General features: G+C 40.4%; 2 protein-coding genes across 6 annotated transcripts; both read right to left on the reverse strand.

The window, feature by feature from the left end:
• Positions 1-5115: 5115 nt before the first annotated feature.
• On the reverse strand, positions 5116-58808 carry LOC103723115 (uncharacterized). 5 transcript variants are annotated; one of them, XM_088717918.2, is made up of 7 exons: positions 58597-58808; positions 58192-58321; positions 57574-58104; positions 22060-22555; positions 21831-21912; positions 9649-9886; positions 5116-5295 (listed from the first exon to the last, which is right to left on the reverse strand). In XM_088717918.2, exons 1-6 carry the CDS (start codon positions 58633-58635, stop codon positions 9683-9685), a joined length of 1482 nt encoding a protein of 493 aa, XP_088574044.2. In that variant the 5' UTR covers positions 58636-58808; the 3' UTR covers positions 5116-5295; positions 9649-9682. The 5 variants fall into 5 exon arrangements, 3 of the variants coding, with proteins under 3 accessions (XP_088574044.2, XP_038977440.3, XP_088574045.2); XR_016399798.1 differs by lacking the exons at positions 58192-58321; positions 58597-58808 and adding an exon at positions 5439-5909 and having other exon boundaries at positions 57574-58120; XM_039121512.3 differs by lacking the exon at positions 5116-5295 and having other exon boundaries at positions 9487-9886.
• Positions 17726-18712, reverse strand: LOC149767989 (protein WHAT'S THIS FACTOR 1 homolog, chloroplastic-like). The gene has a single exon (XM_089929513.1). It carries the CDS (start codon positions 18695-18697, stop codon positions 17741-17743), a length of 957 nt encoding a protein of 318 aa, XP_089785639.1. The 5' UTR covers positions 18698-18712; the 3' UTR covers positions 17726-17740.
• Positions 58809-72089: the final 13281 nt, after the last annotated feature.

Here is a 72089-nt window from a genome sequence, read left to right on the forward strand (position 1 = left end):
AAGGCTGATCTCCTCACTAGGGCTGGATGCAGCCCTAACAAAGGGCTAAGGGTTTTATACTTTATTTTATATTCTTGGGGTTGTATGAATTTATTATTTTCAATGGATATCTTCTTTTGAATCATATTTAATTTCTGTGATTTTAAGTATGATGTTCGTACAACTGTTCTTCATGATCACTAAGTAAATATAAGATAGTCCATGCTTAGGAAAGATGAGATGTGCTGCCACCTTAGATTAGGGAAGACATTTCATGCCAACTGAAGATGGATTATGCCCAAATTACTTTTATGAATTTTTATTTAAATGCTTATTAGGCTTGTAGCCAATTTGCATGTTAATCCAAGAACGAAATAAAATATAAATAACCCTTGTTCCGATGTTAGTAGTAAATTCCTTGCCCTAGGTTTTTCCCAAACTGATATCATTTTAATCGCATTTTCATTAAATTGCTTAGTTTAATTTTCTTCATAAATTTTTCCTTTAAAATATTTTTTTAAAAGAAAACAACTATACCCCAATCCCTGTGGATCGATACCCGTAATCACTATCCTACCTGATACGTGCTATTGCGTGGTCTTTAAAATTGACTATCAGCGGGCGCTTCGGAGGGATCCATCTCTCGGTTGGTTCTTCAGTCGAGCTTCCTCCTCCGATGGTGTTGATGGTATCGGCGATAGGCCTGTTGCCATTTGGATCTTCGGGCAGTGCGGTATTTTCTACCGGCCTCCTTTCTTTGCGCCGGTCCCGCACAAATCGGTTGAGTACTCCGCGACGAATGAGCACCTCGATCTCATCCCGGAGCTGGAAGCACTCCTCCGTATCGTGGCTATGGTCCCGATGGAAGCGGCAATACTTCCTGGGATTGCGTCGAGCTCCTGTATCCCGCATCGGGGGTGGAGGTCAGAGGTAGTCTCGACCTTCTATCTCCATTAGGATCTCTGCCCGAGGTACATTGAGGGGAGTGTAGTTCTCGTACTTCCTTAGGGGCATTTGTGGCCGCGGTGGAGATCTCGGTCGAGGTGGGGACCTCGATCGAAGCTGTCCCCGCTGTCGAGGTGGACTTCTTAGCCGAGGCAGGTTCTTATCTCGACGGGGAGACCGACTCCTCGGGCGGCCGCTCTCCTTGTGGCGTCTCTTCTGCTTCTTTGAGGCCTGCTCGGTCGCACCCTGCCTGGAGGCGATAGCCTCTTCGGCCTTCGCATACTTTCAAGCTCGGGCCAACATCTCAGTGAAGTTGGCGGGGAAGCTCTTCTCAATAGAGAAGAGCAACCTGTAGGATCGAGCTCCAGTCTTCAGTACCGACATGGCTATCGACTGGTCGAGCTCGCGAACCTTCCAGGTTGCAGCGGTGAAACGGTCGAGGTAGTCTTTGAGGGACTCTCCTTCCTTTTGCTTGATGTCAAGGAGGGAATCCGACGTTCGCCGCTGACGTCGGCTGGCAGCAAAGTTGGTGGCGAACTGCCTGTCGAGCTGCTCAAAAGAAGATACCGTGCTCGGCTTCAGTCTAGAGAACTAGAGCCGAGCCGTTCCCCAAAGAGTCGCTGGGAAGGTCTTGCAGAGCACAGCCTCCGAGGACCCCTGCAATGCCATGAGGGCTCGGTAACTTTCCAAGTGGTCAAGGAGGTCGGTAGTTCCATTGTAGGGCTCCACTTGGGGCATTTTGAACCTCGGTGGGACCGGCTCATCCTCGATCTGGCCGAAAAAGGGGGACTTGGTGGTGAACTCAAAGTCACCCTCGCGCCTTGCCTTCTTGCTGTGGAGCGCCTCAATCTGGCGCTCGAGCTTCTCGACCTTCCTATCGAGTTCCCCGCCCTGGGGGATTGCCACGATAGTCTGCTCCGGTTCGTGTTGGTCCGGGGCCGACTCAGCTTCCGAATGCTGCGGCCTTTTGTCTATGCTCCTTCCTGGCGGTTCTCTCCGATGAGACGCTCGGGCTGAACCTTGGTAGCAGCACCGTTCTTCATTGTTAGCTCTCGAGGAGCCATGAAGATTTTGGCCATGGGGCGCCGGTTCGTCTGGAGGAAGCACTGGCTGGACCTGGGCCTGTGGAGGCGGCATAAGTGGGGCCTCCGCACGTTGCAGGCCTTGGATGGCTGCGGCCAAGGCTTGAACTTGTTGCACCAGGATGTTGAACTGTTCCGACTGGACTTGGGGGGGCTGGGTCCGCCAGAGGTCTTGGTGGTGAATTCTGGACAAAGTGTCCAAGACTTGGTGGGGGACGCCGGGAGGCATTGGAGGCTCCTTTGCTTCTCAACTTCATGGCCAGAACTCGGGCCCTTCCTCTAGCGCCAACTGTTACTGAAAATTAGACCCGGGGGCAACCTCTGGCTGAGAAGGAGGGAGCTCTGGCAAGAGATGGTGGGTGGCGGTCTGTCGGTGGGCGGCGTCCTCCGAGGGACCTGCAAAAAGCCGGTGGCCAGGGTTTCCGGCGCCGGTCCTCCGATGCTTAAGTCAGAGGGAGCTGATGTGTAAGGGGAGAGAGATTATCCTCTCTAGTTTTTTAGAGTCCAGCCCCGCTCTAAGAGGGAGGGGTTTTCCTTTTATAGAGAAGTACAGGGTTACCTATGACGTGATGGGGCGAACGAGTTACCGTCATGATTGAGCACGATCGTATGAATTAATGCACGATCGTGTGAATTGATGCATTGCCATAGGAGATCAGGCCGGAGCCAGTGAGTCGTCGTGGCTGATCGGACGTAGCTGAGTGGGTCAACTGATCGCCGTGGAGGGCCTGAGATCCGTGAATAGCATGCGCATTAACTGTTGAGTAAGCCGGAGATTTGCAGAGGCCATGCGCATTAACTGTTGACAGTGGTAGCAGGGCACGGTCCCCGGACGAGCTGCAGAAGGATGTGACCGCAGCAGGTGGATAGTAAGGTCGGGCTTCCGAAGTCGGGCACCTCAAAGTTGGGCGCCTTCAGGTCGGGCGCTTCCAAGCCGGGCGCCTCCAGGCCGGGCGCCTCCAGGCCGGGCGCTTTGGTCACGTGCTGGTGATGCGTTCATGCATTTTGGGGCAATCCGTTTTTCCCCCAACACTCTTAATTCTAGGTTTTGAAAGAAATTTTTAAAAAAGTTGGATTTATTTGTACTTGCAAGTAATGATTCATCTTCTCTATATTTTTTTATTAAATTAATACAAATATATTTTGATATTAGATAAATTACAAATCAATTAATCCACTATTTATAATTTTTAAAAAACTATGCCATAACAGAACCTCAATTTGTAAATCGGAAATAATATTTTTATTAACAAATATTATGTATGTTGTTAATAAAACTTGCATTGATTACATATATTTTTATTAGAATAAAGCATATATGATTTTGTAAAATGTTTTGACATATTTTGAATTTAGATTCTTAGCCTGACTATATTCTGAACCTCGTGGGAGGTATATATTGGTATTTGATCATTTCGAGATTTGATTATTGTGCACCTACTCTGTAGGAGTTAAATTCGGTACTTTAAATTTGTTCTACGAGAGTTAAGGACGATACTTTGGACCTACTCTATAGAGGTTAAATGCGGTATTATGAATCCTATCACAAGGTCATAGACAAAGATACTGTTCAATTGAACATATTTGTGCACTTTTGGATATTCTGAATCTTTTTATTAAAATATAATGATTTTGTTTATATACTCTAAAAAAATATTTAATTTGTTGCATGAATTATCTAATTTACGTATTTTATTATTTGGCCACTCCTTTTCTTACAACCACAGGCCGATGCCATCACCTTCCAGCCACAGGCTGATGCCAGACGTTCCCAATCATACCCTCCTCTATTTTGCGGTCACTGACACCAACGAGGAGGCGTCGGAATTGTTTGACGAGGACCTTTCTCTTCAGCACCTCCGCCACCGCCACGAACGCTACCTCTCGATCTCCCTCCGTTGCCATCCAACCATCCGAACAACAGTCGCCCGCAATCTCTCCCCAAGCTCCGTTTCCCCACCTGCCTCACCTCCTCAGCAATCCATTGCTGCATCTTCCTATTATTTCGCCACGCCCTTAATTTGTCGGTGCTCCCATTTTCGTAGTCGCTTCGAGCCAGAGGTCATGTTGGAACTCCTTGCCGTGAGAGAAGAAAGGATGAGTTTTATTTTCTTTTATGTTTTTTCGAAATTTATAAGGACAACTGGTTGTCAATTGACTGCAAAACAAGTCTGCTTTTTTTTTTTTTTTATTTGGTCAAAACGGCAAATTATCAAGTCTGCTTTCCTCCCCATGGCGTATCGACGGCTAAGATCTTCCTTTCTAAAATATATTATAAGTGTTCAAAATTTGAGAAGGTAGATGGATGTACATGAAATCATCTGATATTGTCAATTAAGGGACCAAGAAAGCTTGCATTGCAAGCTCGACCTTGAAAAGTCGTCGACAAACTGAAGTAGGATTTTTTTGCCTTTTTTCTTTTTCTTTTTTTCCTCAAGCTCCTTGAAACTCAAGGATTCAGTAGTTCCTAGACTTCTACAACCTCTTCTCTAAAAGTCTGCTGTTCAGCTTAATGGGAACCCGACAACCTGGTTCCCTTGTCGGCAATCTCAAGTAGAAAGACCCCACTACATAAACCTTCAGCATTGCCGGCATTTTTTAAGGCATCTACTGATGCGAAAAAGTATCGCAAAACTGCCCCCCCGATGGTTTCCGAAACGTCAAAAAAGCATCGACAATGCGAGTATGGAAAAATATTTTTATGATGTTTTTAGTTCGCGGGCATTAAAGCGAACGACGCTTCTATGAGTCGTCGAGCCGCTAATCGATGACGCTTTACTGGGCATCGGCAAGGGAATGCTTGGACATTGCTTCCGAAGATGCCTACAAGCATTGCAAATTAATAGCGCTTATTTGTGACCCTAAGTAACGACGCTTATTTGCCCCACTAATTATCAATTAACGAAGCTTATTTGGGTCGTTGGTGTACCTCTTCATGATGCTTTCATGTGTCGTTAAATTAAGAATATTGCGACGCTTTTAAAATGTTGCAAAAATAAACTATTTTTAAAAAAAATATTAAAAAATTAGAAAAACCTGCACACACATATACACCAAACATATGACATAATAACACATGTATCATATATAAAAATAGCAAATATTTACATTGTCAAACATGATTATATTTATATTGTCAAACATGATTGAATGTCCATTACAACTCAATGTGCTTGGAAAACATAAAAATATACACATATAAAACTCTCCCCCAAAAAAAGTCTAAGGGCTATCATTGGTCCATAGCAGCAGCATCATCATCTCTACGACTGCTTGAAGTATCAGAAACCTATAAAAAAAGATAGAAACTTTAGAAGTTGAAAATACAAAAATCACAAAGTATTATAAATCTTTAAGCTCATACAAAAATATACATGATAATTATGTAAAATATATAAATAGATATAGTTATTTACTTGAGGAGGGACAAACCTCTACAACAGGGATATAATCTGGTCAAGCTAAGCCCTCAAGGATTGTATCTATGTCTCCCTCTAGCTTACGAATGTCTGTAATGCTATTACTATATCTAGCATTCTAGGTATATGTGTTCACTGCAGACAACTGAGTAAGGATAATTCCAACGTCATAATCTCTCACTCGACCATAATGCTACAAGTCCATCAATTCGGTGAACACCCGAGCTTTAATGCGACTGATCTCTCTAGATGATAATGAGCCCACGACATGCTATGCAATAAGGGATGTAACCCTCTTCTATATTTAAGGAAAGAAAAGTTATATATTAATGTTTGAAAAATAAAACTATAAATTATTGCACAAATTAATTATCAATACAGACGACCATCTCTCTCAACTCTTTCAGACAAAGCTGCTATCTCGGTGGGTATGAGTCATCCTGTAGAACTCTACCTTACCAAGCGTCCTCTAATGCTCTTCCATCTACAATAAAAAGTATATGTTATATGATACATGGCCCATGATATGTGATGTATGATAGAAGATACATGATTCATAATACACATTATATGATTCATGATATATAATACATGATACATAGTTCAATATAAAGATTAAAGTTTCAATTTGAAGTAAAAAAGTCTAAAAGTTTTAATAAGACCTATAAGTATTACGATACATGGTACATGATACATAGTTTCTCAACTTTTTCTTTAATTCTTTTCATTTGTGATTGAGGGACTTCAGCACCCGGTCATGGCTCTCTCAAGAAAGCATAAACTTGCTCCACACCAAAGTAAAAAATATTATAAATGTTAAATCAAATTATATAATTATGATAGTTAACAAATTAATCTACAATATCAAATTCAATTCTTTACCGATACAATTCATAGAAGCTCAACCTTATACGAATGAAGCATATTATTTTACTTAGCATATAATTGAGCAGATACAACTAACCTTTCTGGACAACCGATCCTCGAAAACTTGCTAATATACCAATTTGCTTGCAGGCTATATGGTGGAATCAAGTTATCAAGCTTGTCAGGTTTGTTCTCCTCTGGTTTCATGTGAACCACGTTATACATTTCCTGCACCAACTAAAAACGAGCCTAGCTATTGCTATGCGGTGCCTAGGTGGTTAGGATTTGGCATATAGCTTATGCACCAATGTAGAATTGGTTCTCACAAATGTTGCTGGCTGCTGAAAGTTAAAATTGAGCAGGTGAATCACAATGATCAAATGTGGAATGCTTAATCAAATGAATGTTCCTTCAACATGACACCTTTGATGCCCTTTTAACCAAGCACCTTGAAACAACCTTGATATGATTTTGAATGTCCCAAGGCTCTTTCGATGTTTCTATATGTATGCATCATCATTTATCATGCCCGACCTTCAGAAGCAATCAAATGACAGTTTTACTGAACATCAAAATGCTAACAAGGCCAAGGTAATAGTAACCAATCATATGATTCCAACAAGTTTGGCAAAGTCGTCATCAGCACCCAAATCCGGAGAATCCAATTGACTTCTGAAGGATGTCTAATTTTTTTTTTTTTTTAAGGGCTACCGTTACGGCGCATCAGTGAACAGCCCTGCACATTCACATGAGACAGTAAAATATTCTTAGGTTGCAGATTATTTTTCCCTCCAGATGGAGTCCTACGTAAGTCATTCAAAGCAGGTACAGCACACACTGGATTACCAGCTGCTTTCCACAGCAATCGAATGCAAACAAGTCATGATATGCTGTGTTTAGCTGTGCTTTTGGATAGGTTTTCCTCATTTTGCTTCTCAATTCAGTATAATGAATATTTCAAATGCATCACAGAATTTATTGTCCCGGTGATACCAGACATCCCCCTACAGGCTATCATTTCATCGGTGATTAAGTAGCAAACTAAAGCAAATGATTTCGAAAGTCATAATTAGGTCAAATCCATGTTTAAGCATCAAAAGAAATAAAACAAGTTAACAAGTCATAACTAGATCTAGTCATGAGTTTAACTACAATAAATTTATTGAATATCATTAACTGCATCTTCTTCTAGTGGTACATAAACAAAAAGTAACATGATTGGATCTCAGTTTTCTAGTTATTAGATAGTAACACCATTTCTAAGCCTAAACAATTCTAGGTTTTGAAAAATTTGTTGAAGCCATGAGCAAATAAAAGACCCACAAAAAATATTCAGAAGAGGGACACCATGGTGACCGTCCCTGGTCGTGAGGGCTACAGGGTTGTAACAATAAAACAAATGAATAGAGGACTTGCCGCATGGAGAGATCTTTCAAAAAAAAAAAAAAAAAAAAAGTATACCAGTGATGTCATCCGACGGGCACTGAGAGGGAGGGGCTTCTCGTAGGCGGTGGTAGATTGAGGCCGGGCAGCCGGCTACAAGGAAGGTAAAAGCCATGTGAGGGAGTCCAGAAGGAAATCGGATAGGAGTATAGGGCGGAGTAGAGGTAGGCAAGGAGGAAACTAATAAAGAAGGAGGAGGCCAACGGAGAGGCGGAGGAGGAGAAGGAAAATGGCAGAGAGGCAGCGGAGGAGAAGGAGATCGGTGGCAGTAGTTGATTGATGGTGGGTCGAGCTAGAATTTTGGAAAAATAAGTGGAATCCAATAACGCTTATTAGCATCGTCTTTTTATTGACTACTGATGACGCTTTTAAGTATCATAAAATAATGACGCTTTTAAGCATCATAAAATAATGACGCTTTTAAGTATCATAAAATAACGACGCTTACCAAAAAGTAGTTTTACTCGCCGACATTTTTAAGCGTCATAATTTGCCAATACTAATAAGCTACATCAGCAAATCTTGGCATGGTACGCAACTTAATAATGCTTCTTTGGTAAATTTACGTCAAAATTTCCTCTTTTTCCAGTAGTGCCCCCAGTCTCATATATCTTCATCTCAGCCTCAAGCGTCCTAAACTGCTTTTTTTTCTCCTAGTGGTAGCTTTTCCAAACATTCTGAATGGCCTCAACCCAAGTCAACTAACAGGAGGAATCAAAAAATTGCATCATGTTGATGATAGGGCAATCTCCATGCCCAACTTAAAACTCATACCCTACAGCTTCGAATTAAGTTTAGGTCCTTCAACAAAAGCTCTCTTTTTCATCGCCCAGGTGAACCAGATAATCATTTTCTGCTGTCAAAGATTTTTGCTTGGAAGTTGTAAAGGGTACGACTTCTGCTAACTTCCAAGATGGACCAGCCTCCGAAGCAGTAATAACTCTGATTTGCAGTCTTAGAAAAAAAATTGTTTATACCAAAAACTATATGGTCAATTTTGCTAAAGCAGAATTTTGACTCAAAAATATTCAACAATGGGGACTGATTAGTTGCACCAAGTATCAGTTAGGTATACCAATTAGAATCAAAAAATTACATCAGCTCATTACATATATCAAAATTGATTTCGTGGCTCTTCAACCTGATACCTGAGCATGACAATGTAAAAAGATACTCTAGATCCCAGAGGAATTAACAAGCTAAGGCATTAACAACTCTGATTTAGAGTTGTAGAAAAAGAAATTAACCGAAATGACTAAAAAACTGAAGTTTGACTCTCAAAATTATTTAGCAATAGGATTTGATTACTTACACCAAGTTTCGGTTAAGTACATTAATTAGAATTAGCAAATTGAATCTGCTCATTAGATATATACAAATTTATTTCATATCTACTTAAACCTAATACAGAGTATGATCATGTAAAAAGACACTCTATATCCCTGAGGAATTAACAAGCTCAAGAGAGAGAGCTCAAGTCTAGAGAAATGAGTAGGTTTTCATGATAAACCTCACACCATCTATTTTATCATCCATGTAGTAATATCATTCAAGCCTCACAGGAAACCACCAGTCAAAAACCAAGGATCGCAGTGCAGCTGCTAGGATAGCTTAGTCAAGTTCAGGAGCATTAGGTCATCTTAGAGGGTTATTTAACAAGTACTCGGAATCTGTCAATGTAATATGCAAGCTCCAGATATAAGAACCACATTGTTAAAGGAAGATCAGAACTTTGCAGAGCATCAAAAGAATAAAAAAGAATGATGACACCTTGATTGCTGGTAAAGGAGTTCATGGTTGAAAGAAACAGAATTACATGGAAGACTTTCATATTTTACAATTAAATGAACTACCTGGAAAGGATTCCTGTTTATAACATCATTAAAACATGAGAACATTTCACATTAGCTTACCTGGCAACTTGAATTGCATTTCAGTGAAATGTAACTAAAAGCACCAACTCCAACAGGCAAACGAGGAAGGAATGCGGCCAGTTTTTCTGATGTACTCTGCTTGCTGTGTTGTTCTAGTGGCTTGTTGATTTCTTTTGGCCTCTGCTGCTGCTCGCTTTTCCTCAGCTTTATGCCTTGCAGCTGCTAGCTTGTTCATAAGCCTCTCATGTGCACGAGCTCTCATTCTCTCTACCTCAACCTGTCATACATGGCCATCCATAAATAAGAAAATTAAAGTGTTGCAAATAACAAAGCAAAATTTTCCCTTTCAGTGTTTTGTTCTTTTGGGTTAAGAGGAACCACTTCAGCCCAGCATGAAAGCAGCATTGATAACTAAAACAATAAAATCAGTCAAATTGTTGAACTGTGGCTACCATTTTAATTTAACATCTCCAACTTAAGAGAGATGGAAGCGAACTTGAGTCATACTAGATTCTGGATTGAGGTATCACAGGGAGGGCCTGCCAACTATATCAATAAGAATATTGATACTTCATCAATATTTCATCCTGCCATGATATATAGTCAATCATGTGCCATGTTCAGCTTAATTGGTAGGCTTTTGCTCTCCCTTGGTTCTGTATAGTTAGAGATATTTGTCAGTTTTCTCAACTGAGTACTAGTAATGTCAGCTTATCCTTCTGAAACAATACTGTGGTGGGCCATGTACTTTGAAAAATCCCATATTTCTCAGACACATAAAGGTGTCAGACAGAAAATTCTAGGAGAATTTCACATGCATGGGGACTGGAGTGTTGTACATCTTCGGTGAATGAGTTTTACAAGAATTAGTTGGAATGCATATTCCAAAAAGAAAAGAGCAGGTGCATAATAGGGAAAACACAAGTTTCCTGATGCATGCATATAAATTTCTATGTTGGTACAAAATCTGCCTTCAATATTGCCCACCAAACACATCTCTTGCTGACCATGAATGGTGGAAGTTGCTTCGTTTGCTGACCATGGCCATTCTCCTGTTTCGCCAGCCATTTTTTGAATTTCGCGATTTTTAAGTGACGAAACAAGGGAACGGCCGTGGCTTCCCCTTGTTGCCCCAGTGCCGGCCCTCCGCCGGCCTCCCTCCCTTCCCTGCTCGCTCTCTTTTCCTCTCTTTCCCTCTCCTCCGCCTCCGACAATAGTTTTCGTTTCCGTTGTTGGAACTATACTGGTAGGCTATCGGTACGGCTCGGAACGGCCGGAACCGCCCGATTCGAGACGGTTCTGCTGACCCTGCAGGCAACCTTCACTCTAATCAAGTCACCATATCAGTCAGTGTCATTTCCACAAAACTATCAAATGGGAAAATTACGATAGGAAAATGTGAATATTATCTATATTTCTGAAATAGGTATTCGAACATTGTAAAATTCACTAGCCCCTATTGTCACTCTTCAATATACCTCGATATTTGATTCTCCATTTTGAACAAATAAGCTTTTATTGCTTTGTTTATCACTTGAACTTTAAGATACACATCTTTGTAAAGCATCAAGCTCAAAATACTCGCTGTCCCTCGGTATTCAAGTGGTAATTTCTTTAGAATCTTGGCTCGCAAACAAGCTTCAGTTTGCAGGTTCTACAGCCCCAGAATCTAAAAGTATCACTGAGTTCATCAACTCAACGCTTGAAAGTTCCTTGCCTAAATTCTGACTTGCCATATTGCTGGAACAAATGCAGGTATCTTTGAAAACTGGCTTTCAGCCAGATTCCTACTTATAAAAATTTCTTCATTCATCACCCATCAGATTCCAATCTTTAAGATAACAAAGGACACTGCCTTAGTCTCCAAAATACTAATGAGATTGATGCAACATACAAAATGCAGACAATTTCTTTGACCTGCCAAACTGCTCCTCCAAAGTACACCCAGATTCTTTGCTAGTCAATGATGTAGTAGGAATCACGCAACAAAATCATATATCCATGGTGCAACTTGGTACATTCTCTCCACGATGAATGCTACTCTTTCATGGTTCAAACTAGCAGTCACCTTGCAAGACGAGCTGCCATTTTTCAGCAAAGGTCAGGTCATCACGAAACTCTAAATATGGAGGGTCTTCAATGCCATGAATGCCTGTTGCTGCCTTCTGCCTTCAGAAGATGTAGCCCAACCATTAAGAACTAAATCAAGCTTGAAACAAAAATTCCAGTCATATATTGGTACAATCCAATTAGCAGGGATTAGTGTCCTATTATTCTTGTCGTAGTTGTACCACCATGAACTGGATTCATCCCTGACTAAGTAAACAATTACAACATAAGCCATATCTATTTTGAAATCATTTGCAGACATGCGAAGCTTGATGTGTGCAAGTGTCCTGCAGAACCCCTAGACCGCTAATTTGCCACCATGGTCTATACACATTTTTTTTCTATTTAGCCTCTTCTATTGTTTTGTTCTTTCACTCCAACTTTTCTTCTTTTTCTTTTTTTTTGGCTACAAACTCCAACTTTTCTTCTTAGAAGCACAGCTTTTCCTATAATCTGGCTTCCTAAATTAAAAATGTTAATTGGTGCAATCTCAAACAATCATAAATGATTTCCGTGCAACATCTCAGATGAATAAAATTTAAGAATCTGGATTAATAAATGAAGCACCTTTTATTTCTTGTCTAACCAACCAAATTAACCATTTAGCTTTTATCGGAAACCAGCCTTAAATAAGTCTCCTTGCCAATCTATTATTATTTGATTGTCAAAGCAAAATAATCATTCGCAAATCATGCAATTACTTAATTTACGGTAAAACAAGATCTATTATCTAGTGATGAGAAAGGAAATGTCTACACATATTAGACACTTTTTGTCTCTCTTTGATCAAATGGCAGCAATAAATGAGATTATTGGAGATCTAGTTAAGTGTAATAAGCAAGCAATGTCGATATCAGGCCCTTGATTAAAATATTTTAACTATGTTGATCACCAAGAGGTTCTAGTATCATTAGCTTATCTTGGAACCACTTTTTTTGAGGGAGGAAAAATTTTTCCCAATGCTAGGGATGCGCGCATTGTGATTGGCATGGAAGCTGTAGTTCTGTACATTATGAACAATATGGATATGGAGAACTTGTTTCACCTTCCAAAAACATACAAACATCCTTGTTCAGCGTCAGCACAATTGATAGTCACTAGATTACACCTAACCAATCATACTTCATAAACAACACCAGCTAGAAACACATCCTTAAGTTCAGCAACCTGTACATCTTCTTAATGCAAGATCATGTTAATTCATAGTGAACACACCTAGCCTTTACTAGGATTGCAACTTAGATGGGGCTCAACCTGAACGCACCGGCCTAACCTGCTTATGAGGTAGGTCTGGTTGATGTTTTATAAACTTGGGTGGGGATTGAGCTCAAAAATCCAAACCTGCTCTCAAGTAGGATTGGTTAGGGTTGACCTTCAACCCAACCCGAACCCGATCTAACCCAATCCAGCCCAACTTAACCTGACCCTACGCGATATATAAATAATTAAATAAACAATTCATATTTATGTTTCATAAAGAGTGCCTACATGTTTATATAACTACCTTTAATCTTATTAAATTGCATGCAAGTGTATAGTTGAAATAATGAATGACTCAGACCTCAATTCAACAAATATCAATTCAATAAAAATGTCCTACTCTTTTCCTTATCTTCAAATTTTTATTCAACCTGATTTAACCCAATTAACATGGCATAATCCACCTTAACCCGAAAACCTAACTGGACCATGCCACTCCAACCAGAATTTAGCTTATAATAATAGAGGGGATGAGGTTGAGGGATTTAGAAGTTGGATTGGGTTAAGGATTGCCATCAACCTGACCTAACATGCCCGAATTTCAGCCCTGATCTTTATAACTTTTGTCTAACTATTTCAAGTCTTACAAAAAAACAACTAATTGCTTAGGTTGTCATAGGTGAGCACCTAATGTTGGAAGTAGGGTATGCCTTAAAAACCATTTACATATTTAATACAAAAGAATAGTTAAAAAATAATAGCTACCTCCTATTCACACAGTCATATATGGTACACGGTTTGTGCAAACATTGGTCACAAAGTTAGAAAAGAATCCATTGAGAACTCCAAGGCTTTATTTCCAAGTGTATGGAAAGTTTTTCAAAAGGAAGATTGAATATTTCTAAGTACTCAAAATTTGTTCACAACTATAGATGAGATTGAGCATCACACTTATAAGGCTGTTGAGGTGGATAGTGACTTTATGGAGTTTCTCCTTCATCAATTCAGACCTTCCACTGACACTTGGGTGTGCCATCACACTGAATGGTCAACACTCGCAATCTACCTCACAAAGCATTGTCAGCGGTAGGAATATGAACCAGGTACACGAGCTTGCAAGTGGTCCCTTGAACTAAAGGATAAGATACATTTTCATATTTTAGAGGTCAATAAATTTAGGCCAAACCCATGTACTAATCATAATACTTTGGACTTTGCCTTTGACAGGGAGCATAGTGATTTACTGGATTCAGATACGTGCGAGGTTTAAGCTATCCAACATAGAAACCATCAAATAGCATACCGTCCATATTAAAACAACAGCATGTTCAGACATATTAGACCTAGTTGCATACTAACTTGAAAGATTTTGAAAGTAAATATTTTGCAGAATTATTATAGTTACAATTATTTTGAAAAGGGATTCGCATGAACAGTTTTCGTAAAAGGATATCTAGCTCGATGCAAGGTACTAATGGGCTAGAAATCATATGATTAAGAATTTGACAATGCTATAGACAATGGTCATACGAGGACACCGAAATGATGGACTAAATTGCATGATATAGCTTATGCAAGATCAAGGAGACTAACTAGTTCCATCCTACTCAATAAGAGGTTCAGTGATGCGATATAGGATCCATATCTCCATGCTAAACAATGTAGCTAACGTGTGACCAAACAGATAGGAGTAGGTAGATCTTTGATGAGTGGGAACCAAAGTTGACCAATCCCAGTAACACATTTAGTACATATATTTGACTTCAGGTCAATTAGAATAAGATTCAAGTTGATTATTCTCTTATAGATCAGATTAAGAAAGATCCATATTTCATTGGTGAAATGATTGGGCTACAGAAATAGTCTAGATACAGGGATAAGGCTAGGTCGGGTCAAGCAAGAACAAATCTAGGCTAATTCTAGGTCCACCTGGATGGGATCCAAGTGGCGGCCCCTAGGGCCAATGCCCCTTAGTCCTCTTTAGTGGGAGTCCAGCTAGGACTCCTAGGAAGCAACATGGTTAAGCATGCCACCACCTCCTCCTTATCTCTTAGAGTCCTACTAGAACTCTTGGTTGCCAAGCAAGAAAAGCTCTAGGTCCTTCCCTCAACTATAAAAAGGGAAGGGGTATCCTAGGGTTAGATGAGCAATCTCACAAACCACAAGAGCAAGGTGTAGGCTAGGTTTTTCCTTCTCCATTGTACTGTGAGAGAAAGAGAGAAGGGTTGTGAGACTAGTTTCAAGGTCCGTAGCACCGAAACTGGTACTCTTTCAAGGTCCGCAGCACCGAAACCGGTACTCGTACCAATAGGCTGGCAGCATGGTACAATATGCTACTATATTATACTGTCTCGGCGCGAACCGAAAAAGAAAAACCAAAGGGGGAGAGATAGGAGAGAGGAAAAGAGAGGGAGGGAGAGAGGGAGAAACAGGGGGAGAGAGAGAGAGAGATGCTAGGGGGGAGAGAGAGAGATGCTAGGAGGGGGAGAGAGAGGGGGTCAGAAGCCCACCTCTCCTCCTATGGTCCATTGGGCGGAGCCAAGCCTTGTTTCAAATGATATAGAGGCCGACTTCACTTAAAGAAGCTAAAAAAAAATAAAATTGAGCCCCTGTTTCATTCGAAACAGGGCTTGGCTCCGACCAATGGATGATCGGAGAGGAGGGCTTATGTTTATGTGGGGTCCTATTAGTGTGATGAATCTTACTACTTTAGGAAAGTTTTTTTTTTGGCTTTTTGCTAGGGAAGTAAAGGAAAGAGTCTTTCTTCTAGGAATGTTATTCTGAGAGTATTAGGGGTGTCTAGAATTGTAAAAAGGAGATAGTTTGTTGTAATTGCATTTAGTATGGCAACGATTTATAAAAAATTTCAGAATTTTCATTCTTCTTCCTCTTTCTTTCTTTTCTTTCAAATTTTTCACTGGTTTCCTTGAGCCCAAGACTTGTTCTTTGCCTTTGGAATGTCAAGTTCCCATGACACAGGTTTTTTGCACCTTATTTTGTTGTTTTCAGATCCAATGTGAAAATTCAGACTATAGAAGTATCATGCATTGGCCTTTTGGAGGATTGTTCTGCATAACCTAGAATATGAATCTTAAATGTAATAAAACTAAATTGACATCATCAACAATTTATCATTAAAATGTCTTCAAATCTTGGGATTTAAAGTCCAATCGCATCTTTGAGTAAATATTAAATGTTCAAAATCCATTAACACTAAAATTTTAGACATGGAGAACCGGGTAAGCTACAAATAACAATGTGGGGTCCATCTTACTGTAGTTTCGATGGGAGATTCAAGGAACCTATTCATAAACCTGTTGAATTTCTCAATTGCAATAGAAAGCTTAGTAAGCCAAACTAAAGAAAGAGTATTAGTAGTAGAAGATAAGATTGCCAATGTCAATTGGATAAACAGATAATAATAATTATCTAGCCTATTTATTCAACACTTCTAATGGTGTACCTAAATCTCGACACACCATCTTGTCAAAGAGAACAAAGGCTTCAATAGCAAAAATGTCCAAGCAAAATGAAGGCGGTGGAGCCAAGGTACACTGTACCGGTACCGGTAGGCGTACCGGTCGCCTACCGGACCGGTATAGTTTCGATTCGGACCGGTTTGAACCGGTATCGAACCGAAAAACACGCACAGCGCGTGAGCTACACGAACTCGCAAGCGCGGATGCGCACCCGCCACGTTAAATGCCACAGAGTGGCATTAAACGCGACCGCGCGGGCGCGCTGCCCCGAGAAATAGTGCCCAAAACTGCGCGTGGGCGCGATTCCTAGCACGTTTATACATAACGCACGCAGTAATTATTAAACACCCGAATCAGGACCTTCTTGAATGGGTGGAAGCTGGTGGCAGGGCTTGCTTAACCGGATACATGGAATTAGGATCTCTCTCGCATGCAATTTTTTCTATCGGAAAACCCTCGAAACTTCTATGTCTGTTGGTAGGAGCGGCGGGATCAGGGTGATTTTTTTTTTTTAATAAAAAAAGTATGACCTAGACTAGACCTCTTCTACCGCAGAAAGAGGTTCCAAAAGATGCTTGACCAACAAGAGAGGAAAGGAACGATCCCGCATTTGAGAAAGTTTAGCTACGCTCACAGCTCTTTCAAAAGAAAGCAGTCTTTTCAAGAAGAAAGTCATAGTCACACCGAGCGGAAGAAGAGATTCCCTACTACTGACTCTAATAAGACTATTAGCCATACCGCAGAAAGATGTGACAAGGATTATGTGCGCTGCACCAGGGAATCGCGCCCAGAACCGCGCGCGGACGCGGTTCCCAGCTCGCACCTGCGTGGGTGCGCTGTCCCGAGGGCAGGTACCGGTGCGAACCGGTCCAGTTCGCATCGGTACCGGGCTTGTACCGCTCAATTTCGGCCCCTTTGGGGCCGGAACCATTTTCCATACTTGAATCGGACCGGTTTGGTACGGGCCGATTCAGCATACCATGGATGGAGCCTAGTGAAGACCCAACCAAGGATACCTTTTCTTTTTTTAACTGCAGTCTAACAGTAATGTCAAATCTTTCATTTAGGCTGCCAAATTTTGTCTATTTTGCGATTAGTTTCTTCTTTTAAAAGTTGTTTGTCGTATATAGGTGCTTTTGATTAGAGTTGGGCACTGGGCCGGGCCGCCCACGGCCCGGCACGGCCCGGCACGAAGCGGGCCGTGCCTGGCACGGCCCGCTAGCTACAGTGCCGGGCCGTGCCTGGCACGGCCCATTTGAGAGGGCCGTGCTGGGTCACAGGGTACTGGCCCGCGGGCCGAGCCCGGCACGGCCCGCTTCGGGCCTGGGCCGGCACGGCCCGCTCTAGGCCCGCAGGCCAAGCACGGCACGGCCCGCGGGCCAGCCCGGCACGGCCCATAAGGGCCTGGGCTGGGCTGGCCCGCGGGCCTGGCACGGTCCGGGCCTGGGGACGAGGCGGAGGAGGTGGGGGTATTTGGGGACGAGGGAGGTGAGGAGGTCGTCGGGGAAGCCGAAGTCGCGCTTGACGTTGAGGAGCTTCTCGGCGGGGATGACCCTGTCCCTGGACATCATGAGGAGCTTGCAGAGCTTGGCGAGGACGAGGGGCTCCTGGCGGGCGCGGAGGGAGGCTTCGAGGGCGAGGAAGGAGCGGAGGCGGGGGGAAGGGCGGAGGAAGGGGACGGGCTCGGTCTTGGGCTTGATGCGGTCGGGGTAGAGGTCGAAGAGGTTGGGGTAGCGGGAGAGGAAGGTCTTCACCTTGACGGGGAGGTGGAGGCGTTCGCGGCGCTTCTCGAGGTAGCGGAGCGGGATGGCATGGCCGGGCTCGTTGAGGACCTCGCGGACGACACGGGCGCAGAGGTGCCACCGCTTGTCGCGCTCGATGGCGGAGTCGAGGAGGCGGTCCTTGCGCCAGGCTACCTTGAGGCTGGAGATGGAGCCGATCTGGATGAGGAGGAAGACGGGCCATGGGGAACGGAGATGAGCATTTGGTTTAGTAGGGTTTAGGGTTTGCAGGGGGATGGAGAGGGGGAATCGCGCGAACAAAGGCATGGTCATGGTGGGATGGACCACCGAGGTGGTGGTGGCGGCATTACTCACCTCTCCATAAGGGCCCATAAGGGCCTGGGCCCCCCTCTCCAGACGGGCCGTGCCTGGCACGGCCCGTTTGCGCCCGTTGCGGGCCGTGCCTGGCACGGCCCGTCTCGTGCCGGGCCCGGCCCGGCCCGCCAATAGACGGGCCTGGGGCCGGGCCGGGATGGCGTTCCGTGCTGGACGGGCCGGGCCAGGCACGGCCCGCTTCATAAGCGGGCCGGGCCAGGCACGGCCCGTTTAGTCCTCGGGCCCGGTGGGCCTGGGCCGGGCCGGCACGGCACGGCACGGCCCGTTGCCCAACTCTACTTTTGATGATGGATTAAGGATTATGCCAAACTCTTGCTCAAAGGAAGGGGTCCTATTGAGTCATGTCGGGTCTACAAATCCCCTAACACTGACTTGTTAGTAAACTTTAACCAATACCCTATCCATCAAGAATTCAGGTCCGGTCCTCAACTAGATAGAATTCACATGAATCATCAGGTCTAGGCATCAGGTTCGGGTATGTACAGATCCGTACATTACTCAAGACTCATTGGATTTGAATCATGCATGAATGAGGTCCAGTTTTGGGTCCCAAGCAGGATTGAACTTCAATTCCTTCATACACTCAAACAATTAAACGATGACAGTCTTCAAGTATAATTAGTAAAATATTTATAAGAAATATGAAGATATAAGTGTAAAAATACTATGCATCATGAAATCTATCAGATCTGGACTGTCTAGTTTGGGTTAGGATCATAAAAAGCAATCCCATGTGAGTATTATATGATTGGTTTAGTTAAGAGTTCAGGTCAGGTAAAATTTACCAGAATCATTTATGGACTGGAAAAGTTTTAGGGGTCTATCCATGGTCTAGATTTGACCCATGGGTCTATGGATTCAGAACAGGTCCAAGTCAGGTTCCAGGTTCGTAAACTGTAGGCTTGCTCAGTGGTAGAGGCTATGAGAGGATTAAGATATCAACTTGGCTAAGGTTGAGCTTCAAAGTTGAAAGTTTGCATATATTAATGATAGCCCTACTCGATGGTGGAGGCTGGGGGAGGATCAAGGAGTCAACTCAGCCTACGAGCTGAGCTTTAGCATTGGAAGGGCGACAAGATGGTAGTTGGATATGGGCTCATGAAAATATGCATGAGCATTTCTTGTCCCTCTCCCATCTCTTCTTTCAGGGCTAAATCTCGAAAGCTGGGTATTATGACAGTCATGCTAAGTATCTAGAGTTTTTCTCTAGCTTTTTAAATGAGCGGCCCTCTGTAGCATGAGTTTTTGCTTCAAATGTAGAGGTGTACCAGAATTTGTATACTGCAATGGAAATCATTAGGTGCAAAGTATTGATCCAATGCAAAAGTGGAATAAGTTTATTATAAAAGATGAAAGGCATCCTTACAAATTACCAAGCTCATTAATGAAGAATTTGAAGATCAAAAAGAATTATATCCAAGGTTGATTGATTGAGCGTTCAACAATGTAGGGAATGTACAAATCATAGGTCTAATAAAGGGAGTATGGCGTTCTTATTGAAGAAATAATGAAAAATGAAAACAATATTTCCCCTCTGAAACAAGATATCAGAAAAGATGCACATATAGTATTTTTCTTTGGTAATTACTGAATAAAAACTGGTTTCTATGGTATATGGGGATGGTTCGGCCTAGTATCTAATGATTCTAGGCTTTTGAGAGCCTAAAAATGAATCAGACAGAATTTTATTTTGGTTAATACTACTTGTTTATATATAACCAGCCTTGTATTGAGGATAGGGGTAGAGTTGAACACTGAAACCAGAGTATCGAATAAATTTTGACTGTTCCAAGATGGAATTTTTTCAGATATACACTGTTCCCACATATTACCCTTTCTACTCTTCTGCTTCTGCAATCTCCTTGGAGATCTCTCTCTTTAAGATCAATTGACAAAACATCTAACATTTTTTATGTCATGGAGGCCCACTTCTAAGCTCATTTTTTCTGGTACATGAGTTTTAGTCCTTGGTCTCTTGAGTTTGTTCGGTTGGGTTTAATCGTAATACGCTTCTAAAAGTTTGAGCAACTAAGGAGCTGCTATTATGAATACTAGTACTGAACAAATAATGAATTTAGGTAGATCTTCATTTGGAAAAGAGACATCATTATTTCTTCCCAAGACTTCATTCGGAACAAATAATGAATGCACGGTTCTTCTGCTCAACTCAAAATGATACACATGATAAAGGTACTTCATTCTTTCTTACCGAGAGACTTTATTCATTTTAGATCTTGAATTTGAACCTAATTCTCCTTCGAGTTTAATATTATGATTTAAATATTCCTTTAATGGCAACCAGGATATTGATAAGAGACCAGCAGAGTGATCTAAAACCATTGCCAATATTTTCAATGGACTGTAGGTGATGGTGAGTAGATATTAGTCGTATTTGATCCTTGGTCCTCTAATGTTCCTTGAACACACTTTCAATTACTTTTGATGTTACTCTTAACTGGGAAAGTCCTTATGACTCGGAAGTTATTTCGCCAGGCCACAACCCTCTTAGAACGAGATCTTATAATCAGTTCTCTTCCCTCCCTCTGCAATGTTTCATTGTTAGTCCACTTCTAGTCAACAATCAATAAATACTTTCCTATGGGCTCAGATCTTTAAAGCAAGGTAATTTCTTGAGAAGTCTATTTGTCTCCTAGTAACAGAGCTAATGATGTTGATGCTCCTAGTATATCTTATATTTGGAAGAAGAAAGTTAACCCTCAGATACAGATGTTTCTTTTGACAACTATTTCAAGGGCAGCTACCTAATGTGACTCTCTTAAATCATTGAGGCATCTATCTGTTTCAAACGTGTTCCGGGTTCTTTGGAACTGAGGATACTTTTTGGAGCATGTTACTGCTTTAGGTCCTCACTCTTTACATAGATGTTGGATATTAAAGCGGCCAGAAATTCATGTTTAGATGGAATAGTTTACAAAATTTCTTGTTAGATTTACACAATTACTGTAATAGTGTTAGGTTCTCAAATCTGCTACATGGCGTTGTCTTGATGGCATACCATCAAATGCATGGGTAATTAAACTATCATCAATTATAAGGTTTAATGCATTGCCAGTCCATGATGCAACTAAGGGCAGTTCTTTTGAGAAATCCATGACAAATAAAAGAGTTGGCAAGTGTTATATATGGAATAAAGAAGCATTAAATATCTGACTGCCTGCAATCAGAAACACATAGGTACATAATACATAAACATATATTCATATGCATATATGCCTACAAATGTATGCATGTATCTATGTATGTACACATTTATACATGCATGGGCATTTCTCATGCAAAAAATGACAGGTTTTACCTCAATCTTCCTCATTTCAGCTTCTGTTTTTGCCTTCTGGTGATTTTCCCAAGCTTGAATTTTGATTTCCTCACGTTTAAACCTGAGAAATTTTCTGCTACTCAGAAACTGAACCCTCATAAAAAGTAAACTACAGAAATCATACAATTTGTTGTAAGTAGCAATGTCTAACACATAGTTCAAGTTAAGCTTTTCTACACAGGCAAACTGAGTCTTACTGTAAAACTACCTGGCCAGATACTTGGCTTTTTCTGCCTCCTCCCAGGCTGTTGCTCGGGCCTCTATAACACTTTTAGCTGCCTGATCTACGGATACAGTCTTAAGTGAAACAGATGCATTTGTTTCCTCCTCTTCCTTGCTTGCCCAGTTGGCTATGTTCGTCTTGCCCAATTGTTGGCCAAGAACCATTATTTCTCTCCTAGTTTTCATTTGTAATTCCTTTTCAGATAGCTGTGTGTTTTTGGAATCCACATGGCAATCAGCTGACTCGGTTGGGTTTGCATTTGGAGCAGTTCTTTGTGGAGTTGATGGTCGAGAAGAAGTAGGGCTGCGTATTGGTGTCGTTGCTCTCACAGGAGTTCCTGTCCGAGAAGGCTCCTGGCTAGCAATTGGAGTCATTTCTGTGCCTATATCTCTCATAGATACAGATCTAACTGTTGATGGGGGTGTGAAAAATGTTGCAGCACTGTGAACAGACGTTGATGAATCATGCCGACTAAGACTGACTGCAGAAAGTTACACATTCAATACACACTCAAAATTGCTCCAACCTTGAAATTCAAAAACCCCTTCCTTCTATATTACCACAACATTAATAAAGATAATTAGGTTCAAATGAAAATGTTCTGAATATCCATAAAGTAGTTAAGTGCTAACAGATGATGATTATACAACTTCAAATGGAATGAAACTGGATTCTATGATTCCCTTAATATACCATAAATACTACAGCTGCACTATTCCTATCAGGTAAGAGATCTTCTTTGCATAAGAGAAGCAAAATGGTCTCAAAATGATTAATAACTTTTACTTTTAAACCTCGAAAGCAAGAATTCTAGTATAATTTTCATCCCTTGGCATCCATCTCCTAAGCATATGCACCATACAGAGGCTCCAAGTTTGACTTAAACGAAGCATCTCTCTCTTCAGCATCACACACACACACATAAACACACACATGCACAATGGATGCATTTGTGCATGCATCCACTCACCCACACATTGCCTGTTGCACGAATGCATGCACATGCACATGCTGACACCCATGCACACAGCCACATGCACACATGGGCACAGGCATGCATGGATGCACACCCACACGCACACAGGAGCACAGGCATGCATGGATGCACACCCACACGCACACATGCACACACCCACACCCATCCCTCCAGTTCCTCACACACCCACGCCCGCACCTACATGCACACCCCATGCCCACACACATCCACACCTCATCCCCCTCCCTTGACAGACAACCATGCATATGCCCATAGCCAAGGGCATGAGCGCACACCTGCTGGTCCGCCCATGCACATGTACACGCACACGTACACCAGTTCTAGCAACATGAAAAAGAGACACAATTTAGTGCTTGGTAACAATTCAGATAGAGGCAAAAACCAAGACTTCCAAAAAAAAAAAATCTGCTAAATTAGTCAAATATTTGGAAGGAATTCAAATAACTAATAATTAGAAATCAAATAACAAGAATATACAATATAATCTTTCTAAAATATTCATACATTTATTTAAGTAAAAGAAGTATGGACGAGGTAAGGTCTACTTGGGTCGGGACCGAGTTGGTTCACAGGTCGACCTAATTGTTTGCAGCCCTATTTGGACCTAGATAATCATAGTGCATGTGGATCTTCCTCTCTCTCTCTCTCTCCCTCCTCCGGTATGCCAAAAGGAAAAGAATAACATGTTAAGTCGTAAACTTTGCATATAAAACACGAATTACTGGATGATCATGGACTGACTCATTTACATGGACTAATTCAGAAAATCATTCAATAATTAAATATTTTTTTAAATAATCGATCATATTGTTATTATGACATGAAATCAGTTTATTGTCCTCATTTGGGATATGCAACATTCTAAAAAGCACTAGTATTGTGCACGTCACTAGGGAACTTCATCGTGCATATGTGGAAGTCCAACACTTAAAAGGAAGAAGCTTAAATATAGAAGTCTGATTGTATCATTAAATATTGAAGGTAAGTTATTATTAAACATAAAAGAAATAGATAGAAGGTTAAAAACAAAAAGAAGAAAAGAAAATCCAAATTAAGGAAACAATTTTACATTTATAGCTGTCATAAAGAGCATTAGATGATAATTTGTCTTACAAGGAACACAACAACATTGATAAATCACTCAAATGGCATGCTCTACCATTCATGTTATATAAGTGTGAAGATCCATGCGGGCGTCTGTTTAGTCCCGCATCAGTTATTCGCTGGATAAATCTTAGGTACTTATACAGGATCAAGGAGCCTAAATAATACCTTCCTGTAAGCCATTTTGGGTGAAGTCCTGGGTTGTTATAAATGGTATCAGAGCAGACCCGACCCATAATGTAATGTCCGGGCCCACTACCAACTGGGCCCAATATTTTAAGGCCCAGTTACGGGGGGAGTGGGGCCCGATTTTACTGTAGGGGCAGTACTGAGAGGGAGCAACCGTGAAAGGGTTGCCACCTCCTGCTGAGAAGGGAAGTGACAGGGCCATAGCTGGCCGGCAGAGGGAGAGCCACCGCACGCCCTTGAGACAAGGGGGGCAGCTGGGAGCTCCTGGACCAGAGAACAGGGGAAGATGGGACCTCACTGAGGGACCCTCACCCATGCAAAACTGGGGGCCGCCACCTCACCCCCTTGCTGGCAGCCGATTCCGACGGGCCTGAGACAAGGGGGGGCAGCTGGAAGCCCCCGGAGCAAGGGGGAAGAGAGGATGGGACCTCTCAGAAGGGGGTCTCATCCCTTAAACAAAAGTATTTAAGCCCCAGTACTGTACCCTCTATTCCCTGACCCCTTAGAACACTAAACTAGAGAGCCGAAGCCCTGGAGCCGAAGGCGATGAAGCCCTGAAGCTCTGAAGGAGAAGGAGGGACTACTAGGAGGAGGTACTGCCCGACTGCAATCGACCAAAACCAGGTATGAACCCATGTTAACAAAATTTTAAAGAGTGGAGAAACCCCTCTGTGGGGTGTTCTCCCCTCTGTTTCAATAATGAAACCGAGGGGAGGAAACCGGCACCGAGGAGGGAGAAAGGCCAACAGGCCGCAGGCCGGGCCGGATCCACAGGCCGCGGGTCGGCCTGAGAACGGCCGCGGCCCAGGCCCGGGCCCGACGGTCACCCGGGCCGAGCCCAACCGGGCTCGGCCTGCAGATGAGCAGGGCACCGCAGCTTCGGCTGCGGCTACCCTAGGGCTCGGGGGGCAGCCCCGAGCCGCCGGTCAGGCCAAGCCGGCAACCGGCGTGACCACGAGGCCACCAGCCCCGGCCGGACCACTGCCTCCTCTCCGGCAAGAGGTGGTGGTGCCAGAGGGAAGGACCAAAGAAGAAAAGGAAGAAGGAAAGAAGAAAAGGAAGAAGGAAAGAAGAAAAGAAAGAAAAGAAAAGAAAAAAAAAATAATGAAAATTTAAAAATGAACTCACCGGACCTTGAGGCTTCATCCCCTCCGGCCATGCCTTGCCGTGGACGGAGCGGGTGGAGGCTCTCGGGTATAGCCCGGATCCTGACCCATCTCCGAGCCTTTTCCCTCTCCGGCATCACTTCGGAGAGAGGAAGGGCCGGCCTTCCCTTCCGTCGGTGCACCGGGGGGAAACCCCGCCTCGGTCGGTGGATCGGGGGGAGCCTCGTCTCCCCGGTCGCCTGCGAGAGAAGAAGGGGAGGAGACGGAGGGTTCGGTGGGGACGAAGGGCCGGAAGCTAGGGTTCGGCGAAAACAAAGAAAAAAGAAAGAAAGACAAAGAGAGAAGGAGAGGGAAAGGTCGGAAGGAGGAATAGGCCGTGGATTCGGCCGGAGGAAAAGGAGGAGGCCGAGAAATCGGCCGGAACCCCCAGGACTTCTGGCGAGAATGAAGGAGAGAAGAGGGAGAAAGAGAGCCGGAGGAGAGAGGGAGCCAAGGGAGACGAAAAGGCGGAAGCCTCTGGAAGGGGGGAGAAAAACCCTGATGACAGGTTCGCGGGTCGGATCCGAATCCGAACCCGCACCCGTTAAGCCCCAAAAAAAAAAGGAAAAAGAAAAAGGAAACGGGTTTAGCCAAATTTGACTAAACCCGAGCCCAATCAAATTGGGCTAAGCCTGGACGAGCCAGACTATAAATTTAACCAAAATTATGCCCAAATGGAATGAAGCCCAAACCTAATTCGGCTGGGATTGGTCCCAACAGACCAAATTAGTGGAAATAAGCCCAATTCAAGCCCAATGTGACTAATTTGGGGCCAAATTGACCCCAGATTAATTCTAACTCAGACCCAAATAAACCACAGTGACCCTAAACCCGGAATTAAACCCAATTAAATTGGGGATTAAGCTTATTGACCAATTAGCAGGCCAATTAACCCATATGGACCCAATTAAAGCCCCAATACGGATGCATTAGACTTGGGCTATAGTTCGGGTAGGATCCAAACAAATAAAAAAGAAATAATATGCTTATTATGATGTGATTTTAGGTGACTCAGGATTCGTCACCAGGACGTGAGAAACTTGGGAGAGAGCGAATCACGGTAAGTAACCTGCTCTAATCTTTTATGGATCACGCATGAAATTTAACCTGTTATACTTGTCCTGTAGATCATGTACCCTAAATTATAAGCTATGAACGGTGAATGTATATGGCATGCTTTAGTTATACAAGTTATGATTATATGTGCTTTATGATTTCCATTATGCCTATGAAATAAGTAGATTACATTATATCCTAAGATATGGATTATGAATCATGTATATGAGTGGCATGCGTTAGCCATATAATTGGTGATTATGCTTATATCATGCTTATGTAGATTTCATGATGCATGTAGGATGAATGGAATTACATGTCATAATTTTCATTAACATGAGCATAAAGAATGATGATGAATTGCCTCTAGTTATTTGCACTGCTTGCAAGGGGTACCTAAGAGTTCTCGATGCTACGGGCCGAATGCAACTGAGCCGGCCTTGCCAGTGGCCGATAATGACTGAGCCAGCCCCGCCAGTGGCCGACTAATAACTGAGCAGGCCCCGCCAGTGACCGATAATGAATTCGCCGTAGCATCCATAAGGTACTACCTACAAGAAGTATTGTTTACGGACTCTTAAGAGCTACTGATCGAATGCAACTGAGCCGGCCTTGCCAGTGGCCGAGAATGACTGAGCCAGCCCCGCCAGTGGCCGCCTAATAACTGAGCGAGCCCCGCCAGTGGCCGATAACGACTTTGCAGTAGCATATGAGAGTATGACCACGGCATGCCGGCGGCACGATTTTTCTTTATATATATATATGCATATACAAGATTCCTTGATAATGTAGGATACTGAATTATTTACTCAGCAGGGATATTTTATCATGATGATTTATTAGATAGCATACATGTCAGCTTCTCAAACCCTGATAAGCATGGTTAGCATTTTTAGTTGATTCAACAAGATTATACAGGATTACTTACTGAGCCGTGTAGCTCATGTCTGTTCATTTACATTTTTTTTCAGATCACCACCAGTGACAGCTGCTAGAAGCATTTTTCTTTTGCAACAGGGCTTCTTTATTTTTGGGATGATATGAATATACTTTTGTGTATATAAACTATGTAGAAGCTCTGTACCTTATAGATACCCTCTGTTGTAATGCACATATTTTGATATATGCAAGTTTGACTGCTTTTGACTACCCTGTTACCCATGTATGAGGCTGCGTGCTATTGTGGGCGGTAGTCGGCAATAGCACGGCCGTGTCACGGATCCGGGTCCGGGGCGTGACATCTCGTGGTATCAGAGCTCTAGGTTTAACACGATCATAACTGTAAACATCTGGGTTAATGGGTAGTTAAGAATATTATGGCTTATCAAGATATGTTGATCTTACGTTAAACTTTGGCTGCAGTAACCACTGTAAGATATGGATGACGATAGGAGGGTACCGTCAGCATCCCCACATCCTGGCTACCTCTCAGACTCTCCGGATACGCCACACGTTGCGGCAGGCAACGCAGATCTAGCTGGGGTATACCAGTTGATGGCGCAGTTACTCCAGCAGCAGCAGCAGATGCAACTGGCTGCCATACAACCAGCTAACTCCTATTATGAGAGGTTCCGACGGTTGAACCCACCAGTATTTGACGGCGGATCGGACCCGATAGCAGCTGAGACATGGATTCGGGAAATGGAGAAGATGTTCCAAGCACTCCAGTTCCCTGAAGAAACAAAGGTCCGATTGGCCATTCCCCAGCTGATAGGAAGCGCCGAATTTTGGTGGACAACCATGGAACCAGCATACCCTGCCAGCAGGATAACTTGGAGGGACTTCATGAGGCTGTTCTATGCAGAGTATTTCCCGGACTCAGTGAGCCAGATGAAACAAGATGAATTTTTGACACTGACGCAGTCCGAGCAGATGTCCGTCCTACAGTATGCCAGCAAATTCAACGAACTGGGCCGGTTTTGCCCCCAGTTCATGGACAATGAAAGGAGTAAGGCAAGCCGGTTCGAGCGGGGGCTGAGGTACAGGATCAGATCCCGGATATCTTCTCACCTATTCACCTGCTACAGAGACGTGCTGGACCGGGCCTTGAAGGTTGAGGCCGACTTGATGAGGCCTGACATAGAAAGAAATGATCTGATAAAGGCCAGGCCAGCAGGAGGACAGAGCAGTAGGCCCAGGGGCATCAAGGGGTCTATGATTAAGAAAAGATAGAACCGAGGTTGCCCCAGCTGCGGCAAGCATCATAGTGGGTCATGTCTGAGGAAAATTGGGGCCTGTTTTACCTGCGGGCAGATCGGACATATAGCACGTGACTGCCCAAGGAGAGCCCCCAGACCTCCTGCACCTGAGGGCCAGAGGCCAAGGAACAACCCCCGAGGGTTCGCGCTGACTCGCCAGGACGCCAGTGCGAGCGATCAAGTGGTGACAGGTACACTGCCAATTAATTTGATTGATGCCTCTATTTTGTTTGATTCTGGTTCTACACATTCCTTTGTGTCGGTTAGCTTTTCCAAACAGTTACATTGCACATCTGAGAAAATAGAACCATTGCATGTTGCCACACCCCTCCAAGAAACAATAATAGTCGACACTAAATACAAGAACTGCATAATTCAGTTGGGAGGAAAGGAGTTAGAGGCAGATCTTCTACAGCTTGACATGCATGATTTCGACATTATTTTGGGAACGGACTGGATGTCCCAGTACCACGCCTATATTGACTGTTACCATAAGAAAGTGGTATTCCGGATGCCAGGGGAACCAGAGTTCTTTCTGAATGACGATACACCCCCTCAATGTAATTCAACACTGCATTTCATTTCTGCCTTGCGAGCCGCCAAAGCACTAAAAAAGGGGCGTACGGCTTATCTGGCATGTGCGGTGGATACCCAAAAGGAGATCAAACTAGAAGATATTCCGGTAGTCAGGGAATATCCGGATGTTTTTCCTGAGGAATTACCGGGACTACCCCCTGATCGCGAGGTCGAATTCACTATTGACCTCACACCAGGAGCAGGACCTATTTCCAAGGCTCCTTATCGAATGGCCCCTGCTGAGCTCAGAGAATTAAAGACACAATTACAAGAACTTTTGGATAAAAAGTTTATTCAACCCAGTGTGTCTCCATGGGGAGCCCCAGTACTATTTGTAAAAAAGAAGGATGGGAGCATGCGACTGTGCATCGATTACCGGGAACTAAACAAAATAACTATAAAGAACAAATATCCTCTGCCTCGGATTGATGACCTGTTTGACCAGCTGCAAGGTGCCCAAGTCTTCTCCAAGATAGATTTGCGGTCCGGTTACCATCAGTTAAAAATCAAGCCTGATGACATGCCAAAGACTGCATTTCGAACCAGGTATGGACATTATGAATTTCTGGTTATGCCATTTGGACTAACCAATGCTCCAGCTGCTTTTATGGACTTAATGAACAGAGTCTTCAAGCAGAATTTAGATCAGTTCGTGATAGTCTTCATTGACGATATACTGATTTACTCAAGGAGCAGGGAAGAGCACGAACTTCAGTTGAGAATGGTACTGCAGACCCTTCAGAAGAAAAAGTTATATGCCAAGCTGAGCAAATGCGAGTTTTGGTTGAACAGTGTGGCATTCCTCGGTCACGTGATCTCCGAGAATGAAGTGTCGGTGGATCCCAAGAAGATCGAAGCAGTGGTAGATTGGCCTTGTCCCACCAACGTCAAGGAAATTAGAAGCTTTTTGGGACTAGCCGGGTATTACCGACGGTTTGTGGAGGGATTCTCCAAGATAGCCACTCCCTTGACCCGATTGACCAAAAAACGGGCCAAGTTTATTTGGGATGGCAGTTGTGAGAAAAGCTTTCAGGAGTTAAAGCAGAGGTTAGTATCTGCTCCAATTTTAACTCTGCCATCCACAAATGGAGAATTTACTATTTATAGTGATGCTTGCAAAACTGGGCTAGGCTGTGTATTAATGCAAAATGGCAAGGTAATAGCTTATGCCTCCAGACAGCTGAAACCCTATGAGCAGAATTATCCGACCCACGACCTGGAGTTGGCTGCAGTGGTTTTTGCCCTGAAGATATGGAGACACTACCTATATGGGGAACATTGTGAGGTATACACTGATCATAAGAGCCTAAAATATATATTTACCCAGAAAGAATTGAATATGCGGCAAAGAAAATGGTTGGAACTTCTGAAGGACTATGATCTGAGTATTAAATATCATCCAGGCAAAGCTAACGTGGTGGCCGATGCTCTGAGTAGAAAGTCAGCGGTGACTTTAGCTGCACTACTCACCGCCCAGCCGCAGATTCAAAAGGATCTGGATAGGCTACAAGTCGAAGTAGTTGCACAAACTACAAGGAGTCTGTTGGCCACTCTGAGGATACAACCGACACTGACCGACAGGATAAGGATCGCCCAGCAGTCTGATGTATGCACAGGTCAACTCAGGGATGAAGTAGAGAAAGGGTTACGACCCGAACTCCAGATTCACCCAGATGGTACCCTGAGGTTTGGTCATCGATTATATGTTCCGGCTGATGCTGAATTGAAAAAGGAGATCCTAAGAGAAGCCCACCAATCTCGTTTCTCCATCCACCCCGGCAGTACCAAGATGTACAGAGACCTCCGAGAGCATTACTGGTGGAAAGGTATGAAAAGAAAAGTAGCTGAATATGTTGCCAGATGCATGACCTGTCAGCTGATAAAAGCAGAACACCAGAGGCCGGCAGGATTACTAGAGCCACTAGAAATTCCAGAATGGAAATGGGAGCATATAACTATGGACTTTGTTACAGGGCTCCCAAGAACAGTAAAAAGAAATGATGCAGTGTGGGTGATTGTTGACCGCCTCACAAAGTCAGCCCACTTCCTACCTTTTAGGGTTGGAACCTCATTGGACAGTGATGACCCAAAGATTGATTCAAAGATTGATTTTGATGATCACAAAACCTTGAAGTATAAATACTAATGTTTGTGTTGCAAGGAGAAAGATATTTATTTTGCAAGGAACATAGCAAGTTGGAAGAACACAAGAAGGCCTCCAAAGCTCTCAAGAAAAGTTGGAAGAAAGCTACAATTTATTGGCCCAAGTTTCAAGTTCAAAGAATTCAAGTTGAAGGAGCAAATTCAAAGAAAAATTCAAAAGAATAGTCCTCGAGTCGACTCCTGAAAGTTTAGAGTCGACTCTGGCACTCTAGAGTTTCAAGAAACAGTTCTCGAGTCGACTCCGATACTCTACGAGTCGACTCCGACTGAGAACAAACAAAAAGACAGAGAGTTGATTTTCAGCGCTACAGTGATCTCGAGTCGACTCCAACTTCAGCGGAGTCGACTCCCAGCTACAGTGCCGGCAGACTACTATTCACAGGTTGACTCTTGTTTCAGCCGAGTCGACTCCTACTTCAGCCGAGTCGACTCGAGCACGCTGGGAGGCATAACGGCTAGTTTTTTCTTGCTTCCAACGGCTCTATTTTTGTCTCTAACGGCTAGATTTTTGTTGGAACTCCCTCTAAAGCTATAAAATCAAGAGGAGAGCTAGGGAAGAGGGTATGAAAGTGGGAGAGAACATTTAGGAAAGAGATTTCAAAGAGATTACAAGGAAAATCTCCTATAAGCACAAAAGGGCCACTCAAAGTGAAATAGAGAGAAGAAGAGCATCCAAGTGCATCCCAAAGCTTCCTCTCCATCCGTGTGCTGCCTCGGTGATCCTCTACTTCGTGCCAAATCAGAAGAGGGTCAAGTAAAGAAGAAGCCGAGCTCCTTCATCTTCAAAACTCGTTTGAGGGCTTCTCTTTACTCTATTTGTTTATATTGTTATATTTGCTTGTTTAAGAAGCTTTGATTTGTTTTAAACTTTGTTTTTAATATCTTGTAACTTGATTCAATCAAGGGATTGAATCAAGGGGTTAAGGTTTGTTGGTGAGCCTTTGGGGAAAACCAACCGGGTTGATTGTGAACCCGGAAAACAATCATTGTAAGGTTGTGGTTGGTGAGCCTTTGGGAAAACCAACTGGGTTGGATTGTGAGCCCGTGAAAACAATCGGTAGGTTCTAGTCGGTGAGCCTGTGAAAACCGACCGAGTTCGTTGTGCGCTCGTAAAACAACAAGTTGGGTTGTGAGCTTGTAAAACAACCAACTGTAATCTGTAGGATTATAGTGAAATTCCCAAGAGGTCTTGGGGAGTGGATGTAGGTGCTGGGGTGCACCGAACCACTATATGTTTGTTGTGTTTGTAATGCTTCTTGTTATTGTCTAACTAACACACTTACTTACTTAGATAAATTGCTTGCTTAACTCTTATCCGCGCATCCTTTAGTTGCAAGCATATTCAATCAAGTCATATTCTATACATCAAATTGTTGCTAAGTTTAACTTTCACTGTGCATCTATACAACTTAGCATAATTAATCAAAAAGTGCTAGAAGTAGCTTAAAAGTTTTAAAAGACCCAATTCACCCCCCCCTCTTGGGTTGTATCTACTGGGCAACAAGTGGTATCAGAGCAGGTGCTCTAAGATTAATTATTGATCTCACGATCAAGAGCCAAAGATCATGACAACTCAAATAGATAGTTTTCTAGGAGAAGGACAATCAATTGATACACCTCCACTATTTAATGGCATAAACTATACACATTGGAAAATACGCATGCGCATTTTTATTCAATCACAAAACTATTATTTATGGAAAATCATAATAAATGACCTTCACACACTCTCTCAAACTATTAATGAAAAGGACTTAGCACAATTGAATGCTAATGCTATGAACATATTATATTGTGCTATTCATGAAACGAAGTTTAATGAAATTTCTGCATGCTTATCTGCTAAGGAGATCTGGGATACTTTAGAAAATATTTATGATAAATCTCAGATTAGCTCACATGTGCTTCAATTGCGTACTAACAATGAGATTGCAGAATCCTCCACAGTAGCCGAGTCGACTCCCAGTTTGTCCGAGTCGACTCCTAGAGAAGAACAGTCTGAAAGGCAGAGACACAGTCTTGAAGACCCTGTGAACGAGTCGACTCCAAGTAGTTCCGAGTCGACTCCCAAGTCAGCCGAGTCGACTCCGACAAGGCCCGAGTCGACTCCGAGGCAGAACAGTTCAAAAGACAGAGAATCATCTTTTAGGCCTCTGAGAACGAGACGTCCCCCGAAGATCTCGAGTCGACTCTCAAGTCAGTCGAGTCGACTCCAAGTAAACCCGAGTCGACTCGAGGAAGAAAGAACAACAAAAAAATTCAAAAGCTTCCTAAAGACAAAGAAGAAGAGGAAGCAAGAAGAAAGGAAGAAAGAGATAAAAAGCAAGAAAGCCTTGACCAAGGAAGAGTCAAGCAAAAAATTGAAAGCTAGAAGCAACAATGAACTACAAGAGGTAACTAACTTATGTTTTATGGCATTAGAAGATAAAGTAGAATCTGAATCTAATTTTACACCAAATGAATTTCATGAAGAATATTCTTATGATGAACTATTAAATGCTTTTCATGATTTGTATGGTGAATGTAGAAAATTAGCTATCAAAAATAAAAATCTTAAAAAGCTAAATCTCGAAATCTCAAAAGAAAGAAATTCTATTGCTGAAATATATGACAAACTAAATTCTGAAAATGAAAGCTTAAGGATAAATTCAGAACAATTGATTCAGAAAAATCAGAATTTAATTAAAGAAAATCAAAACTTAAGTGAAAAAATTAACCAATCAAAATCTCTTATTAACAAATTCACTGTAAGTTCAGAACGATTAAAATTGATGTTTGAAAGCCAATATGTTGCTTATGATAAATCAAAACTTGGCTTGACTCCTTTACTTAACAATAAATCTCTAGAGAAAAAGGTTATCAATGCATCAAGCAAACCATTAAATAAGATAACTTATTTCAAACATGAAAAGAATGGGCATAACAACTTTACCCATCGTTCTAACACAATTAAATCAAATGGTAAAGTTATTACTATTAAACAGATTTGGGTTCCAAAAGGAACCATATGTCCTAACTCTCAAGGACCCAAGCAAGCTTGGGTACCCAAAATGAAAATATGAGGATGTAAACATAGGTGTGCCAAGATACCCATGGAACAAATGAAACTTAAAATATACTTATGAAAAGTAATTAACAAAAATAATAATGAAGTCAGTAATCCTTGCATCTTATCATTATTTTGCCTTAGTATTTGATTAAAATATGAATTGCAAGTATTGATCAATTTTGTGATATAGAAAATACTTTTATAATCAAATCACTTCATAGTATGCTCTACTCACTATTGGATAAGTTGCTAAATGATTAATCAATTTATTAAGAATAACTCTATGAATTCTCTATATGCTTGATTGAGAGTTTTTATCCATGGCATTATTGTTTATTGATCATAGATATGATAATGTGTACTTGGTATGCTTTTGAATATGTGCACTATGAATACCAAGATTAAAGAAACCATCTTTGGCATATAAAATCAACTCATGCTAGTATGTACTTAATCTCAAAAGACCTTGCCATTGGCTTACTTAGATTATCTTCTGAAAGGCCAAAGTTTGCTATGCATGTTAACTAAGGAAACAAACAAGAATCAATTTCTAAATCTAAAGATGTTGTTTCCATCACTAAGTTTTCAAAAGCTTACATTGGATTTGTTCTTGGCAAATAAAATTGAAATATTTTCTGTATTTGCTAAATCTTGTAAAAGTGTTTCAAATGATAAAGGTTTCCAAACTGTGAAGGTATCATGGCACAGTGTTGAAAACCAAAATCCTGATAAAGTTTATACAGAAATTAATTATTTCAGCACCAAGGACACCTTAAGTAAAATAGGGTTAATAGAATTCTTGAAGAAATGAAAAAGACAATTGTGTATGATAGTCATCTACTTAAATAATTTTTAAAAAGCTACCATCACTGCTTGTCATACATATGATTTCTATTAGATCTATTTTTTGATGAAAACTCCTTTTGATCTTCTGAAAAATGGAAAATGAACCATTGCATATCTTTCATAATTTTCAGTCATACACGTTATGCTTGATATATTCTTTTGAAAATAATGCCAAATCTGATAAAGATACTTCTATCTTTGGATATCATTCATCAAGCAATGCATATATAATATTCAATGAAAAGATCCTAGTTGTAGAAATATCAATTCATTTTATTCTTTATGAGACTAATGATCTTTCATCAAGTCACTAAAATCAGATTATATGTGTATATGTTAATCTTTTTGCTTGCATATAACAATCTAAAACTAAAACACCTTAAGAAGAATGAGCAAGATTATAATTGGTCAAGTTAAACTAAATCATTTTTTAAAAGAGAGAGAATTTGAAATCTTGCCGATAAAATCGGAAAACTTGTTAATAATTAGAACCAAATTGAGTTTTCAGAAATGCACTTAATGAAGAAAAATTGGTGACTACTAAAAGATTCAATCAAGAAAAGATGAATTAGATCTTGATGAAATCCTTGCATGATTAGAAGTAAAGATCACCATTATCATTTGCTTGCTTCATGAGCTTTATATTCTGTCAAATGAATGTGTAGAATGCACTCCTATGTGGTTATTTCATTAAAAAGGAGATCTATGTTAAATAACCACCATATTTGAAAACACTCATTACAAATATGTTAAAGCAATATATAATTTGGAACAAGCATTAAAAGCATAATATAAAAGCTTAAGTAACCTTTTTGATAGAAAGTAATAGTGATGAATCTATACATCAAAAAGAAGAATTTGTGATATCTTATTTGCTCAAAGTATGCATTGATGACATCATTTTTGGTTCTACTAATGAAGAGTTATATGAAGATTTTACTTAGCTCATGTAAGGTGAGTTTGAAATATGTATGATGAATGAATTAACATCTTCTCTCAAACTCCAAATTAAGACAAACAAGAAAGGGGATCTTCATTGACCAAAGTTAGTCCACAAGAAAACTCTCATAGAAGATTGGCATGAAGAAGGTATGTCTATGACCCCATCTTGTAGAATTTGAAAAGAATGAGCAAAGTTGATCTATTGTTTTAAAGCTGTATTGAAGCATGATAGAATAATTATTTTATCATACAGCTCGTAGACCAGATTGTATTCTCATTATGCTACCTTGTGCAGGACTTCAATCTAACTTTAATGAATCATATTTTATTGATAACAAATAAATCATTATCTGAATTTTGATAGAAACAATTGTTTAAGATAAGTTGATTAAAACTTAGCTAGCATGTCTTGTTGATAATTATCTTAAGCAAATAGAATCTAAGCTAAATTGATTCTAAAAACAAAAAAAAAATTTTTGATTTGACCTTGATGAATCTTCCTATTGCCTCACATGCTTGTCCTTGAACCATCTTGGTTAATGAAACTATCTCTTTAGTTCAAGTGACATGTGCTTGCTTTTATTTAGGCAATCTCTTGAGTAAAGCGATTCAACATTTGATTATTGTCATATCTTATATTGAGTCATCTAGTTAAGAAATATGTTGAATGAATATTTTGTATCTTAAAGAAACTAAAGACTTTCTTTCAAGAAAGAAAAGGAGTTTGTTAATAATGCAGGATCCTTGAGCAAGAAAATGAGAGATTTCAACTTGAAGGACACCTCCACATAAGATACAATAAACATTCACATGCAAACAAGAGAGAGGATCTTCTTCAGCCAAAAGTTCACACATAAGAAATCTAGTTTGGCTTGAAGAATATATAATGAATAGGTAATTTTAGATATCTTTCTCATAAATTAATTGAGCAAAGTCAATAACTTAAATCTTATTATGGCATGATTAAATTCTTTAATTATTAATTTTTGATATCATGTCTATATGTGTATTGACTGACTTATACTTTTAGAAACTGTTTCATGGTTTGCCCAAACTAAATTATTTCTTTGACTATATCATAACCATGAAATACACAAGTATATGCTTAAAATTTTGATGTAAAATAACTTGTGAGAAGTTATGAATCTATGAGCATAATGAAAATGTTGTTTGCATGATATATATATATATGATACATAAGATTAACTCTTTATTCTGCTCCTTCATGTAAATTACTTGAGAATAACAAAAAGAGAGAGAGATAAAGAAAAGAAAATGGATATTATTCAAGAGAAGTAAAATCTAAGTAAATGCAAATACTTCAATCTTAAGGAAAAGCAAAACAAACATAATATATTCGGCACATTTGTAAGACTTGTGTGAGCATTCTTTTGGAAGGGATAAAATCCATAATTAATTATACTTAAACAGGGAAAGTTTGAAGTAAACATTTTAATCTTTCTATATTGCTCATCATAGGGATGGTGCCAATGGGGAGGCTAGTGGTAGTACCCGGCACTATTTGACCCAACTATTCGGTGTAGGGCATATTAGGGACGGCACAAGAGGGAGGCTAGTGGTAGTACCTCGTGCCCCTTCCCAACTCCACCGGATAGGGAGCAAATAGAGTGTAGAGCATAAGAAAGTAAAAATGAAAGACAAAGTTAATGAAAGTATATAAGAAGAATCAAGTCATTTTGATTCTTGATATGCTTACTCTTAATATTCTAATGCATGACTTAACACATAATATATTTTGCATATGGCATGATGCTTTGAATTTTGGGTTCTCAATATTTTGTAATGCTCCATGCTTGGACAATTTGATTGAATGTTTGGAATACTACATAAAATTTTTTTTTGTTTGGTATTATTGAAAAGAAATTTCAGATTTGTCATTCACAATCATCATTAAAATCTGAAAGTTGAATAAATTTGTAAAAAGGAGAAGAGAAGGATATCTCTATTTAGGCAAAATGAATTGAGTTTGTTTTATCCTTCAACTTGATTAACTTTGGTATATAATGTGCTAACTCATACCAAAACTCAACATAAATACAAATATTCTGAATATGCTTGAAATATGTGTTTTCAATCGTAATGATTTAAGATGAGCTATAATGTGGACGATACATATCTCAAATTATGATTTTGAAAGCCTCTATTGAAAATCCTATGTAATTCAGAATCTGATTTTGTATAAAAGCTTAAACTCCATATAATTTCTAAATAAAGTCTTAATTTAAGAAAAACAGAATTAATTTTGATGCCTTGGTTGATTGCGCCGATACGCATCCGAAACATATCATTTCTTATCTTCAAAGTATACTAATATTGGTCTAAATGATGTGTCTGTCAATGATCTTGATTGCAAGCAAATATTTTTAAATATATGATTTTATTTTGATATTAAAAATATTTATTGTGATTCATGTATACATTGCTGAAAAACTGTGATTAAGAAATTGAGTTCTATAAATATACATACCTCAATGATCATGTTTTTCTCTCCTACATTCTTAAAGACTTCCATCAGAATATATATATATAGAGTGAATGATCTTAAAGCTAGAAATATTTCAGCTCACTCAAATGATTCTAAAAGAAAGAAAATGTAAATGCTTTTGAAAGAAACTGAGCTTCAAATGAATCATTTTCTGACTAATATTTCTATACATTTTCTCTAAGATTAGGAGAAAGCATAACTTGTTCTTAAAGAATTAAAAAGAGTGATTGCTATAAATTTTGAACAGTTCTAGATTACTCTACATTCTCGATATCATAGAATTTCAGGTTTATTCACGCTTGTCAGTAAAATCTGAAATTCAACAAAAAAAAAGAATGATTAAAGAGGAATGCATCTTTTGAGGGGGAGCTTTAGATTCTTATCCTAAAGTTACTTTAATGCATACCTTGATTTTTATGAACCTCCTTATATAGCAAGACTTGCTTTAATTATATAATAAGTTTATACCTTGAGATGAGTTCTATAAAGGAAGTCCTATCTCAAACCTTGAGTCTTATGAAAATAAGCTGAAACTTATAGAAAATATATTTTTGAGATTGACAATTTTATTGAACATTATCTTCAAATTCTAAACTTTTAAATGGAATGATCAATTAAGGGGGGAGAAAGAAAATTTTTTACGATACACCTTGAGGCTTGTTATTTGGTTAGTATGTCTTATGCATCAATCATGAACCAAATTGCAATTCAAATAGTTGATCTTAAGAGCCTCTAATCTAATGAAAAAGGGGGAGAATAACGTGTTGAATTTTCTTGAGTATCTCTTAGAAAATCTATTTTGGAATTCACTAGTGAGTCCTAATTAGCTTGCTCTTTAGAACTTCAATTTTGTGCCAATTCATATTTTTATATATGTATCAAATTGTGCTTATTTTCCAAAGGAATAAAAGAAAGTTTGTAAAAGAGCTCTAAGATGTATCAAAAACTGCATGAATTCATATTTTGGTATTTGTGCCCCAATGCTCTTATTATCATAAAAGAACTTTGAAGTCATTAAGAATTAATGATCCAACATGATGATATGTCTTTCAAGTATATAAGTTTTGATCTTTTACTCTGAAAATTAATTAAATTGCTCTCATGTTGATAAAATACTTAATAGATTGGGCAAAAGATCTTAAATGAACAAGCTTTCATACTTATTATTGAAGAGAGGTTAAATTTCCACTCGAACTTTCTTTGAATATCATTCGTGGTACTTCTTGAATTAACTTAAGAAAGATTCTACCTACACTTGATTAGAAAACTATCTGTGGTATCAAATTAGAAAACTTCTTGAAATCACATTCGATATGTTCTGCTCTAAAATTATCTTAATTGGCTCTGATCTATGCTCATTAATCTGATTCTAATATTATTGCCTTGAGTTATATGATTCATATCCTTGCAATAATTTGACATGCAAATCAGAGTACAATAAGGAAAAGAAATATTTGAGTATTCTTATCTTTGTGCTTAATGTTTCATTATCTTTTTGATGTTGTCAAAAAGGAGGAGAAATATCTAAGTATATGCTCATAATGCTTTGTGTTTTGTATTGAACACCAACTCAGCTTAAATTGAAATAGGTTGATTGTGTTAAGCTGATTAAATCTAAAGCATCATCATGAAGTATGTTTTAAATATATATGTTTTCTACTTCATGCAACTCAGCTATGTATTACATGTTTTCTACTTCATGCAACTCAGCTATGTATTACTTCTAGAAAACAATATCTTTTATATTGCATACACTCCAAGTTTTGTCATCATCAAAAAGGGGGAGACTGATGACCCAAAGATTGATTCAAAGATTGATTTTGATGATCACAAAACCTTGAAGTATAAATACTAATGTTTGTGTTGCAAGGAGAAAGATATTTATTTTGCAAGGAACATAGCAAGTTGGAAGAACACAAGAAGGCCTCCAAAGCTCTCAAGAAAAGTTGGAAGAAAGCTACAATTTATTGGCCCAAGTTTCAAGTTCAAAGAATTCAAGTTGAAGGAGCAAATTCAAAGAAAAATTCAAAAGAATAGTCCTCGAGTCGACTCCTGAAAGTTTAGAGTCGACTCTGGCACTCTAGAGTTTCAAGAAACAGTTCTCGAGTCGACTCTGATACTCTACGAGTCGACTCCGACTGAGAACAAACAAAAAGACAGAGAGTTGATTTTCAGCGCTACAGTGATCTCGAGTCGACTCCAACTTCAGCGGAGTCGACTCCCAGCTACAGTGCCGGCAGACTACTATTCACAGGTTGACTCTTGTTTCAGCCGAGTCGACTCCTACTTCAGCCGAGTCGACTCGAGCACGCTGGGAGGCATAACGGCTAGTTTTTTCTTGATTCCAACGGCTCTATTTTTGTCTCTAACGGCTAGATTTTTGTTGGAACTCCCTCTAAAGCTATAAAATCAAGAGGAGAGCTAGGGAAGAGGGTATGGAAGTGGGAGAGAACATTTAGGAAAGAGATTTCAAAGAGATTACAAGGAAAATCTCCCATAAACACAAAAGGGCCACTCAAAGTGAAATAGAGAGAAGAAGAGCATCCAAGTGCATCCCAAAGCTTCCTCTCCATCCGTGTGCTGCCTCGGTGATCCTCTACTTCGTGCCAAATCAGAAGAGGGTCAAGTAAAGAAGAAGCCGAGCTCCTTCATCTTCAAAACTCGTTTGAGGGCTTCTCTTTACTCTATTTGTTTATATTGTTATATTTGCTTGTTTAAGAAGCTTTGATTTGTTTTAAACTTTGTTTTTAATATCTTGTAACTTGATTCAATCAAGGGATTGAATCAAGGGGTTAAGGTTTGTTGGTGAGCCTTTGGGAAAAACCAACCGGGTTGATTGTGAACCCGGAAAACAATCATTGTAAGGTTGTGGTTGGTGAGCCTTTGGGAAAACCAACTGGGTTGGATTGTGAGCCCGTGAAAACAATCGGTAGGTTCTAGTCGGTGAGCCTGTGAAAACCGACCGAGTTCGTTGTGCGCTCGTAAAACAACAAGTTGGGTTGTGAGCTTGTAAAACAACCAACTGTAATCTGTAGGATTATAGTGAAATTCCCAAGAGGTCTTGGGGAGTGGATGTAGGTGCTGGGGTGCACCGAACCACTATATGTTTGTTGTGTTTGTAATGCTTCTTGTTATTGTCTAACTAACACACTTACTTACTTAGATAAATTGCTTGCTTAACTCTTATCCGCGCATCCTTTAGTTGCAAGCATATTCAATCAAGTCACATTCTATACATCAAACTGTTGCTAAGTTTAACTTTCACTGTGCATCTATACAACTTAGCATAATTAATCAAAAAGTGCTAGAAGTAGCTTAAAAGTTTTAAAAGACCCAATTCACCCCCCCTCTTGGGTTGTATCTACTGGGCAACAGACAAGCTAGCCCAAAAATATATTGATGAATTGTGCGCCTACATGGAGTGCCAGTGAGCATTGTATCTGATCGCGACCCCCGATTCGTATCCAGATTCTGGGGAAGCTTTCAGAGGGCTATGGGTACCGAATTGAGGCTTAGTACAGCATATCACCCCCAGACCGACGGTCAGTCAGAACGAACAATCCAAACTCTAGAAGACATGTTGAGAGCATGTACCATGGACCTAGGCGGAGGCTGGGACAACCACATACCTCTGGTAGAGTTTGCCTACAACAACAGTTACCATTCCAGCATCCAAATGGCACCGTATGAAGCTCTATATGGACGAAAATGTCGATCTCCTCTGCATTGGGATGATGTTGGAGAGCGAAAATTACTGGGTCCTGAATTGGTTCAAAATACTAGGGATAAGGTACCTCTGATAATGCGGAGATTACAGGCCGCTCAGGACAGACAGAAACGATGGGCTGACAAGGGCAGGAGGGAAGTGGGATTTTTGGAGGAGAACTTTGTCTTTCTAAAAATTTCTCCGTCGAGGGGTGTTACTCGATTTGGGCGGCATGGTAAGCTGAGTCCCCGCTACATCGGCCCATTCGAGGTTCTTGCCAAAGTAGGCAGGGTCGCCTACAAGCTGGCCTTACCTCCGGAGCTATCAGGCGTACATGACGTCTTTCACGTCTCTCTCCTACGCAGGTACATCCCAGATCCCAGCCATGTAATACAATATGAACCCCTGCAGATAAATGAAGACCTGACCTATGAGGAAGTCCCTCTACGCATCGTCGATAAGGAGCAGATTCTTCGGAGGCGAACCATACATTATGTCAAAATCCAGTGGACCAATCACACCGAACGGGAAGCTACTTGGGAACTTGAAGAGGAGATGCGTCAAAGTCACCCCCAACTCTTCCAAAATTGAGGTATGTTTAATTTCGAGGGCGAAATTTATTTTAAGGGGGGGAGGATGTAATGTCCTGGCCCACTACCAACTGGGCCCAATATTTTAAGGCCCAGTTACGGGGGGAGTGGGGCCCGATTTTACTGTAGGGGCAGTACTGAGAGGGGGCAACCGTGAAAGGGTTGCCACCTCCTGCTGAGAAGGGAAGTGACAGGGCCATAGCTGGCCGGCAGAGGGAGAGCCACCGCACGCCCTTAAGACAAGGGGGGCAGCTGGGAGCTCCTGGACCAGAGAATAGGGGAAGATGGGACATCACTGAGGGACCCTCACCCATGCAAAACTGGGGGCCGCCACCTCACCCCCTTGCTGGCAGCCGATTCCGGCGGGCCTGAGACAAGGGGGGGCAGCTGGAAGCCCCCGGAGCAAGGGGGAAGAGAGGATGGGACCTCTCAGAAGGGGGTCTCATCCCTTAAACAAAAGTATTTAAGCCCCAGTATTGTACCCTCTATTCCCTGACCCCTTAGAACACTAAGCTAGAGAGCCGAAGCCCTGGAGCCGAAGGCGATGAAGCCCTGAAGCTCTGAAGGAGGAGGGACTACTAGGAGGAGGTACTGCCCGACTGCAACCGACCAAAACCAGGTATGAACCCATGTTAACAAAATTTTAAAGAGTGGAGAAACCCCTCTGTGGGGTGTTCTCCCCTCTGTTTCAATAATGAAACCGAGGGGAGGAAACCGGCACCGAGGAGGGAGAAAGGCCAACAGGCCGCAGGCCGGGCCGGATCCACAGGCCGCGGGTCGGCCTGAGAACGGCCGCGGCCCAGGCTCGGGCCCGACGGTCACCCGGGCCGAGCCCATTTGGGCTCGGCCTGCAGATGAGCAAGGCACCGCAGCTTCGGCTGCGGCTACCCTAGGGCTCGGGGGGCAGCCCCGAGCCGCCGGTCAGGCCAAGCCGGCAACCGGCGTGACCACGAGGCCACCAGCCCCGGCCGGACCACTGCCTCCTCTCCGGCAAGAGGTGGTGGTGCCCGAGGGAAGGACCAAAGAAGAAAAGGAAGAAGGAAAGAAGAAAAGAAAGAAAAGAAAAGAAAAAAAAATAATGAAAATTTAAAAATGAACTCACCGGACCTTAAGGCTTCATCCCCTCCGGCCATGCCTTGCCGTGGACGGAGCGGGTGGAGGCTCTCGGGTATAGCCCGGATCCTGACCCATCTCCGAGCCTTTCCCCTCTCCGGCATCACTTCGGAGAGAGGAAGGGCCGGCCTTCCCTTCCGTCGGTGCACCGGGGGGAAACCCCGCCTCGGTCGGTGGATCGGGGGGAGCCTCGTCTCCCCGGTCGCCTGCGAGAGAAGAAGGGGAGGAGACGGAGGGTTCAGTGGGGACGAAGGGCCGGAAGCTAGGGTTCGGTGAAAACAAAGAAAAAAGAAAGAAAGACAAAGAGAGAAGGAGAGGGAAAGGTCGGAAGGAGGCATAGGCCGTGGATTCGGCCGGAGGAAAAGGAGGAGGCCGAGAAATCGGCCGGAACCCCCAGGACTTCTGGCGAGAACGAAGGAGAGAAGAGGGAGAAAGAGAGCCGGAGGAGAGAGGGAGGCAAGGGAGACGAAAAGGCGGAAGCCCCTGGAAGGGGGGAGAAAAACCCTGATGACGGGTTCGCGGGTCGGATCCGAATCCGAACCCGCAAACCGTTAAGCCCCAAAAAAAAAAAGGAAAAAGAAAAAGGAAACGGGTTTAGCCAAATTTGACTAAATCCGAGCCCAATCAAATTGGGCTAAGCCTGGACGAGCCAGACTATAAATTTAACCAAAATTAAGCCCAAATGGAATGAGGCCCAAACCCAATTCGGCTGGGATTGGTCCCAACAGACCAAATTAGTGGAAATAAGCCCAATTCAAGCCCAATGTGACTAATTTGGGGCCAAATTGACCCCAGATTAATCCTAACTCAGACCCAAATAGACCACAGTGACCCTAAACCCGGAATTAAACCCAATTAAGTTGGAGATTAAGCTTATTGACCAATTAGCAGGCCAATTAACCCATATGGACCCAATTAAAGCCCCAATACGGATGCATTAGACTTGGGCTATAGTTCGGGTAGGATCCAAACAAATAAAAAGGAAATAATTTGCTTATTATGATGTGATTTTAGGTGACTCAGGATTCGTCACCAGGACGTGAGAAACATGGGAGAGAGCGAATCACGGTAAGTAACCTGCTCTAATCTTTTATGGATCACGCATGAAATTTAACCTGTTATACTTGTACTGTAGGTCATGTACCCTAAATTATAAGCTATGAACGGTGAATGTATATGGCATGCTTTAGTTATACAAGTTATGATTATATGTGCTTTATGATTTCCATTATGCCTATGAAATAAGTAGATTACATTATATTCTAAGATATGGATTATGAATCATGTATATGAGTGGCATGCGTTAGCCATATAATTGGTGATTATGCTTATATCATGCTTATGTAGATTTCATGATGCATGTAGGATGAATGGAATTACATGTCATAATTTTCATTAACATGAGCATAAAGAATGATGATGAATTGCCTCTAGTTATTTGCACTGCTTGCAAGGGGTACCTAAGAGTTCTCGATGCTACGGGCCGAATGCAACTGAGCCGGCCTTGCCAGTGGCCGATAATGACTGAGCCAGCCCCGCCAGTGGCCGACTAATAACTGAGCAGGCCCCGCCAGTGACCGATAATGGATTCGCCGTAGCATCCATAAGGTACTACCTACAAGAAGTATTGTTTACGGACTCTTAAGAGCTACTGATCGAATGCAACTGAGCTGGCCTTGCCAGTGGCCGAGAATGACTGAGCCAGCCCCGCCAGTGGCCGCCTAATAACTGAGCGAGCCCCGCCAGTGGCCGATAACGACTTCGCAGTAGCATATGAGAGTATGACCACGGCATGCCGGCGGCACGATTTTCTTTATATATATATGCATATACAAGATTCCTTGCTAATGTAGGATACTGAATTATTTACTCAGCATGGATATTTTATCATGATGATTTATTAGATAGCATACATGTCAGCTTCTCAAACCCTGATAAGCATGGTTAGCATTTTTAGTTGATTCAACAAGATTATACAGGATTACTTACTGAGCCGTGTAGCTCATGTCTGTTCATTTACATTTTTTTTTCAGATCACCACCAGTGACAGCTGCTAGAAGCATTTTTCTTTTGCAACAGGGCTTCTTTATTTTTGGGATGATATGAATATACTTTTGTGTATATAAACTATGTAGAAGCTCTGTACCTTATAGATACCCTCTGTTGTAATGCACATATTTTGATATATGCAAGTTTGACTGCTTTTGACTACCCTGTTACCCATGTATGAGGCTGCGTGCTATTGTGGGCGGTAGTCGGCAATAGCACGGCCGTGTCACGGATCCGGGTCCGGGGCGTGACACATAACCTATGTGAACTAGGAGACACTGCAGCACGGACTATTGAGGCTAACTACAGGCCGATTGTGGTGTTTGTGATTAGATTTGAATGGAATTGAACTCTTAGCTTGACGAGGACATCAGGGCTTGAACGAGGAAGTATGTGAGGACCCGTGCGGGCATGTTTAGTCGCACATCGATTATTCGCTGGGTAAATCTTAGATACTTAAACAGGATCCAAGAACCCAAATAATACCTTCCGGTTAGCCATTTTGGGTGAGGTCCTAGGTTGTTATAATAAGCAAACAACTATACAAAATAACAAACAATTAACACAAATTAGAAGTAAACAACATCTTAAATATTGGCATTCTGACAGGATGTCAGGACCTCTTTCAACTGTTGCCATGAGTATTAAATGATAATTTTTTTTACAACAATCACAACAATATTGATCGGTCACTCAAATTGCATGCTTTATTATTCATGTTCATATTAGCAAGCAACTACAACAAATAATTTTTTGCGTGCATACACTTTTAAATATTAGAATTTGCGTGTATAGCCTCCCAAAATTGATATTTGTATGTACATTGTACACCCTCATCAAACACTTATTTTGTATGTATATCCTTCTTTTTTTTTTGTATGTACTCATGCCATCTAATGCCACTAAGAAGTTATCGGTTTAAAATTGAAATGACAAAAATACCCTTAATGGGTAAACATGCAAAAAAAACTTTTATAAGGGTATACATGCAAATAGCAATTTTGGAGGGTATTCATGCAATTTCATATATTTAGGGGGATATACACGCAAGAAAAATCTTTAGATTTGCATAAATACCCTTTTAAATATTGAAATTTGCATGAATGCTCTCCAAATCGATATTTACATGCATGCTCTCACAAAATACTATTTTTGTATGAATATCTTTAACTTAGCTATTTAGCTAATGTGATTAGCCAAAATTATATTTATTTAAATTAAAAATTAATTAAAATTATGAAAGTATCTATTATTTCGGAAGCAGGTAACAAATTAACAAATTTTACTGGAAACTAATATATCTACCTTCTTTGAGAAATTTTTCGATCTCTCTCGACCCTCTTTTTTACTTCTCCATCCCGAATCAAAACCATTCCCTCGACTTCCTTCTCCACCATAGACAGCCCTTCATTGTATTTTTTTTGTATATGAAAATAGTCAGATCTTGCCTTTAGCTTTATGAATTATATAAAAAAAAGTGTTGTAAGAGATTTGCAACATTTATCTTTTAGTGTATGAGATTTACAATGTTTATTTTTTAGAGTTGAAAATTTTTTTATGTGCAAGCTGGTGGCTGATTTGAAATTACTGTGACAAGATGGTCCCCATACACTAGATCTTTTCTTGTTCTAAAAAATTGAAGCTCCAGAAAAAAGTGACTTAAGGTACACAACGTAAGAGGTAGCCTTCTACCACATGGCCGTGGAGGTTGTTAATAAGTCTGAAGGGTTCGAAGTTCTTCAATGATTTTGCTTGAGGATGATTGATGTTGTTCTTCCACCTATGAGCATAGCAGTAGCAAAAAAGCTTGATCATTGTAATCTATCGTGAGCTTTTAAGAGATTCTAATCTTTTTCTACTTTCTAATACATACCCTCATATATGTATCTATAACAATAAATATTATAGTCTATGTTTCGATGAAATAAGATATAGTGGTTGTTATAAATGAAGAAAAATAAAATAAAATAATCCCATGATTAGTGAAAGAACTTTCATAATTTTTTTTATTATCTTAAATATCGAATCAATCTTTTTCTTAAGCAATATTTTTACAGAAAACATTGAGGAGCAGCGGCTAGACAAATCCTAGTGTTTTTTTTTAAGGAGGATATGTATGCAACCCAAACAATTAATATGGCATTGGAAGTAAACAACTGCTCAAATACTAGAAATTAAGATTAGTGTCAAGACCTACACAACTTATCCACTACTTCAACTTGCCTCACATAGTGTAATACCCAAGCCCTTTCGGGCCTGATATTGTATTAGGCCTAGTCCAATTGACCGGCTTGGGAAAACTTGAATTAGCTCAAGAAACCCATGTGGTCCAAACCAGAGAGGAAAGAAAAAAAAAAGATTTCTTTTGGCCCGGCATGTGCTCTGCATGTGCAAGGAGGCAGACTTGGGGTGCATATGTATCACACAAGTTGGGAAAAGGCAAACTCTCGTTGGGAGTCGCCTCTCTCCCTCGACTCCGATAGGAGTCCGACGCCAAGAAGGATTAAAGAGCTGGTTTTCAGCTCTATTTAAGTTGTCTAGCCTTCTTTTTGACCTCCACCACCCGGGCTCAGTCGCTAAGGTCAAAGATTTGCATGTGTTTTGTTCTTCTCTCAATCCCAACACCGTCCGCCGCACTAGTTCTTTGTGCCGCCTCGAGATCTCGTCAAAATCCAAAGACCTCAAATCTTCAAATTGACCTTGTTTCCATCCTCTTTATATTTTATATTTTTGGTTTCCAACCTGCTAATCGTCGGATTTTAGTTGAGAAGTGGGGGCTCTGCTTCGGTTTCCCTATTTTAGTTTCATTGCGGCCCCTTTTCTTCCTTTTATGGCCATCTTCGTCACTGTTGCCTATCGCCGAAGCCCTTGTCCAGTCTCTCAAGATAGCTCATGGCCATGGTCGAAGCCTCAATTGTCAGAAGTCGTGGATCTTAGGATTAGGACCGAAGCTCCTATTTTAGTTGATTTTTTTGGTTGATTCTTCACCACCGGCTATCTGTTGGCGCTAGCCATCGTCCATGGTGGCGACCATCGGGCCTCAAACTAGTAGTCATCACCCTCAAGCTTCCTTTCCCCCTGTTGGAGAGAAAGGCTATGTTTCCTCACTTTCTCTCTTTTCTCTCTCTTCCCCTCTCTCTCTCTTCCCCTCTCTCTCTCTACACTGCCTCTCATGTTTCATTGGACGTTAGAAAAGAGCTTTTCCTCAGTGACCTTGATCGATGTTGGCAAAGGGGTTCTGACCCTTAGTCGCCAAGCAATGTCCCAACCTCCACCTTGGCCCTTATCGAGCATTGCTAGATTTAATCATCCTTAATTTCTATTGAGCCACCTGTACCCTGGTCCGACCATGATTGGATGAGATTATCATGATCGAACCGACCAGGATGTCGAACACTCCCACTTGCCAGCCCCGTAAGGGTGCTGGGACTTAAAATTTTTATTCTTAAAATAATAATGGATAAATTTTGATAAAAATATAATTTTGGAATATTAGACTCCAAGGAAGATTTTCAAAATTAATTAGATCTATCAGTTGATTTCACTTGCAAGGTAGCATAACCTTTTTTCTAGATTTATCGGCAAAGATTATAAATTATTATATTTAATGACTCAAAGTTGTATTTAAGAATCATGAATTTCGTGCAAGGTACGTTATTATTAAATATATATTATTTTGAAGTATTATATGATGCATGATCGAAAGCATAGTTTTTGTTATGGATTATCCTTGATTGAATTTGATATGACATGGCTTTATGTATTTTGTTGAATTGGATCATGAAATATATTTTGTAAAAAAAAAAAAGTTTTGATTTCGAGATAGATTTGGGCTTTCAGCACAACTATGTTAAGGACCTTTCCAGTGAGGATTAAATGTTGGCACTTGACTAGTCCTGAAGAGTTTATACTGCAAGAAGATGAGCGGCATTACCGCAAGCAGATATGTAAATTCGAAAGACTTCGCCGCAAGAAGATATGCGGCACAGCGCAAGAAGATGCGTTGGTATGATGACCCTGCCACAGAAAAAATATAGTCATAGCCCATGGCTGATGAGAGGAACTTGATGTTTTGAAAGAAATTGGTTTCATGAATGAAAATTTAAATTTTGAGAAAGATCGAATTTGGAATGCATGATGTTTTGATAATGCTGCATATTTAGAATTGATTTTTATACTGATGTAATTCTTATTCTTATTTCAGTAAAATTATTATTTGTCTTATTGCTTGATTTATCTAACTAGATGTTCATTGCTTACTGAGTTGTCTAGTTCATTATTCGATACCTTACTATTTTTATAAATTCTGAGAACTAGCTTGGCTTGGGGTTTCACTAGGCAAGAGTGGCTTGAGGTAGAATTTTGATATCTTTATTTTAATTAGGATCATATTAAAGTTTGATGTAAGACTTTAAAATATTGTTCGTTTTTGTGAGACATTAAATTTTGGTTTTAGTTATTTAAACTAAAGTTGAATATTGGTTATTTAAATTTGGTTGCTTTATGATATTGTGATGAAATGCCTTGCATGTCTGTAGGAAGAGTTCCCTATGAGTATAGGGTAATTACCACAACCTTAACTCACAATTTCGGATCAGAGGCGTGACACAGTACCAAAAAAGCCCTAAAAGGTAGCCCAAAACTGACCAGCCTATACTGAAGAGGTCTGCTTAGACTCTAACGACTTAAGATGTGTGAACAAGGGCTTGTTAAAGTCTAGGCTACCGCCTTCAAAACATTTGAGGGACTTCACACAACGATATATTTGCATTTTGTCTTCACATATATTATGCTCAAAACATATATACAAATAGGCATGGGTTGTACGTAAGGTTCACCGTCTCAATACTGGACTCTGTACTGGTGCCACACTAACATAATGTCGGTATGGTACGGTAAGAAATTTTTTGGCATATCGAGTGTCGATAAACCACCCGTACCGGATACCGGTACCAAACTGGTATGGTAATGTATGCCTCGTACTGCCCGGTTCAGGCCGGTACAGCATACCTTGGTTGTACGTATACAAATTACAATAATGAGATAGGGGGGAGGTGGTTTCTTACCCAAGTTCTTATGGTTCTCCTATAGAAGCTTCAGAATTCCAAATTTTCTAACTACATTCATGATGCCGGTCGAGACATACTCATAATGACACCAATGACGAGGTTTCCACGATAGGCTGCTATCTTTGGAGTTTAATCTTAGATTTTAATGCACGAGTCCTCATCAACAATGAATTTCCATGTATGAGAAATCTACAATACATTAAATTTTCTTTTGATAGCATGGACATGTGGTTTGCTTTTGTTTTAGAATTTTTATGGGCTATTCTAATCATATAATGTGGTGTTTAAGTTTTTTCCAACAATGAGACCTAGTGGTTTAGGTAGACCGAACCGGACTAAACCTTCCGATTCAGCCTGTACCGAGACCAAGAGCAGCAGTTCTGGTGGTCATGGATCTGCTGGCCAGAAAAAAAGTAGAGGATATGAGACCACCGTTTATGAGACAGTCGCAGAGTGGTCTTCGAATCACCGTGAATTCAAGTTTACGCATGCTATACATGATAGGGACTACGATATACGATCTGGTAAAGCCCACGAAGATCCGATTGCATATAGGAGATGGACTTCTCGAGGTCATTCACGAGGATACGATGCAGTAGCAGATGATATCACACATGTAGTAGGATCCATAGATATCTAATTCCAAGTCGTATACTGGATCTTATTACTTGCAGCCATGGACAGCCTATGGCCCATACGGATAGAAATATGGATATGGTGCGTTAGAGACATCTTCTGATAACTATTATCCTACGTAGTCCGGAGCATCTTATGGATCGGATTTTTGCTGTCGGCTTATTTGGATGGACTCTTTCACAACCATTTTATCAACCAGAGGACACCTCTCAAAATCAGAACTTCAGCAAGAGATCTGAGAGTGCTTATAATCCGGAGCGCGTTTTTTATAAGATGAATATAAAAGACTACAACACCGCTTGGTTAGAGAGATTGGCTGATCTGCTTTCTGACTATGCTAATAATCCGGATATCTATAAGTGGCATCGCCACTCGATGAGATTTTAGATAACAATGTGTATATTTAAATATATATAATTGATTGTATTATTTTATATTTTTTGCCTCACTACTTGATTGGAGGATATTTCATGCTGCTTTTTGTAGCATGCAACATCTCACTAATCATTTTATATTTTGTATCATTTTAAAACAATAAAATGCATCATTTAGGTTCAACCAAAGTCATGAAAACATCAAAAAAATAAAAAAAATAAAAAAACATTAAATTAGACTTAAAATCATTGAAAATATTGAAAAAGATTGATTATCAATTAATTAAAGTACGGTACCGAACAGGTACCGTACTGACCCATCTGCTGACCGGTACGGATTCCGGTACCGGTTCGACAGACCTTGAGAAAATCTAAGCAATTTAAATTTTTATGCCCACTTTGGGTTCTCAAGTGGTGTCCAGATTTGTAAACCTAACTAAATTTCAGACTGAACTTGCCAAAGGAAAAACAATGTTAGGCCCACTTGTCCTAGCCCAAAATTTTGTAGCTTATATATCTTTTATTATATCAAGTACTATATTATTATATATTACATGGCTTTTACTATAAAATTCAAAATTTCTATCAACAAGCCTCCCAATAAACCCCTTTTTACCATCTTAGTTCCATGCTTCTCACCTCTGCACCATTAACTTCACCCGCATCTCTCCTCCCTATCCTCCCCCAAGTGGAATGGCACCAAAGGTACCCCTCCATTGTCTCTATTGGATGATCATTACCAATAATACATGATTATGCTCTTCAATATCACCAAGTGCCATGATACCTGATCAACATTAAATCCCCCCTCTCTCTTTCTCTATCTCTCTCTCCTCTAATGCCGTTACTAACCATCTCATTCCATCATTGCCGACACAGTGCCATCAACCAAGAAGACCCCTCTCTCTCTCTCTCTCTCTCTCTCTCTCTCTCTCTCTCTCTCTTATCTATTTGTCTATCTCTATCTTTCCCCACCAAAGGTATCCCTCCATTGTCTCTATTGGATGATCATTACCAATAACACATGATTATGCTCTTCAATATCACCAACAAGTGCCATGATACATGATCAACATTAAATTCCCCCCCTCTCTTTCTCTATCTCTCTCTCATCTAATGCCGTTACTAACCATCTCATTCCATCATTGCCGACACAGTGCCATCAACCAGGAAGACCCCTCTCTCTCTCTCTTATCTATTTGTCTGTCTCTATCTTTCCCCACTTGCTCTCGAGGTTGCCAATTGGGGATTTTGCTGCCTAATAGGGTGATTAGATCAAGCCAAATCCAACACAAGTTTGGGATGTAGAAGCCCTGCAAACTCAGGTTGAAACCTTTAGGCTTCATGCCAGCCAGGCATAGGCCAGCTAGTTCATGCCTTCACATTAAGCTCAAGCATGGACCATATGATGTAGCTCTAGTTGAAATTTTGGGTGCAAAAACATAAATCTGTTGCTTCTTTAGGCTTCAGATCTAAAATAATTTTGGACTAGATTCCTAATCAATCACTTGTGACGAAACAAATCACCAATATAATCTTCTGCCTGACATTAGTTTGAGGTGTGCAAACAGACCTCCATGTTGTATAAGTATGAATTCATGTCCAATATTCATTATCATCTTGAAATTGATGCAGATTAGCCTTTCCTTCCACCAATTGCCAACATTTTGGATCATCTGCTGTTATAGCAATTGAATGTAGATCTAGTTGGAATTTTGGCTACAAAATATGAATCTACTGTAGATTAGGGTTGCGATCTAAATTAGATCTGGATTAATTTTTTAAAAAACCATTTGTGATAAAAAAAAGTCACCATAAAAAAAACAAGGTCAAGATTTCAGCACAAAAATGCCGAAAAGAAGCCCTATCTTGTCACAGCAATGAAGAAACTAAGTTAAAATGAGAGAAAGGCGAAGAATAGAGGGAAAAGAAAGACAAAAGAATGAAGGAAAAATGAGGTATGTGACCATTTTATATTCTTAAGTAAGCTCCTAATATTATTTCCATAACCACCTAACAACGAGCTATCGAACCCACTATCTATCATTGAAAATGCTTTTTCATGCCAATTATGCAGATATGAAAAGTTCATCAGGCCCAAAACTGCTGATTTGGGGTGTTACATGGACTGAGCATGTATAAAGGCCTTAGGTCCGGGCACACAGAAAGCCAACAAGCCTCTACGTGTGAGAAATATTATTTCCTCTCCTTGGATTCCCACTCTTTCTATACTTCTCGGTAGCTAAAGGAATCCTTGGGTCACACCTCCACGTGATCGTACTCATGATAGAAGGATTTGGGCTAAGCCAGGTTTTTTGTACCTTGGGGATGATATCACCCTGTACTTGCACGAGAGGGTGAAATTTGTTCTTAGGACAATGTTCTCTACACCCCTCAATTCCAAACACGCCTTATTTTTCCTTATTATAATATCAATTTTGCCTAGGTTTTTAGAATTATTTATTTGATGTGCAAATATTAAAAATAGATTTCCAACAGCTAATCCAACTAACTTATGTTTCTAGCTTTTCGAGTAGAGAAGAAATGGACTTTAACTTCTATGGTTTTCAAGGAAGGGAGGTTATAGATAGGGGTGGCAATCATGTCGGGTCGGTTTGTATACGAGTCGGGTTGTACACGGGTTGGGTCGTATACATGTCAGGTTGTACACAGGTCGGTGAAATGTTGTTCCGGCCAAAATATCCTAAACCTGAACCTGAGCTATTTATTAAACAGGTGAAGGTTTGAATCTTGCACCTATCATGTTTAAATAGGTAACCTGACCTAACCTGTTTAACCTATTTAATGAATAAGTCAAAAGAGTCTATAAACTCTTTGAATAACTCTTAAATCAAAGAGTTAAATCAACCTTTCTATTAAGCCTATGGACACACATCATTAACATAAAAAATAAAGATGTTAAGGTTATGACCATTCCCTTACAAGAAAACAAACAAACAAAAACGGAACATAATCCCACATCTGATAATGAGAGAGGAGAACACATTTACTTAGCTAATCTTAACTCTAAAACATTATTCAAAAAAAGAAAAGAAAAAAAAATAGAAGAGGTTGGTAGCATTAAGTACTTCTGATACATAAACAAATATCTAGAAAAGCAAAAAATCTACACAAGTAGGAGTAGAAAAAGAGTCATGAACAAAGTTTCGACCAAAACTTAATCAGGCTATCCAAATCAACGTACGCCATCTTTGTACTAGGCCCTGTACTGGCACCGGGTATTACTACATTGGTACGCCCAATATGAGGGCAGATTTGGCATACCGAGTGTCAGCATGCGGTACGTCCTCTGTAGTGTATTGGTGCCAAAACAATATGGCATACCTTGATTTAGATATTTATCTATTAAAACAAAATCTCAAATCTCTAAACGTCGTATTTCATACTTTTCAATAATATCCAAGAAGAGGTAGTAAAATCTTGAGACAAGTAGAGTAAAGAAAGACCAAGAATTGCGCCGAGATAAAATCATAATCCAACCAACCTAACTTACCTTTGCTGGCCATGCAGGAACTTCCTTGACCTTTGCCAGAACCAAATCCCCCAACTTAAACTAGTCCTTCACCTTGCTCCGGTCCCCACCTTTCCTGCACCATGTAGGGCTTGAGAAGAAGGCGGTGGCAGCAGCGATAGAGGGTTGGGAGCTGAGATCTAGATGTGGATGACGACTGGGAGGGCTCAGAAAGAAGGCGGTAGGGATGGATGAGATCGGGGGTTGATGGCTAGGATCTTGGTGTCATGAGGCAGCATGGGTCATTAATTGGTGCTTGAAGGTTGGGATCTTGAGGTGCCCAGTGGTCAGAAGGGCCCAAGTCCCCGCTCATCACTTCTTCGAACAAGAAAGAAGGTAGAGAGAAGACATTGTCGGTCAGTCGATGGTTGGAGGTAGGGATCATAAGGTCGCTTGTGGTCAAAAGGGCCCAAGTCACCACTCTTCGCTTCTTCGAACAAGAAACAAGGTAGAGAAAGGGCATCATCATTGATCGAGGGTTGAGAGGTTGGGATCTTCAGGTGGCCAGCGGTCGGAAGGGCCCAAATCGCTGCACGATTGTGAAGAATAGAAAGGGGTTGCTCGCTGCTCGAAACTCTCTAGAAAATAATAAAAAGTGAAGTGAAATGCTAGTCCCTAACTGGTTTAATACCCTAAATGAGGTCTCAAGACTCGGGACTCGACCACTGTAGATAATGTGAGTAAACAGGTTAAACAAATTAAACGGGTCAAGAGTTTAGAATCCAAACCCAGCCTGTTAATTGAACAGTTTAATAGGGTAGACTTGTTTATGACCGGAACCTGTTTAGCGCGATCCAGACCTGTTAACGGGTCGGGTCATCTATTGCCACCCCTAGTTATTGCAACAAGGTGACTTGTTATTATGGTGGGGCTTATTTGGTTTTTGCTTTATGAAATCACATTATGGTGATGTGAAAAATATGAGAATATTCATTCTCTATGATTATAAAATACAAGGCAAAAGGAACTTGGCTTTAAGCAAATGCACACTACAAGGAGAAAGAGAAGTAATAGTTGTTCCTTTCTTTTAAACTCTTGCGAGGGCCTCACTTGCATAATTGTAGAGGCCCAGCTGTGCGAGTAGTAGTTCACTTCGGTAACGGCTTGAAAGTCAGGCTGCAATTTAGCTTTTCTTAGTGGAAGCAGAGTAGGAGGTCCATGTTTGATACTAACAACTTCAGGGTAAGATGATATGCATGTTGATGTAGAAAGAATGAATTTTTTTCCCGTTTGGTATGTGCAGGTATGTAGCCCAATAGTAGCACTTAATCTTTTTGCTATTAGGGCCTTCATTTCAACTTTTTCTCTGTTTTCTCCTCTTTGTTCTAGCACCCAAAAGAAAGAACCTTGTTTTGCTATTGCAATCTAACAACAAGGTATTCGACTATGTGATATCTCTCTAGCAAGAACTATCAAAGGTGCTTTTGTGTACCAGGTCTCTGCATTCTTGTGATGGTACCAGAACTTACTACAACATAAATTGTAAGTTCAGGAAGCAGGAAACAAAATTTTAAATTTATCCTTCAATTTGACCGCTTTACTTATCCAATCATAACCAGAGAAAGGCTACTGGTTTTACAAAACATCAGGCATATAGTGCTAAAAATAGATAATATATCATGCCAATAAAAATCAACAGAATGAAGAAGCTTTTCTTACTTTCAGAATCAGCAAGTGGGTTGTCAACAATGAGCGGAGGCTTCGTAGCTGAATCCACAGCAAGGTAAGGTTCAGGTACCCAATTCACACTCTTATGCTCTCGAACTAACTTCTTTTCTTGGCTTGGATCGATCCTCTTAGTGTCCGCTTCCTCTGTAACCTCCAAAACAACCCTGGTGGCAGCCTGTCGATTCCCATACCCAGTCAAACCCGGCTTCCTGGACTGCACTCCGCCGGCCTTCCCCCCGCGGTGCGACGTGGGGCTCGCAATCCACTTCTGGGCATCATCCCACTTTGAAGGTGCTGGCTTCGAGAACGGCAGCATAAGCGCAGACCGGTGCAGCGCTCGGTCCGCCTTCTGGAACTCGAAGCCCGATGACCCGCTCTCAGACTCAAATGCATCATCCTGCTCCAACCGAATCCTTGGGCCGGCCAGCGATCTATGAATACTCACCGCCTCCATCGAAGTAGAGCATTCCGGATGCGAGCTCACCATGTCTACATCCCTGCAGCTCTCCACAGCACTTGCACCTGCCAAAATTCACCACATTTCTCTCAAGAAAATAGCAAATTTAAGCCTGAATTCATCTCAAACACAAAGAAAAGGAGGAAACTTACGTCTATCTTCGATCTCAGGGGGGTCGACTCTCAAAGAGAACCTGGCCTCCAGCTCCTCCTCCTCCTCCTTCCGCTTCTTCTCCACTCCAGGAAGCATCGCTCGCAGCTTCCCAGGGGAAAACCCACGGCCCTGAACCAAAAAATTTGCATCAAAATCTCATCGATCCAATGTTTCCCATCAGATCAACATCTATTACCCGCTCCATATCCAGTCTTTTTCACGCTTTAATCATTGCAAAAAAAAGGCAGGGATCTAATCGGAGGAAAAGCAGAATAAGACGAAAATTGCAGCAAAATCGAAGCAAGGGAGGGAGATAGGGAGGGTCCCAGAGGACCAGCTTTCCCGTGGGAATCTCTGAGAGGGAAGAGAAGAGTTCAGAGAGACAGAAACGGGCGGGGGGGTACCTGAGGGGGAAATGGCTTTTCGATTCTTTCGTAGTCCATCGGAGGTGGGGAACGAAATAAACGGAATTGGGGAAGGAGGAGGAGACGGGGAACGAGGAGGAGACGGGGAATGGGGGAGAGGGTGGCCCGCCTCTGGCCGCTTGCAGTGCCGCCCTGGTTCGGCGGTCAAATCTTAGACGTAAATCGTAAGGAAGCTGAGGCGAGTGGTCCGGCTTTCGGACAAGCGAAGTGAGCGGTTGAAGGTAAATGGAGTTGGCATTGAGTCGAATTGCGAGGTTGCCACTAACGTCAACAACTAGTGATTTCAGATATATTTATGTGGATACACTTTTTATTGGGTGTAAATTATGCTAATATTACTATTTTGCTGTCGTTGTTTGCCAAATCAAAACTCAAAAGCATGTGTAAATTATTACTGCAATAGTTAGTATGATCATTATAATTGATAAAAAAGATAAAAATAACAAAATCTAATAACAAAATAATAATATAAATAATTCTTGTTTGGCTTTTTCAGGTCATACATATATGGCTTTTTCTTTTTTAAGAAAAAACTGTCAAAAGATCAACGAATTTTGCGCGTTTATGAGACCGATATTACTGAGAGTTGAATGCTAAATTTCAGGCCGATCATGAGATAATTAAGTTTGACAACTACGAGACCCAATTTATACTAATATTCATGATTTAATGTTTCTAAAATGGAGTGTAAGTATTTTTTTTTATAACTAGAGTGAAACCAATCCATTTAACTTTGCATAAGATATAGATTAACATGCGGATGATTTTTAAAAAAATTATGAAAGGATCTACTATATGTTGTATCCCACACAAAATTAATATTGTTGCAAATTGAATGGTAAATTTCACATCGATCATGAGATAATCGAGTTTGACAACTTTGAGACCCTGTTCATACTAGTGTTCATGGTCCAATTTTTTTTGCAAAAAAAGTCTTGGCACGTTTCTTACATAATCAGAGCGAAAACCAATCTATTTAACCGTGCATAAGAAATAAATTAATACGCGGATAACTTTTCCATGAAAAGAAAATGCAGACAATTTCGAAATCGCGCGTACTTTCGGGTCATGTCCATCGGATGGCAGCTTTGGAGTTTGACCGTTCTTTCACAAGCTGGTGTCCTGATGTTGTTGAATGAGTAGAGTTGAAGAATCCGCGACTTATGCACCCTCAAGCTTTGCCTTTTCAAGCACGCAAATGGGCGTCATAAATCAAAACCCTTGCAGATAGGGAATTGCGGGAAGACGTGTCAGGTGATGAAATTTGACCACAATCAATGTTGAGTTCGGGACGTCCTCAGACATTCTGAGCTGCACCGTTTTAAAGAATATTTGCTCGTGTCCAGTAAATAAGCAGTTTAGTACGATCACGGCGTTGGCTGGAAGCCAAGTCTTCCTTGGTTGCTTGCAAGCATTCATGGATAATGAATACGTGGGCCTGCATGAAAAAATTTAATACGGCTTCCTGATGGGTGCATGATTTCCTTCTAGATTTTTGTTCTATTAAGAAAAAGTTCGCATATGTTGCTTTCATTTAAGTCTTTTTCAAACGCTTAGACTTTGATCAGTATTTTGAGTTGAAAATTGGACGTTGTGATCACGGAGGCAGCACTAGCTAACACAGGAAACATTCTTTGATCGAGCGAGACGGAGGCCAGGGGGACATTTTCTCTCTCTCTATTTTTTCCTTCACATTTTTTAGAGAGAGAGAGAGAGAGAGTGTGTGTGGATAAGAGTGGCACGGGTTCACAATTTATAAAAAATATGCAAAGCCTATTAAGTCTTCAACTTGGGTTCGGATATATTAAAATGCACACTTAAACCAATACATCAGTTGTAGATTGAGTATACATTTTCATCAGGTAGGAAAATACATATTTCAAATACTTAATAAAGCTAAATTTGTTTATGCTTCGAGAAATTTATCAATGAAATATCTAATTACATGCTCCAAAAACTAAATCATGAATGATAAATGCTAGATAGTTTATCATATAAAAATGATTGATTAAAAATTTAAAAATATATCTATTTTTATTTATATATCTAAAATAGAGGCTCAACTTGTGTAGAGCTCTCCATGAACCATATTGACAATAGTATTAATAATACCGATATTAATATGCTTGATCATTATTAAAGTTTATTGGTTAATATGCAAGATATTAATGACATCGCTATAATGTGCTCAACCATAAAGCTTATTAGTTGATGTGAAATAGAAGTTTGGCTCTTCCATCGCATTTTAAGAAAAGAAAAATCGTACTCCTCGTATCACAAGGGGAGAGTTGGAAAAAGGAGAAAAATCGTATATCACGCATTATGCAGGTTTGGTATCATAGATACCAGTATTAATGATAGGAGTTTCTGCACAGAGGCTCTTATGCAGAATTTTTCATGTGCCATATGGACACCATTATTAATGGGAGGAGTTTTTGCTTGACTATCATTAAAGTTTATTGTTTAATGTGCACAAAAAATTTAGTTATTCAAGATTTTTATTTATTATAATTTATTACATTATTATATTGTATTTCAAGAAAAAAGGTACTTCTCGCATCACGTGGAGCCAATATTCATGGTGTCGGGAGTTTCTCCATAGAGGCTCAACTTATGGAGAGTTCTTTGCTTGCCATGTGGATGTCGATATGAATGATATTGGTATTAATGATAGTTGTTTCTACTCACTCATTATTAAAGTTTATTACTTATTATGCAATTAAAATTTAACTATATTAAATGGTCATTTCTACTCACTCATTATTAAAAAATTGTACCCTATGCATTGTGCTAGATATATGCATGCTAGTTTAATCGAAAGTCAAGAGCAAACGCCCTAATATGTTCTACCATGTTTGGATTTTTATTCCTTCTACTCACAAGGTCATAGATAAGTTTCATATGTCAAGAGTTTTAGAAACTTAAATATATGTATAAATAAGCATTAATGTATATGTATATATAAATAAATTAGGTAACTAGTTGGGACCATGTTAGGTCAAGTCTAAAAACCTCAAATCCAAATCCGACTTAAAATTTTCAGAAGTCTAACCTTGGATCCATAGCAAAACATTCATCGACAGATCGAGGTCAAGATTAGGTTGGGCCCACATCTATACTGGGTTTACACATTGGGTTGATAACTTCAAGGACAAGAAGAATTCTAACAAAAATAGTGGTGATAGCAGGACCTAAACTTATGTCCTTAGTACTAGTTTCTCAAAGATTTTACCAACTAAGCTAATTGAGATTCTTATGGTCATGTAATTAAGAAAGACAAAAATTAATGTTCAAAATCTGTGGGCAAAGTGGATTTAAGTCTACAAAATTATAGTAGTGACAATGCACCAGCAAATGCATGAAATAGCAAAATGATAGAGAGAACCTCCAATAATTAATGCCAATGTGATTGAAATTTTGCATATTACACATGGTCTTTTGGATATTCAAAATTGTAATTGGTATATGATGCAAGCAACGCTCTTTCCTAGTGCATCAAAATAATATTGATCACGAGCAAAACATATATTTCAAATATGTAATGTATTTTATATTTGTCTTAATAGTGCAAATAATATTTTTACACCATATAGTGACCTAAAATTTGTCTTGATATAAATAAGAGAAGTAAGGGTTATATGTAATGATCTGCACAACATTTTTGATAGAAATCATCTTAAATGTATGTTTCAGTATTTTCTACTGACCAACTACCCTAATTACATCTTCAATAGGAAATTTCTTCTAATCTTACATAATTTTTTTTTGGTCAAACAAAGAGATTTCTTCCCCCTTACATAACTTGCACAAGAAGGACCACAAAACAAAATCTCTAAAAAATCAATAGTAAAGTTAGAAAAGCAGCTGCAAGGACCTTCCCAGGCATGTATTTAGTTTCACATCGACTATGCACTAGATAGATTTTAGATACCTATATAGAACCAAAAAACTCAAATAATAATTTTCGACCAATCTTTTTAAGTGAGGTCCTGGGTATTACAAATTATATCAGAGCAGGCCCGAACTATAGCCTATGTACACTAGGAGATATTGTAGCACGAGTTTATTTGGGATGAACGTTGGTTATGCTATTTGTAATAGAATTTGTGATACTTACAATTAGATTTGAATGAATTTGAACCTTGATCCTAAGTAAGGCTGCAAATGGGGGGTTGACCCATGACCCAACTCGACCTGTTCCATTTAGACCCGACCCAACCTATTTTGGAGGACTCGTGGAATCGAGTCGGATCTTAAAATTGGACCCGTTCTATAGTGACCCGCATATAAAGTATTAAAGTATTACTATAAATAATAAATAAATTGGGTTTTAAAAATCCGCTCTTCACTCTGTGCTAATTCTAGCACATGTAACGTAATAAATATGCATTTTGACTTTGTGAGTAAGATCTGGCAGCTACGGGATGAGCTACGGCTTATGTTATTGTTGCCCAAGAAGACAACCCAAGAGAGGGGGTGATTTGGGTTTGGATTAATTCTCGACCAATTAAAAACTATGATTAGTAATTAACTAAATCTATTGCAAACAAATTAGTTAAGTTACTAGATGAAGTGAATGAAGAGAGAGAGAGGACAGCAGCCAATACAAACACAAATCAGTTTATAGTGGTTCGGAGATAACCCTTGCTCCTACATCCACTCCCCAAGCTTTACTTGGGAGTTCACTATAATTCCTTAGATTACAGCCGGTTGTTTTACAAGTTCACAACCCAATTTGTTGTTTTCGCGAGATCACAACGAACTCGGTCGGTTTTCACAGGCTCACCGACTAGAACCATCCAATTATTTTTTCGGGATCACAATCGAATCCTTACACCGTTGGTTTTAACTTCGGCTCACCAACAAACCTTACAACCCTTGATTCAATCTCCTGATTGAATCAAGTAAGAAAATAGTTTAGGAAAAGATACAAAGAAAGCTTCTTAACAAACAAATATGAATCAATATGAATAGAGTAGAGTTAAAAGCCCTCAAACAGATTTTGGAAGAGGAAGAGAAGGGCTTCTCGAACTCTGAGTCTCCTCTTTGAGTGCACTGAAGATTTGATGTCAGAAGAATAGCCTTGAATGCGAAGAAAAGACTTCTAGGAATGTATTGAATGCGTTTCTTCCTTTTTTTGCTTGTCTTTTCTCTCAATAGACTCTTGGTAATTGAAAAACACTTAATGCATAGATGGAGTAACTCTCTTGATGTCTACTACTATTCACTCTGGCTATTCAAACAGTCCCCCTTGAAAAATAGCCGTTAGACACTGATTTGTGGCTGTTCTGCACAGTCTGCACTTCCTAACAATGTATCCATTGGGGTCGGAGTCGACTCGTTCGATCTGGAGTCGACTCGGCTGTTGCTGGAGTTGACTCATGCTTTACTGAAGACGACTCGCCCACCGTTCAGGATTTGAAATAAAGTGCTGTCCCGTCCTGGAGTCGACTCGGACCAAACCTGGAGTCGACTCGCCAATATCCGGAGATGACTCGGCACTTTTGGAGACGGCTCGTTCTCAGGATTCCAAAGATCTATTTTTTTGCATTTCTCTCTCGAGTCGACTCGGCTCTCAGAGCCCGAAAACTGATCCTCTGTCTTTCGAGTTGAACTGCCTCGGAGTCGACTCGCACTCTGTTGGGGTCGACTCGGCTGACTTGGGGTTGACTCTCGTATTCTCGGAGTCGACTCGTTCACAGAGTCACTTTGTTTGATTTTCTGCCTTTCAGTTTGCTTTCCTCTGAGAGTCGACTCTTGCATGTTTAGGAGTCGACTCGCCAAACGTTGGAGTCGACTCGCATCCTTCTAGAGTCGACTCGGTAACAGGGTCTAGAAAATGCTTCTCTGTCTTTCTATCTGTTACTCCTTGGAGTCGATTCGAAACTGTCGGGAGTCGACTCGGCAAGCATCGGAGTCGACTCGAAATCATCGGAGTCGACTCGGTGACAGGGTCTGAAATTCATCTTTCTGTCCTTCTGTCTGTTCTCAGTCGGAGTCGACTCGTAGTGTACCGGAGTCGACTCGAGCTTGTGCCAGAACCTCTGAAACACTTAGAGTCGACTCGCAATCTTCCAGAGTCGACTCGAGCTTCAGACTTTGGCTTAATTGAGTTCAACACTTAGCCAAAAGATCTTGAGCAAAAGCTCAATGCTTTTAAAGATAAATTCACATATATTTGCCTGAAACACTAGATTGAATTCATTAGTACAACATGAAATATACTCAAATACTTTGAGCTCATCAAAATCAAATATGGGTATAACCAGTCACTCCACAATCTCTTCCTTTTTGATGATGACAAAACATTGAGTATTTGTTAAATGAATTGCTCAACCAAAAGGTGATTTATAGTAAAGTTTTGAAATGAATTCAAATGTCTAGTCATTTAATTTATCCAAAATTGAAAGGTATGAGTCAGTAAATCCTAAAATTAAAGCTCCCCCTTTCATTTGGAATTATATAAGCCTTCATATCATGCAATCAATTGTTTGGTTTTTATGTGTTTAATGAATTTGCTTTCTTAAGATTTCAGATTCTTCCTCTCAACATATGCATTCAATTTTGTTTAGGTTCTCTGAATTTTCTTTTAATGTCTTGAAGCTTTTGAGCTTAAATTCTTACTTCCAGAGGGAAAATCTGACAATTTGTTCTTAAGTATGATTCAACTAATCTCTGAATATCCCTTGAATAGATTCTGGAGATTACTCCTTGAGGAGCACCAACAGAGAGATAATGAGCCTCGAGGTATCGAATCCACTAAGAACAAATTACTTTTTGCTTTAAAAATTTTCTTTTTAGTGATTCCCTTTACATTTCAATTCATCATATTTTCTTCCCCTTTTTGTCATCATAGCAAAAAGGCACAAAACACAAGAAAAATATAAGAACTCAAATTGCACAGTTTTGAAAGGAAATTTCTATTCATTGTATTAAAGTCAAATTGAGTACAAGTGTGAATACATAACAGAAAAAGTCCTCAAGGGACTGTACATCATAAAATAAAAAAAAAATACTAGGATTTTTTAGTAGTGGAGGATGTGGCTCCCGTACTCAGTCTAGTATGTTTTATGACCAAGCTTAGCCCCTCAGAGACGTTCCCTAGTTGTTCGATGATCTTCGAGGTGGCCCTAGACTGTATCGCAGTGAGCTGGGTCACACTTTTCTGAATAGTGTCAAGCTTGAATATTAAGGCATTTGCAAGCCTTTCCGCACCTTGACTTTGGCTGCCCAGCTCTTCCCTGATGCTATTTCGCATCTTCCTCGTGTCATCCTTTATATCACTAAGGCTCCAGTATTGACCTTGGACTAGACTCCTTATGTTGTATATTTCCTCCTTCAGGTCTGCTATCATCTTAGACACTGCTGCTAAGGAGGGAACGACGTCAGTGGAGGGAGCACTTAGTGGACCTCGGAACTCTCTCAATAAATCATCTCTCAGCTCCCTCACAATCTCCTGTCTCATCTCCTGGAGCTGCTCAGTGCTGATCCGGACTTCTAAAGGTTGCTGAGGTGGTGGAGCTGTAGATGGTCCAGCTGAAGTAGATGGGAATGAAGGACCAGAAGTGGAAGGAAAAGTGGGAGGAGCTGAGCAGTGGTCCTGGTCATGGTCAGTGCTAGGTGAATGGTGAGTAGTGGGGTCAGAAGGTGTGCATGAAGATGTTTTTCTAACCCAGACATCCTCTACTTTATGTAACCCCATTCTGTGGAGAGTCCCCTCACCCATGTGATCAGTATTTCGAAATGAACGAGAGGGTTCCCCCTTAGGGATAGGGACCTCTAACTCCCTAAAGAAGAGTGTGAATAGCATGTCATAAGGGAGACTCAACCTAAGTTTATCTAGGGGTTCACAGATATATTTGTAGATGAGTTTGGGGAAGTTGATGAGAGTGTCTTGGAGAATGTGGAACATCAGTGCTAGGTCTCTCTCAGAGATGAAGTCAAATCTACCAGTTTTGGGAAAGAGAGTCCTAGAAATGATACTTAGGAGAAGCTGCAATTCAGCTGAAAGCTGATTTGCAAACACCTCCTCTATGGGGGATTGAGGTGGGCTCCCTAAGATGGCCGTAAGGGCCTCTGTCCTATCATGGGGATGAGTAGGAAAAATTCCCTCTCAGGAGAGATGGAGGATTCGAGCAATGAAGTCCTCCGAGATAAAAATAGGGACACCCGCTACGGTTCCCTAGATACCACCACTACCTCTAGCGACAGTCCCATAAAATTTCCTAACTAACCCTGCGTAGGTAGGGAGGTCTAGAGAACAGAAAAACTCTAAGCCCTGAGCCCTAAGACGATGCCCTAAGGTGAATCCTTCCCAGGAGAAGAAGTCAAAATTGACTTTTCTCCCGGTAGAGACTGTCTTCACAGCGCATGAACGCGAGGAAACTGGCCTAGGCGGGGAAGGAACCGGAGGTGGTGGCCTCATGGGTTCGTTCCGGACCTTGGACCGTCGCTCGGCGCCGCTCGCGGAGAGAGGTCTCTTCCAGCTCGGGACAACGGCTTTTCTAGGCATTTTGACCTAAAAATCGAGGGATGGACAAGAGAAATGGAAGAAAACTCAAGGGAAAGGACCTAAAAATGGGTCGGAGACGAGGTCGGAGACGACTCTAGGGTTTTGGAACTGTGGCGGCCGAAAATAGAAGGAAAGAATAAACGTTTCGATTAGGGTTAAAAATCGGATTTCCGAACTCGAGTCGACTCTAGTATGTCGCGAGTCGACTCGATCTCGAGTCGACTCCTAAATATGCGCGAGTCAACTCGCCCACGAGCCGACTCTAAAATCTATTCGAGTCGACTCGAACTCTGGCACATAACCAAAAAACTCAGTTAATTCAATGCCAAAGGAGAGAGATATGGAAATCTTTATAACTTAAGGAATGATTTGATGACCATAGACGTGAAATCCTATATCCAATATAAGCTAATCATCAAAATCAATGAATTATAGGGGAGTATCACAAGAATGGATCAATCACTCCTAATCCTCTTCTAAGAATACAAAATCGATCTTCACTCAAGGGTTTTGTGAAGATGTCAGTGTTGGAAATTGTGTCCCAAAGCCAATTTTTTAATTTTAAGAAATTGAATTATGTATATGTTTTATTAAAATGAATAAAAATTTATTCTGGCAATTTTCTATTCATCACAAGTGTTGCATCTTCAAATTGAACTCCTGTGTATTGTGATGAAGTCCTTAGGACTAATTTAGTGGATAAAAGAGGTTTTATCATTTAGTCCTTGAACCAGTTCGCGACCAAATGACGAGCTGTCAATTGGACGATAGCTATGTCAAGTATAGGTCGTTGTGTGCCATTTAGTTGGTTGTCCTCTTAAACCAAGGAGTGTGGAGACACTGTATGGCATACAGGTGAGATGTAGGAGTACATCGTCACTGAATAGTGACTCACCTGAGTAGCACTCCACTGTCGGGAGTTAGCTCGTAAAACGTATGGGCATAAGTACCCCTTAGACCTGAGACTGTCACGGTGACTTGCAAGCAACTCACTGTACTTAGGCACTGGATGACCTGAATTTCTAATTCAGGGATCGGAAGGATGCTGGGTGCAGTCAAGTACTCGCGAAGTCTGTGTATGAGTCAAGATGGGATTGACCGCTCCAGATTTTAGGAGTTGATGTCTCACTGTATTTCAATTCAGTAAAACCTTGGCCAGGGTAAACCAAGTGATAGGTCACTTGATTTGATTATTTGAAATACACTATGGATGACCGGACCCAGAGGTCGACAGTCCACTCTGAGGTCATCTTGAGCATCGAAGGTCATAGGGATGAATTATGCAACAACCATACGTCTAGGTTCTTGAATGTTGCTTTGCATATTCGACCTATCCGGACGTCGGGTATCATTGCTAGATGGTCACCTCGATTAGTGCATGGAGTAGTCCATGTACTACCGGCTTAGTGTTCGAACCTATCGGAGTCACGCACATAAGTCAAGTTAAGTAGGAAGGACTTGATCCAATTTAATTGAGAATTAAATTGTGGGTCATTTGAGATTTGATTTTGTCTATGTTCAGCTAGCACTGAACATGAGGTACATACTGAATTTTATGGATGTGTATTTAATTATGTCTGTATTCTGGCTTAATCAAGTTTCAATTAATGTAATTGAAATTGATTTGGACTCATTTGTTGAGTTTGTTTTTGAATTGGATTCAAATGAATGTAATTGGGCTTCATGATGATTTTATTAGAATTTATTCCATATTTATTCTAGTCCAAGTGTGACTTGGATTGATCCGAAAATTGAACTAATTGGAGTTCACATGAATCAGATTCATGTGGAATTTTTCCGGATCCAAAACCTTTCAAATTGGTCTTCAATTTGGTTTAGAACCAATGATGGACCCAAGCCCATTTGATTCAGCCCATTTGAATTAACCCATTTAAGTCAAGTCTGGAAATTTACGTGTTTGCCCCTCAAATTGAATGACACGGTTTAGTTCTGGTTTCTTCCTCGGTCCATGGACCAATTTCTCTGCAAATATTCTCCCGTGGACCGCGTTCTTCTTCTTCTTCCGAACACATCGAAGGCCGCTTGATCTTCCCTCTTTCGGCTACCATTTGAAGATCCGAAGAGACGTGTCTCTTCGGTTTTGAAACCTCTTTAACATAGGACTGATTTAATTGAAATCAAACGGTTAAAAAAATTCAATAAAATCATGAATCGTTTGGCGTTCACTCTTCCCTTTTGGCGTTTTCTCTTCCCTGGTTCAGTCTTGTCTTTGCCTATAAATAGGCTAGCTTTCTCTTCATTCTGTGCTAGAGATTTTATCTGAGGAGAGGGGAGATTCGTGATCTTTTGAGTAGCTTGAAAAGAGAGGAAAAGGAAACGGGAAGAAAGAGGAAAAGAAAGAAAAGAAAAAAAAAGGGGAAGAAAGAATTTTTGAAATTCTTTTCTTCCAGGGGTTTATTTGCAAAAAGGGTTTTTGCACTATACAGACATCATCCTACCTTCCTGCATTTCTTGGCGTGCGTGTGAAGTAGAGGGTCCGTACATCCGGGCCTCGCATAGCACCAGATCCATCAGTACCAGATCCGGCACCAGATCCAGTTCCAGATCCAGTTCCCGATCCAGTATCAGATCTAGCATCTGATCCAGTATCTGATCCAGCACTTGGCCCTGTACCAGATTCTGTTCCTGAGTACCTTGACCATCTTCCGCTGCAGGATCGAGGTATGGTAAACATAATATAGTTATGTTATTTATTTATACCTGTTATAAATAAATAGATAAAATTTTAAAACTGATTTTCTGACCTGGCATCCGATTTTATCGGATTTTGCGGGATATTTTTCCTTCAGTCAGCAAGTTGATCATCAGTGCAAACAAATTCAAGCATTTCATCACCATTTAACACATGATTTCTTATGAAGTGATGTCTTATATCAATATGTTTAGTTCTTGAGTGTTGAATTGGATTTTTAGTTAGATTTATGGCACTTGTATTATCACAATTTATGGGAATCTTATTTTGTTTAATGCCATAATCTTCAAGTTGTTGCTTGATCCATAAAATTTGAGCACAACAACTCCCGGCAGCAACATATTCGGCTTTCACCGTAGACAGTGCAACCGAGTTTTGTTCTTGCTAAACCAAAAGATTAAGTTTTCTCCTAAAAATTGACATGACCCGCTAGTGCTTTTTCTATCAAGTTTACAACCAGCGAAGTCAGAATCAGTATACCCTATTAAGTTTATGCTTGATTCTTTAGAGTACCATAAACCTATGGTTTTTGTTCCTATTAGATATTTAAAGATTCTCTTTACTGCAATTAGGTGTGATTCCTTAGGATTAGATTGATACCTAGCACACATGCATACACTAAACATAATGTCAGGTCTACTTGCTGTAAGATATAGTAATGAACCTATCATACCTCTATACAGCTTTTGATCAACTGACTTACCTGATTCATCTTTGTCTAATTTGCATGATGAGCTCATGGGTGTGCTGATTGACTTGTTTCCATCCATATCAAACTTCTTAAGCATCTCCTTGATGTATTTAGCTTGATTGATGAAGATCCCTTCCTTAGATTGTTTGATTTGAAGTCCGAGGAAATAATTCAGCTCTCCCATCATGCTCATTTTAAATTCACTCTGCATTAACTCAGCAAATTCTTCGCAAAGGCGATTGTTAGTAGCACCGAAAATAATATCATCTATATAAATCTGCACTACCAACATATTTTTGTTTTTCTTTTTCAAAAATAAAGTTGTATCAGCATTTTCTTTAGAAAATTCATGGTCTAATAGAAATTTGTTAAGTCTTTCATATCATGCTCTAGGAGCTTGTTTTAGACCATAAAATACTTTGTTTAGTTTATAAACATGATTGGGGTATTGATGATTCTCAAAACCAGGAGGTTGTTTTACATAAACCTCCTCATTAATATACCCATTCAAGAAGGCACTTTTTACATCCATTTGGAATAATTTGAAATCTTTGTTGCATGCAAATGCTAGTAACAATCTAATTGCCTCAAGTCTAGCTACAGGAGCAAAAGTCTCATCAAAATCTATACCTTCTTCTTGATTATAGCCCTTTGCTACTAGTCTAGCCTTATTCCTAATCACAATTCCATTTTCATCAAGTTTATTTTTGTATATCCATTTAGTTCCTATTATTGAGTATTCAGTGGGTCTTTCAACTAAGTTCCATACTTTATTTCTTGTAAATTGGTTAAGTTCCTCTTGCATAGCATTTATCCAATTTACATCACTTTCAGCTTCTTCTATGTTTTTAGGTTCTAAATGTTAAACAAATGCAAGATGATTATTTAAGTTCCTAAGAGAGGCTCTAGTTCTAACAGGTTGAGATGGATCATCTAAGATTAATTCTTTAGGATGACCATGAACATACCTCCAAGCCTTTGTAAGCCTATGATCAACAATTACCTCTTGGTTTGTTGATGTGTCTCCAATCTGTTTCGGTTTATTTTCTTGTAATGTCATGTCATTCATCTTTTCCTCAAGTATCCCTACATCATCATCAAGAGCTACTCTCTTGCTAGAAGAGACATCATTAGTATCATTAAAAAAAATATGTATAGACTCTTCAATAACAAGGGTTCTTTTGTTGAAGACTCTATAAGCTTTACTTGATGTAGAATATCTCAAAAAGATATCTTCATCAGATTTAGAATCAAATTTACCTAAGTTATCTTTGTCATTATTATGAATGAAACACCTACACCCAAAAACATGAAAGTAATTTACTTTGGGCTTTCTATCTCTCCAAAGTTCGTAAGGTGTTTTCTTTATAATTGCTCTTAATAAAACTCTATTTAATATATGACATGATGTGTTAATGGCTTCTCCCCAAAAATACATTGGGAGGTTACTTTCACACAACATGGTCCTAGCCATTTTCTCTACGGTTCTATTCTTTCTTTGTACCACTCCATTTTATTGTGGTGTCCTAGGTGCAGAGAAATTATGAGTTATTTCC

This window comes from Phoenix dactylifera, chromosome 3 (genome assembly GCF_051530095.1).
Source record: "Phoenix dactylifera cultivar Ajwa chromosome 3, Ajwa_hap1_PhDact_Kaust_v1.1, whole genome shotgun sequence".
Lineage (NCBI taxonomy): Eukaryota > Viridiplantae > Streptophyta > Magnoliopsida > Arecales > Arecaceae > Phoenix > Phoenix dactylifera.

Coding starts and splice junctions, on each gene's coding strand:
- LOC103723115 (XM_088717918.2), bottom strand. CDS start 58,635: ATGGACTACGAAAGAATCGAAAAGCCATTTCCCCCTCAG. Junction 58,105..58,191: donor CCCTGAGATCGAAGATAGAC/GTAAGTTTCCTC, acceptor GAATTTTGGCAG/GTGCAAGTGCTGTGGAGAGC. Junction 22,556..57,573: donor CCCACTTGCTGATTCTGAAA/GTAAGAAAAGCT, acceptor AACTTTCTGCAG/TCAGTCTTAGTCGGCATGAT.
- LOC149767989 (XM_089929513.1), bottom strand. CDS start 18,697: ATGAAGCGGGCCGTGCCTGGCCCGGCCCGTCCAGCACGGAACGCCATC.